Raw genomic sequence first — 61,248 nt, 5'->3', positions numbered from 1 at the left:
TGCTCATTTACTTTTGTTACTTTGTATGTATGATTTTAGTTACTTTATGTTCTTTGTTGTATGTGTCTGTTTTCCATGCCTGGTCTTTGTCCCTGTATTATATTCTTTTGATTACCGCTATAACCTTGGTTCCCTTAATTACTCTTTGCATAGACTATTGATGTCGAAAGTTAGCCAACAATGTTATACTACAAACTGTTGTGTAAAGATGCATTCGAATTGAAAGAAAACAATATAACTTTTGTGCAACAGAATTGACTTTACTATTTATTGGATTCCATTGTGTGTAGTCAGCCATGAATTCATTGTGTGTATCAACTAGACGACTACTTTTAACAACTTTTAAACCCAATTCAGCCGTCCATAAACAGTTCACAGGTACGTGTATTGATAATACTAATACCGAGAAACAATTCAAACCGACTCGTCGTGGTCGTAAAGCTGGCAAGAAAGTAATAAGATCCATCAAAACTGTGTCGAATACAAATATAAGTTCAGCCAATTACAATTGTCAAACTGGCATAAACTTTCAAAATCTGGTTAAATTGACAAATTGAAACTTCGATTGTCCTAGAAATGGTATATCTACTATTGTTCGAAACAGCAAATTGACCAGTCAACATTATCATACGAACGTAACATCGAACATGAACTTTAACAATTTAATAGATATTAAATGTGCAGTCGATGAACAGGAGAACTTGTCATCAGATCATATTGATCATGAACAACCAATCTCAGTTATCATTCGGAAACGTGAAATCAAGCCTACAAAACCGGTCAAATTAATATAATGAACATTAAACCGATTCCGAAGAGAATTAATTTTGGTACTCTGATGAATCTATTTACTTTGAACTGTAAATTGATCAAAAATAAAACCCACGCAATCGAGGATTTCATTTCATCCCATGGTATTGATATACTGGCTATTACCGAAACTTGGCTTGGTACATTGATCGATAAATCCGTTATTTCGGAAATGTTACCAGACGGCCACGATATACAACACGTATCAAGAGATACTATAAAAGGCGGAGGTGTTGCCGTAGTGTTCAAACACAGTTTGTAACTGAAGTCTCCATCTGATCTTGGTAATTTTTCGCATTTCGAATATATTGATAGAATAGTCCATACAAACAGCAATCACTTCAGACCAATCGTAGTATATAGACCGCCACCGTCACGTAAAAACGATTTTAAGAACACTGTCTTCTTTGAGGAATGGTCGAAATTTTTTAGTGCTATAGCATCTACTAGCGACGACTTGGTGATAACTGGAGATCTTAATTTTCACCTAGACGACATCAACAACAAAGACGCTCGTAACTTTCTTGAAATTCTGGAAGAACACTGATTAAAACAACATGCTAGGGGCAAAACGCATGCAAAAGGTAACACGCCTGATGTATTAATCACTAATGAAAATGGTGCGATATTGTTAGACACACCAAGTGTTTTCGATCCCTGTCTCTTCGATAACAAGGGTAATTTCTCAGGAGATCATTTTGCGATTCAGTTGCATCTTGCCTTGGCTAATCCTATGAAGCAAGAGAAAACTATAGCGTATCGTAAAATTCATGACATCAATAATGAAACATTTATTCGTGACTTGGATGCTTTAAATTCGATATCGTCCCCGGAAAGTGATGTTCATCATTTGGTTAAAGTATATACAGCAGAGCTAAGTTCTCTTTTAGATCAGCATGCACCTTTGCAAACAAAAACACTTACACCGAATACCGAATGGTACATCGATGATATACGGAAGGCAAAACAGGATTGCCGCAAAGCTGAGCGAGTAATGCTTCAAACAAATCTGACAGTTCATCAAGATGTATATCGCGAGAAACGTAACATCGTCCGTGGTATAATTCTGAAGTCTAAACGAGACTACTACTCGACCAAAATCGAGGAATCTGGTCACGATCAAAAACAATTGTTCAAGCTTACCAACAAGCTCATGGGAAACAAAAACTTTACTATACTACCATCACATCAAAGTCTTCACGAACAATCGAATCGATTTGGATAATTCTTTGTAAATAAAATCGAAACTATTCGTAGTAAATTATAATCAGCAAATCATACAAATACAGGAAACAGCAATCCTATGCGTGTTGATATACAATTTAGTGGAGATCAGCTTGTAAAATTTGATCCAGTTTCTATGGATGAGTGGATGAAGTGCGAAAAATTGTATTGAAAGCCGCTCCATATTTTGCGAATTAGATTATGTGCCTACAACATTGCTAAAACCATGTCTTGAATCGTTAATTCCGATTATCACTCAAATCATCAATGCATCGTTTTCGGAATCTGCTGTGCCAGCACTGTTTAAGAAGGCTCTCGTCCGTCCTTTGATTGAAAAGCGGGGTTTGGATCCTGACACGCTTAAAAAACTATAGACCTGTCTCTAACTTGCTTTTTGTGTCTAAGGTATTGGAAAAGGCAGTTTCAACTCGTTTACAACGCTACCTAGACTAAAATAATTTACATGACAGTGTTCAGTCGGCATATCGGTCAAGTCCCCCAGGGATCCATCCTTGGACCTCAGATCTATTGCATGTTTGCAAAACCAATCGGCGAGATCTGCAAACGACATCATATGAGTTATCATGGCTATGCAGATGATACCCAGGCGTATAAAGTTATCAGGCCGATTGACAATTGGAACGCTGCAGCATCACACTTCGAAGCGTGCCTATCGGACATTAGCGTATGGATGCAATCAAATCTACTGAAAACTAATCAGGAAAAAACAGAACTTATAATTTTTGTTCCAAAACAGCGTGCATCCGATTTTTCAAACAGTTCTCTCAGTTTTGACGGTTGTGTTGTGCATGATGCTTCCTTTGTCAAGAACCTCGGAATTTACTTTGATAAAACAATGTCATTGGAGAAGCAAGTATATGAAATTTCTAAAGCATGTTACTTCCAAATTCGGAATATTGGCGGGATTCCAAAGTTTATTACCACCGATCCGTGCAAGACTCTAGTGGCATCGTTAGTGACATCTCGCCTTGACTATGGCAACGTTCTTCTATACGGAATAAACGAAAGCTATCTTGCGAAACTCCAACGTGTTCAGAATATAGCCGCCCGTCTTATTACAAAGACACGACGATACGAACATATAACATTAGTTCTTGTATCGCTTCATTGATTACCTGTGAAATTTAGACCTATGTATAAAATATTGATGTATACTTTCAAGGCGTTGCATGGACGTGCTCCTCAATACATTAAAGACCTTGTGAAACGACATGAGCCACAAAGAACCTTACGTTGACAGTCACATACAAGTTTGACATTATCGAGAGTGCGAACAAAAACATATGGGGAGGGTCGTTTTGACAGGGCATCCGCAAAGATCTGGAATGGTTTACCGTCAACTCCACAGAACGAAGAGTCTTTCGAGGTTTTTAAGAAAAGTATAAAAACCCACCTATTTAGGCTGGCATATGAATGACTATATTGAATTCTTGTTTGACGAACACTGTGATATATTTTGCTTTTACTTAACATTATTATATTTTTATCTTGTATATATTTTTATACATATTTATTAGTATTAGATTCGCACATAATTTTTATTATTATTTTATTTCTTATGACGTTCATATTTTTATCGTTGGTTTCATTTTTGGTGTAATATATTTTATATTTTATTGAATGACGTATGTGTGTGCGTGCATGTATGTGACTGTACATGACTTGTGTGATTATGGCGTTCTTGTTTGTGTGTATAGTGGTGATTATGGTGTTGTGTATGTGATGGTATGCGACTGTGCGCGCAATTGTGAGTGTCGGTATGTATGTGGGTGTATTATGGTATACTCGTGTGTGGATATGTGCTTATGTGTATTTTTATATATTTATTTATGTATTGTAAAGCGTCTAGAGTATTTTTATTAGTGTTGGCGCTATATAGACTTTGTTTATAATAATAATAATAATAATAATAATAATAATAATAATAAAGTGTAAGCCAACATTTTCTCTTAACCTCTTCCCAACTGATTTCCACAATTCAATCAACCTCGAGTTAAAAAATGAGAAATTGTTCAAGATTTTTCCTCGATGACAAATGTCGCGAATAAGAATCTTGTTCAATTGTGTTCTTGTCCACGGTTTTTTTTTCATATTTCTATTTTATATTAACGTTTTATGTTATTGTTTTTGTAAAATTTTATGAACTTTGAAAAGGGAATAAAACGTTTCATTACAGCTAACACTGTCAACTGTGTATGACCAATCTTGACAAACGAAGTTTCAAACTTTGGTTTTTCACTTAGTTATTTTTGAATACTTAGTTTGGTGGTTAAATATTTAAGAAGCTGTCTTTGTAAGAATGATGCATAATCTGAAAAATGCCATACACCCCAAAAAAGGCTTTTTTGTAATTAAGTTGTTTTATGGGTCTATATTATGAAATGTGTAATTATTCATTCAAATCTGCCTGCTCTTAGGAGATAATCATCATTAAAAATCTAATAGATTCTATTGTATTTTAATGTCGTTTACATTACAGAGTTATCTCCCTTAATTTTGAAATTTACAGTGCATTCTATATAATTTTTATCTCCTAAGTACACGGGTTATATGAAAAACCGACAGTTACTGTCTGTTTCCTATGACAATTCAAACAAATTATCAAAAATAAAAATATGTAGGCTTTTTACCCATGAATCACATTTTGCATGATTCTTAGCTGGAGTGCTACTTAAAATATGTCCTACTTTGTGGTGAACGCAAGATGGTGTTTTCTTTTTATTGCTTTTTATTTGTCATTGTAATTCCATGATACATAAGCATTTTCAACAATGACGTAACTTCCAAAATATGGAATACCTGCACAAAAGAAGCAATTTTGAAGTATTTGAAGGTAAAAACAAATGAAAATCTAAAACCATTATTTATCCGTTTATTATGAAAGTATACTAATTTTAGATCTGCAACAATAGTTAATTACTGTACATTGGTTGTACAAATCTAAGAGATGCAAATTTTCATATCTTGTTTCAACCCATATCTACGTATTGGAGAAAAAGACAGATAAACACTCAATTTTAATTGTGAATATTGGATATATTTAAAATCTTCGAAGAGCACTTATATTGTATGTCAATGGCTTAACGTTTAATGTAATGTCCTTTTCGAAGACGTTTCCAGTCCGTAAGATAGTCTTAAAAGATCTATAAATCCTTGAAACAATTAAACAAAAGTTTCGCCTAGATAAGACGTCCCCCGGACAACGTCTCCGGCCAACGCCAAACTGTAGCGATATTAGATCAGCTTTTTCTGAAATAATGCTGTTATTTTCATCTAAGAAACGTTCTGGGAAGAACTCGCAAGCCCTCGCCCAAAGATGTCCGTCTGTAAAGACGGCTTCAACATTACACAAGAGAATTGAACCTTTTGGAATTAAGAAACCTTGGAATTTGACGTTTTTCAAGGCGGAATGTGGAAGAAGTAATGGAGCTATCGAACCACATCTCAAAGTTTCAAGATAAACTGCGTTTAGGTATGGTAGTTTTGCAATTTCCTTCGACGAAAGTCTTCTATCGCCAATATTTTTGTCTAATTCATCTTGTAGTTTTCCTTGAATACTTACATTGCTTGACAAAAAGAGAACTGCCCATAAAAGAGACGAAACTCCTGTATCGAAACCGGCGGCAATGATTTCCGATATACTACTGTATATTTGTTCCTTTGTTAAAAGTTTATTAGGTGACTGATCAGTCCCGTAATATTCTGCTGCTCCAATTAGACCTTCGGTTATGCATTGTTTATGCGTTTTGTTATACGATCTAAGAAATTCCTCTACCTTCTTCAACAAAAACTTTATGATACCTTGACGTATTTTAAAATGTTTGCGAGTATTTGATGGCATTAAAAATCGTATGCATGGTAAGAAGTTAATTATGTTACCTACCCTAAATCCTTCATCGAGAATTTTAAAATTTTGAATCATTTCAAGAAACTGTTTGTCCTTGCGTGAATCTGTATGCACTCCAAATAATAGTTGATACAATATACTCCCTATGGACATTTCTATGTCATGTTTTGGGTCAAATGGTGCATGCTCTCGCACAAGCCAATTCTGTATCATAATATCAATTTCTGCATGTACCAATTCATCAGTCGAGTCCGTTTTGTTAATAGCATATGTTTTTAGCATATTCACAAGTATTTTGCGGTGATCAAGAAAGCGTTGTGAGTATGAGCCGAATACAATACCTTTGGAATTAAATGTAAAAAGCTCAGGTCTGTCAGCAAATGCATCGTTTGATAGCGCTTCTCTGATATTCTTAGCATCATTTAGGACCAGAGTTGGCCATTTGCCAAGCCGAATGAAAAATATAGCCCCATATTTCTTAGATAGTTTTATGAATGTCTTTGATGGATTATTCCCCAGAAGATGTAAATGGCCGACAATAGGCAAACCCCAGGGTCCTCGAGGTAGTCTTCTCGATAATAAGTAGCGTTGTAATATGCTGCAAAATAAAACCGCGAATACTAAAATGATGATGACAAGTTTAAGATCAAACCACTGATAATCCATCATGGAATGGCGTTCTCTGTTCGTGTTTTCAAATCGTCCATATAAGATGCTAAAACTTATATAAATATATTTATATATAAGTCAGAGATTAACCACATGACAGTATCTGTTTTACAAGCCACGGATTGCTTGATTTTTTAAACCTGTCGTCAAAGTGTCTTGGCACAGTTTTCTTTTTTGTTACATGATGACGCATTTATTTTCTATTACAACATGAAGAGAATTATACTATTTACATACTGAACTGTCCCAAGTCATGTAAGACTATCTTAAGTATATTCAAATAGAATATTTGACTACTATTTCACATATGGTTTTGTTAGCTTTATAATGTTAAGTATTGTTCACTGCAGCACAAACGTTACTATTTATCATAGAACTTTTCCAATACTTTACCTTTCTTGAACAATGACAGAGGTTTGAAATGACTATTTTCAAGTTACTAGTTTTTATTTTATTAATAGATATGAAAGGAGTTCTGAACTTTGTTGTTACATTCAGATGAAAGTCATAATTAAAACAAAATATTTGAATTCTTATTTCAATTGGTCTAACTTTGTTGCTTTGTACGTCTTGTTTGGTTAATTTATGTTCTTTGTTGTGAATGTATTTTGTTTTTTCTGTCTTCTCTTTGTCCCAGTATTGTATTCTTTTTCTTTCCTCTTGAATCTTCGTTCCCTTGATTGTTCTTTGTAATATTATTGAATTCACTTTTTTTAAATATCATTGCAATTATTTGATTCATTGAGTTTTTTCCATTGATATCCATTGCCGTTATGTCATTTCAGTCGGTCACCATGCGTACCTCACTTCTGGTTTGATTACAGTTGATTGCTTTGAATGAAACAACTTCCTGTATTTTGTTTCCACCGCAGTCCGTATCGAGTTCGCTTTTACGAATCATGCCTAATACGGGGATATTGCTGGAGCCTATTGGGTATCGGGTATTGCAACATCGAGAAATTATTAGGCATATAAGTACATGTGTTAAAGTATTAAAGAAGTTCCATCGATGGCATTAACAAATAAAAATGTTTGGCAAATTTGCCATTTCTAACATCGTTGAAATATTGCAAAACGAGAGAAAGTAAATAATTCTACACGACGTTAACCAGTTGGCAAACAAAGTTTTAGGAGAATTATGTATATGAAGGCCTGTCTACAGCGTTTAGTATGTGAGGAAACTCTGGTTTTTATCAGATACTACATGTTTATCAGGACAATGACGGAGGATCGAGAATTAATTATCCATAACAAGCGGATAATGTTTACAGGGTCACGACTAAGATCATAACATATCTTTCAGGACAAGCATAATATTCGCATCTACAATATTTTCGTTTTAAATAGGTTTATCCTGCAATGAATTCATTAAAGGAAAAATAACGGGTGTCAAATTTTTGCTTTATTTGTATAGTAGCGAATAAACAGAATATCAGTGTATTACAGACAAATATAGAAAGGTACAGACGATACATGTACCATTGTAAACGTCCTGCACCTACATTGTAACTTGATGAAAGGACAATCGGTAATACGTGAGATGTTAATTATTGGATAACCAGAGTGTGCAGAACAGTATTTCACAATGTGTTTGTTGTTGCAGACGATATGTGCAATCAAAAGAAAGAAAAAACACTTTCAGTTCCCACCGAGACCTTTAAACCATTCGAACGGATCTGCATGAATTAATATCCTGCAAAAAAAAACCGAGATCAAAAGATGATATGAACTTGTCTTCACTAAATATGTTGTTGCTGTTTCTACAAAAACGTAACTGCCAGCCAAAACCACCTTAGATGCTTTTTTCAACAATTTTGTTGCTTCATTGAGGTTAAACAAATATATAGCTACCATTGTGCCAACTTTGAAACCAAAGCCCCTAATAATCTACACTCAGACAAGTCACGTAAGATCCACTACAGTCCGATGAACATAAGCACAACAGAACGTATCAAACGACATAAGTGAACATTATAGCTTACACAGGATTTTGGAAGCCCTTATTTTTGTATACGTTGATTTCTACAACTGTACCAAATTTTTGACCTATCAAATACAAAGGCAGCACAAACAGAAACTTATGGTCTGAAGAAAGAGTACTTTTCCTGAGAAAAGATGATAAAAGGAGCACAGGGGCCTACTGGAACTATCAAAAGAAAAGAGCATGTGCAGAAGATAATATTGAAATCCAACTGCATGGGTGATCTCGATGAAGCTACTTCGGAGCATGACATAATTAAAAATCACCTGTTTGTTCTAACGTAATTTGGTATTACTTTATGAGATGATGACATGGCTATCCTTACCTATATTGGATACTACAGGGTTATTATAAAGATAACAGTGTTTTATCCAATGTTTCCAGGGTAACAAATTTCGATAAAACACTATGAAATAAATAAATGAAATAAAAACTCTCTGAATTTCTCCCGCTTAAACGTCACATCCTGATATCAATCGTCCAATCAAAGAAATTAAAATTCATGTTGAAACTATCGATAAATAGAATAATCAATTGGATATTGTAAATGACCAAAAAAGATTACTCGTGCCAAGAATGCTTGTGGATTTTGAAACCATATTGGGATCCACAAAATACACATGGATGATTAAGGGTTCTTTTATTGATAAGGCAGATTGGAATATGTTACAAATAAATTAATTGACCCTGTAATACAATAAAATACTTTAAGTACAGAGAAAAGAAAGATTACTCTATTTTTTTAAATAAAGAAAATATTCTGTCAACCTGTACAATATTGTTAGAATAAAATATAGATTATGTTTTCATGTATTTGTCTGTCTCTAAGACTCAATATATCTTGCGTCTACATGTATGAATTATAATTATTCATGATTGACATAAATATCATACCAATATAATTTTGTAACTTCTGACATAATAGTATTCTGTACAGATCTCTTATACTCTATTAATTGTATGCAACATGTAAGATTTAAAATAACAGCAAAACATAAGTTTGCCAAACATTGCTACAAATGGTATATTAACACAACAAATTATAATAAAAACACAACTTACTGCTTAGCTCTCAAATAGATGAAAAGGTCAGGTTAACTGTCTGGTATAATACAGTATGACACATACAAAACCTGAAGCAAATATATGTTTCATAACTGATGTGTCCATGGAACAATAATAACATTCATTACAAACACGAAACACTTTGAGTACATCATTAAATAAAGATATTATTTAACATATTAAAATTTAACCATTTAATCAATTATTTATATCCTATTTATTTATAAGAAATCACATTCATTCAGGATTTGTCTCTTTTGAAACTTTTGGTTTAATAGCTCAATTATTAACTATTTTAAATATTTATAATTCTTTATATCATTTTGTCTCTTTAAATGGTTTAAATAGATTTTACTCATTCACTCAGTTCATTTTCATACTGCAAATTCATTCTCAAATTCAAACTAAACATTCAACCTCATACTAGCTGCTCAGTTAAGACAAAGTTATTATAGTGGGATAAAGTGCTAGAAATATAGAAACAAACCTCAAATACAAGTTCCAGAAACTCAGCAATACAACTAAACTTCCAAAGTAGATTTATGTTGAAATACTAGGCAGACATTATAGACTAAGTTATAAAAATCTCAAGGAAATCAATATGTCTGCCATCCAGCTCAGCAAACTCAAAGAGAATAATACTCACATTCCAAAGGAAACCCCAAAGAGAATTTTAAAGTACATGTGACCTGAATTGACCAATAAATAAAAGAGAAATAAAGAGTTCTATAAATAGCTCATCAGCTGATAGGTAAATCCATCAGTCAAAGTAAATGATTATCAATTACACTGATACAAGTAACAATATGTATACATTTTAATATAAATGTGAGTAAGTTTTAATAAACATATAAACCATTCGTTTATTAATCTAAAATCATATATCATATAATAAATAAAATACAATACATAAATATATAGAAAGAGTAACATTAAATGAATATTATATCCACAGTCAATTCCTGGTTAAATTCCACTCTGCCACAATTTGACTCGTGCATGGAACAAGATTCACAGACTCGTGATAATATATTGGTTATTCATTATTTCCAATTAATGAACCTATTATTCTTTTTAAAAATATGCATAATACTGCTCGGTCAAAGTGCACAATTAAATCTTACTCCTTTACTTAGAAGAAGTTGTCTGAATCAGATGTGGATTCACTAGAATTTAAAAGTCCCCATGGAGTGTCTCTATTTGGACAGCCTTACCTTTAGTGATCGTTCAGATAACTCTTGATTTATCTACCTTGTACACCACACTTCTACATGAAAAGCTTGATTCTGTTCTTTGTGCTCTTTTTGACAATTGTTTGCGTACAAAACCGAGGACCAGAAGATATCATTGTCTTGTATTAGGGAGTGACCAAACATATTTTTGTGAAAAACCACACTAATAAAAAAACCACTGGAATACAAATACATATAAGTACAAACGGTGAACCGGTCAAATCTTGGCTGATCTCTTTAAATATTCGTTTGAAGCTTAGTTTTTACAAGGGCTACCACTGGAAAAAATAAAGCGATTAGCCAGTTCCTCCAGTATCAGTTGTCTGTGTAAAAGTGATGTATTATCTCTAAAAAAATTAAAATTTCAAGGATTATTTTCATATGATCTACCAAAATAAAAAAGGAGGCGCCTGATTCATTTTCGCCTACTTTATATCTGGATCTTATCCAATACAAAATTATACAGGAAGTTTGAAATCAAATCTTTATGACAAATGTGATAGCTTTGTCTTTCAAAAATAAAATTATTCTTTCTTACTTGCAATATACTACGGCGAGGATACTGTTAAATAAGCTTTTTATACATGGATATTTTGAGTCTGTGTGGATATCATCATTACATAAATTTTATTGAGATTTTTAAAGTTTGATTGACGATATGGAATTTCTTTCGCAATGATGAGTCAAGATATTATCAGTTAGATTTCCTATTCTTTGAAATGTTGTTTCATTGTGTATGTAGATCGTCTCTTTTTCTGTTGTTGGCCATGCACTTGGATCTGATGTCTCTGGAATGTCATTTGTCTTTGATGCTGTGGTAAATGAGGTGGCTATATTTAAACATAACGTTTAATTCACAATCATAAAATTCTTTTTCAGTGACATTTTAGAAAACATATATAATTTATACCCGTTTAAGGAAATCTGTTATTGGAAAGCCAATGTGTACCTAATCTTGTATAACAAATTCAATATAAAATATAAATAAACAAGCTAAATATATGTGTTTATAGATTAAACTACATGAAATCTTTGATATCGTCCAATAATGATCGCTTCTCTCAAGGTACAAAAATAATTAAAACCGACAGACTACCAGACTGTCAATTAAAGAGGTAGACCTAGGATAAGGGACATAACTCTTGCAACCAGTGATATGTTTGTATCATGTTCAATTTCACCAAAGCCTCTCAAGCTTTCATTTGAAGCAGAATAAAATCAACCTAAGTTACTTGGATGCTTACATGAGATTGATGTGAAATGCTGAATACAAATGGTCCAATGCTTTTTAAGAGTTGTGTCCCTTACCCTAAGTCTACCTCCTTGAGGAGGAATTTGCGGATTAAATACACAACCGTCATGTACAGTAGACGAAGAGTAAACCACGAATTATATACAGGAATTCACAGAACAGACACCAGTTAAAGTTGGTGTAAACTCTTAGCAATGAACGTATCAACAGTTTTCACAAGCCCAGTAGTCCTGTTGGATTAAATTTAATGATATCATTTATTTTTTACCAAACGTTGCATTATTACAAATTAGAACCTTAAATCACTGTAGCTTAATTCCTTATACAGTTAATTGTTGAACATCTCTGTGCTGGATTTCCTCTTTTTATATTTCCTTGGTTATGAATACTGTTTGAAGACCGTTTATTTAAAGGTCTCGGTCTTCTGAAGAGAGATTTCTCCTTAGATACTTGTTCATCGTACTGAAGTTTGCAATATTCTTAGCGGATTGATATTTTCATATTTCCATTAAATGAATGAACTATTCTTGAATAAAGGTAGAAGTAAAAGCCAAATATCTATCCTGATACGAATAATGCCATAATTTTTTATGTAAATATCATCGACATTTCTCAAGACCGTTTGTATTGTATTAACAAGGTGATTGAGTTTTAAGCGACTAGTTTAATATTTGAAGAATGCAAATTGTAGAGAATGAGAAAGACCGGGTATTGACAAAACCCACATCTAAACAATTGTAATTACTTCTTCCATCTGTGAAATAAAATAAAGATCGAATAAAATTTACACCTTTTAAATAAATGTTTAATGTTTTCAATGTAATCAGACAACCACGTTTTGAAAGACATTCGTTTTTTGTTATGAGAAACAATGAAACCCGATAAACTGGTTACGAATAACGTTTTTGTATTTCTCGTGTGTAGTTAATCTCGTTAGATAAGCCCAAGGTGGAAAATTCCTTGAAAAATACAACATCCTTAGTTAATTCAAGGAACTTAATTATGATTGGATGGACCTGGCTATGGGTTTTTAATATGGTATCGTTATGTCAGTTTGTATATGGTAACGAATGGACTTTGGTTTTTAAAGCTGTTTCTGGAGGTAAGCGAATGGGAAACTAACGGGTATGGTGAACACAGCAAGAAGTTACATAAAGTGTTAACATGGATAAATCGAAATTCAAAAAGAAAGCTAAGGACAAAGACAAAGAAAAATGGAGTAAAAATAAGAAGCAACGCACCAAAAAGTAATAAAAACACTAGTGGGAGCAAACGAAATAGTAGTTTGTAGCTTCATAAAAACACTAATGGGAGCAAACGAAATGGTAATGTGTATCTTCAAAAAAACACCAAACAAAAAAAAATAGAAACCATTGATCAGGTGAAATTGTAGTGTGAGCGTCTTGTTTTTAGGACCATCTATTGAGTTGATAATGTCTATGAAACTGAGTTGAATAGAATAAACTGTCTACATATACATAAGGACTATTCACACTACCGGTCGAAATCATAATGGTGAATGCACAATTGAAGTGATGATTCTAATTTAATCTACTGAAAAGAGAAAATGAGGATCCTTTGTCGATATATTTTATTGACGTAGAAGATACAAAGACCTATGTGTTTTAGATTGACATTTTGAGAAGCTATAATAGCGATACAGAGATAAAAACCGAATCAAGATCAATATCATGAACACATAATACTCGAATGACGATAAATATTAATAGCAATGTTTACTGGTAAGAATGGCGTACTAAAATCGACCCCTTTTCTTTGGTCCAAAACTTAATTGAACCAACAATATTAAAATGTCAGAAATTTGACTTGGTTCAAATGTAAATGATCACATAAGTATGAAGCATTTCAAAACATATATGTTGTTTAATATAGTTTAGCAGGAAACTAAAAGAATATATCAAAGAATTCACTTAGAGTTGCATGACCCGAAGTCAGCAGAGATAAAATCGTATTTTCTTGAAATAAAATTAATGATAAGAATTTAGAAATTATATAAATTATTACTAATTTATTTGATTCACAATCTCCACAACTATAATAATAAAAAGCTTGATATGTATAAATTATCAAGAAAAAATGTTATGCTCTTTTATAGGCAATCATTTTCCACATTAGGTAAGAATACATCTTCAAAGTACGGTGGCATTTTGTCTATGTTGTTTTTATTGTAAAATATTGTAGCTAAATTATTTGGTACTAAATTTTGTTTAAAAAAAAGAAATACCAATTTTCATTTTCCCTGCCCGTGGTCTTTGGTTCTGCCTTATAAGGATACTTTATATTTTATTTCTTGAAACGATGGTGTATTTTGGAATCGCATATTTATCATTTTCATTTTTTTAGGAAATGGAAGTGTATATGACTTATATACTGGGAACGGAACTTTGAATATAAACAACCCATTGGCTCAGTCACCATCCAATCAAATTTTAGAGCATTTCAAATCTGATCTTATAAATCATTGGTCTGATTACAGTATTCTGCAGGTAAGGATAATTAATGAAACAGATAATCTTTAGCAGAAATGTGAATGATCGGTTTAAATAAAGTTTGAAGCTGGCATTTTAATACATTTTAGTGCTAATTGTGTCAAAAGAGAGGCAGATCTAGAGATTTTTAAAGGGGTTCCAGGTGATTATGTGCACATTGTTGTCCAAATGTTGCTACATTGTTTTTTTAAAATGGGTACCAAACCCCGAACCCCTTTTGTCAGCCACTGGTTTTGTAATGTTTCCTGTTCTACACTGAACTCAGATCTATTTTACACTGAGTTTCAGAGGATAATCGTACGACATTGTGAACTTTACTAAAGTATTTTGTTGTCTACTTTGTTAGTGGGTATGTTTTTGGTCAAATAAAAACTAATTCAAAACCGCTGTATCTATTGTTACAAGACTTGCACTTCTAGCATTTGTTGATCTTAAATTACTTTGAATTTTGTTTTTATTTAATATTGTGTACAGAATGACGCCCATTTCGCATAGATGTCGTTTCAAGGCCTACAATAGGGAAGACTGTTGGTGTGGGAAATTTCTCACCGTCCATGGAATGCCAATACAATGCCTTTCAATGTGTTTTAACGTTTAAGTAGAAATGTTGTTTTTTACTTTTTAGAGCGTCATCGTTGCCAGAATTTTGTTTAAGGGTATAAAAATAAACTCTGCCAAAAAGATTTATTCCCGGGATCCAGATATGATTAACAACTTTTCTGTTTCTGACAAACCGATCATAAATAATTATATCATTAATATATTTCGGCACTGTTTTGAGTACAGATTATACCTTCATTCTGCTTTAATTTTACGCTGCCAGTTTGTATTGCATTGTATCGGAATCAATTGACCATGTTAGAAACGGGAGGTTCAGCGCGCTATAAAACTCTGGGACAACCCATAGACAGATTATAGTGTACCCTGTATCACATTCATCCATGATATCATTAAAGGTACGAGTAGCAGTTTATAAAGACAGCTCAGAAGTTGCTTATTTCCTATTCGACGGCATTGGGAGTAACTATGTCGACTGGTTTAGTCAAAATCGACTCATATCATCTAGTTATGCTGATCTACCACCGTCCAATGCTAGTCTACCGATAAACTTCTTCTCAATCTTCGGGTAAGGTATACATCATATTGGTTAAATAGTGATAGTGTGCTCACCCAAGGCAATCATATCAAATAATTCCTCAACTCTGGGGAAATAAATCATGATCTTTAAAAAAACCATCATATGTTTGAAAGAAATCCAGCACATTTCTTCTTTTAAAATATGCCAACTGTTTCGTTTCGTTTTATTTTTTTTTATTTTTTATTTTTTTTATTTTAATCTTTCATTTAATTGTTTAGTTTTTGTATTTGTACTGATATTTAGAATTTCGACCATTTAATATCCAAAGTTCAGATGAACAAGTTTTGATAATACATTGAATATTCTGCCTAACGTCAATCCCCTTCGAAAAAGAGGTTATTGTACGAGCATTTTACATGGATTTAAAATGAAGGGAAATCGATAGACATGTCCCACTGCTGACGCGTTTTCTACAAGGGGTACAAACGCTGAATGCACTTTTTATACGTCCTATTTTTATCTTAAATAGGTGATTACATTATTTCTTCATAGATACCAACCGTGGTTTGTGAAAAGATCATTTTACGTGAATTCTGAATGGGGAGGATGTCCTATTGATTCAGGCTGGCTATCCATTCTGGATGTTGGAAGTGTATGGGGATGCCCTTCTTGGGAAGCTATATACCTGTCCTCAGCGCCTGTTGTTCTTTACAGTCCAATTTCTACCAGATGCAACTATTATTCAAGTAATTAGAAGTAGAATAAATAGGGATATTGAACTTTTGAATGGAAAAATCTATTATGATTTCTTTTATCTCTTTTATTTACTGACAATCACAGGCAGATATTAGAAGAAGGTGCCCAATCACTTTATAAAATTATTTTTTTTCAAATGGTATATGTTTAAATTTTTAACAATGAATGTTTACTCAGTTGCATTTAGATCATTTAATTATCAAGCAAATTTGTTATTTTTTATAAAGACCTAGGGTAAGGGACGCAACTCGTACAAATCATTGGAACGTTTGTATTCAACATTCATCAATCTCATGTAAGCATCAAAGAAACTTAGACTGATTTCATTCTGTTTCACAGGAAAGCTTGAAAGGCTTTGGTGAAATTGAATATGATATAAATATATCAATGATTTAAAGAGTTATGTCTCTTACCCTAGGTTTACCTCCTTGAATAAAAACGGAATAAATCTATGGACCTTCATTGGTAAGATTACAGACATAAACTACAAAGTATTGCAGGAAAGAATAAAAAAAAGAAACATAGAAGATACGTATAAATATAAAAACTGAAATTTTATACAACATAAACCAAATGCACTATTTGAATTAATTAACGATCTTATCATACGTAAAGACCACTGTGCCACAAACAAAAGCCGAACAACCGTATAATTTTACATGACTAAGGACAGCGAAAAGAAACGATGAATGCAACTGACATGTTCAAGATTAAGATTATGAATATTGCCCTCTGTTTCCATGGTTGTGACTGATTAATATTTAAAGATAATATTCATGATACGTAGCTACAAATAAGGCGTTTCTAGCGATATGCTTAACCATTTTAACAATTGTAATCTTTACGGATGTTTGCTGCTTTATTTAAGAATATCAACTATTTCAAAAGGTTGTGATATCAGTTGAGATCTTTCGCGGTACAACATTTATTTAGGTCAGTATGCTCGTTTTTGAGATATAGGCATGTAAAATTTTTGCAGGAAAGGGATGTCTCTAGATTTTGTCTTGGTAGGTTTCATCTATTTCATGAAAACTTCAAAAATAACATTTTAAGGTGCTATTAATGAAGTTATGAAATGAATATTGGGGTCACTATGAAAAAAAATATAAATGCTATAAAAATGAATAAAACCAGAGGAGTGCAACAAATTGACAAAAATGGATGAATATGACCGGCAAACATATTTAATATTAAAGGCAAAAGTTTCTTACACATTTTAAATTACAGCTTGTCTTATCCATGTAGCCACTTGAACCAGCCTGAAACAAATATTTCCAACTTAATTGTGATCAGGATGAAGCACACAAAATAACGTATTTGATTTTTTTAAGTAAAATATGCTTTCATGTTAATTGGAATATTAAAGACATGTGTATCTCACATAATTTGGGAAAAACTTACACTTTCATTTGTATGCAAATTATTCCTATATTTAAATACCGCTCCTAGCATGTGAGTCCACCTAATTGTCTTAACATAACATATAATTCATTGCAGTGTCTGATATACTAGCAGATAGTATGACGATATCAGTCAAATGTGAGTGCAAAATTTTTCCATACATTTTTCTTCCATTCCAAGCCGGTGATTTAAAATGCACGTGACTTTTAAACCACAAGGCGGTAATTAATGTCTGCGAGAGGTTTTCAACCACGTAACATTTTTCTGCAGATTTCACGGTAGAAACCTATTTTTCTTCAACCTATTCTTGATTTAAACTATTTCTCTACTCTCTGTGGACAATGTATTCCTTTATTAAACATTTTTTTTGTTAATGTTTAATTTTCTTTTCTGAGGATAAAGGATTAATCTTATCCTTGATTTATTTATTGTGTGTGTGTGTGTGTGTGTGTGTGTGTGCGTTTTTTATTTTTTTATTTTTATTTTTTTTAAGGAGACGCGAATTCTTCTGTTCTTATTTAGGTCAATTACTAATCAGTACTCAAACAAGTTCTTAAGTTTGAATGTTCATTATATTTTCAAGAATATGACCACATTTATTATATCGTATTATATTGTATGAAATAAAAAAAGTTTGATGTCGAAAGTGTAAACATTTACATTTTACAACTTCATGATATTCATACTTGTGTAGGTTGTTGTTTTTCAAGCTGCGAATGAGCATTTTCAAAGAAAACACATTACATTTTAGCCAAGCTTATCAAATAAATTTTCTTAAAATATATGAATAACACAATTTAACAATTTATTATTATTATTATTATTATTACTATTATTATTTGGATTTCCTTTTCAGATGATACCAGAAACATAACTTGTCGATCAGCATGTTCCCCTTTAAGTCAGTTGGGTTATAACAGATACTGCTTTAAAACGTGTCCTGTTGATATCAATTTAGAAGATAGTATACATCAAATAAAGAAAGAACTTACCGTGAATAAGAAAAATACCTCCTGTATGTACATATTTTATTACATTTTGTAACTCTACAAGTTGGTTAGATTCACACACAATAGTAGTAAATACGACATAATCTTCATATTTTACTATAGATCAATTGGTCGATATCAGAAGTTAACCATTAGATCGTTTCTACAAAGTGGTATATTTTACCTTAAATTAACTGGAAGATATAACAAATAACACTTTAGGCTGTTTAAATTCTGGGGCAATAGTCGTAATGGCGATAACCCTAGAGTTCGTTTAGATAAAGTCGTTTACCATAGGTTAACTGGATACTATCACAAGCTACGAACGGTCGGCAGTTCAATGGGAACAAATTGTCCTCCTCTACTTGCTGACTTATTCCTTCACTCAATCTCAATTTTCGCTATATAGTAACGTATTATCTTTTAACAATCCTAATTTTGGGAATTTGATACATCGCACCTACCCCCAAAGAACTTGAGATAAAGGATACTACAGGCACTGTGACGTCAGCCTCATATCCTGACCTAAACTTAGAAATCGATGGTAAAGGAAAACTATCGACCAAACTTTACGACAAACGTGATGACTTTTCATTCAATATTGTCCACTTTCCTTTCATCTGTGGCAACATCCCTTCAGTACCTGCGTATGGAGTGTTCATATCACAACTCATACTTTATGCCAGAGCTTGCCGAAACTACGCAGACTTTTTGTATCGCGCTAGAATTCTAACAAATAGGCTTCTGGAAAAGGGTTATGCTGCTACAAGATTGAAGTAATCACTACAAAAGTTTTATGGTCGTCATCATGAACTCGTGGATCGTTACAGTGTATCCATCTGCGCCATGAAAACTGATTTGTTCAACGTGTCATAGTTTTCCTTTCCTCTTTCGTCTACCTCGGACTTGACTTTTTATGAGCAACTCGGCGGGTGTTTCTAGAAAAGCAGAGGACGCTTACCCTACCGGTGCACCTGGTCCATGCTCCCAGTTTTTAGTGGAGTCCGAGTTGCTCATTTGCTTTTGTTACTTTGTATGTATGATTTTAGTTACTTTATGTTCTGTGTTGTGTATGTCTGTTTTCCATGTCTGGTCTTTGTTCCTGGATTACATTCTTTTGATTACCGCTATAACCTTGGTTCCCTTGATTACTCTTCCACCTTACAGTTTGCTTAGATTCACGCATCATGGTAGTAGTTGTGACATATTCTTTGTATTTTACTATGGGTTAAGTGGTCGATATCACAAGTAACCCTTTAGATCATTTTTCAAGAAAGTTGTGTATACATGTATTTCTATAGGTTAGCTGGGCTACCTTACAGATCTTTTTGACTCATGTACCATGGTAGAGGTTGTAACATTAGCTTACAATTGTTCCAGATGTTGATGTTACAATTTGAAAGTTTGATAATTGATATGGAGAAGAACATATAACAAAAATAACAAATATTTGAATTGAAATTTCCTCAGTTTTATTGCTTTAAACAGATTTCTAATTCGTTTGAACTGAAAACTGATGAAATAGTGAACATTTAAAACAATATTTAAAGAACTGAATCATCACTTTAACAGTACATATCACATTTCTTCATTCACTTTAAGCTTTTTTTTGAAAAATAAGGCGGCAAATACTGCTGTGTCGTACTTTGCTTTTTAGCAATTACTTATTACAAGACTATGTATATTTAATGAACTGACTCATGCAAGCTTATCTTTAATTCTTTGCATAAAAATAAAAACACTTATAACATTTTATTAGTTTTAACTCTTGATTTCTTGTTGATGCAAACTTGCAAATCGGGACTTTCCTTGAAAAAATCAGGATTTTTTTTTCAAATCAGCAGCAATTAGAAAAAAAAGACAGGAGGCACTTGACGGTTTCATATCCATGTATTTAAGATGAAATTTCATGCGTGTTTTTTTCATAAATATCCCTTTCTTGTGCACAAATTTACCAGCTAGCCCTGCATATGGTGTTTATATTTCTCAATTGTTAAGGTATGTCAGAGCTAGTAGCGACTATTCTGACTTCTTAAGACGCAACTATTACCTAAGAGACATGCTTATGGTAATAAGAAAGTATGTCTCATACGCTTCCTTAAAAAATATTTCTGACATCTATATCTGATTGAAAAACATTCTGTTTCTGACCAACATATTATAGAAGACAAATTTTCATAATGTCAAAAAATTTACTTTCTGTAGTTTTTACTGTATATCATTTTGATTTCATTTCATATTTAACTTGACGCACCGTCTACACAAAGTTCAAGACTTTACGAAACTCGTGACTAGAATTTTAATAATGTTTATTGTATTCGTTTCTTTTTATCTTCACTTACTCATTGCTTTCTGTATTCCTTTTTTCACTGGTTGTATCTATATTTAATGCTGCCCAAAATCTAGGTTTTACAGCGCGTTAAACCTTCCTCTTCCATTGCAGTGAGAATATACCAGTGGCGATTAAAAATTCGATTGTCCTCCCAACTATTTCATTTTTATTTTATTTTGGTGTGGTCTTACGACAGTTAGGATATACGCGCCGTTGTAGTATTTGTAACATATTCGTTAGATTCTAGATTTTCTCAGTCGGATACAATTAAAATTGTAATTACCTTTGAGCGAGTTCTTATCTGATTCGCCTTAATTTTGCTCTATGTACATGTGAACCGAATAAATAATTGTAGTGTACAAGATAATGACCTATCTCTTGCTTTCTAATTAAAATATAAATAATTAACTACAGAAGTCGATTAGTTTCACAAAGAAAACAAATCTGATTACGAGATAGTTATTATAACACGTTAAATATAACTCACCTCGTCATAACAAGATGATTATCGCATTACAATAGATCATAATTTTTATAAATTTTCTTTCTTCTTTGAAAAATTTACTTTCAATTAGAAAACATGTACGCGTGTTGTAAAAACAATTAATTTCCATCTATTGTTATAGTATCTTGTTATAAGCTTGAGTTTACTTTAGAAAGGCTCCAGGGAAAGTTGCAAATCTGTCATTTGCAAATGGTATCTTAACTTTATTTACTTAAGCAACTATTCAACAAATTAACTCACTTGATTTAGGTACTAGTTTTATTTAATGCTCAAGTACAGACCTCTCCAAAATGATAATGTAACTGAATTTAAGATGTGTCTGCAGCTCACAATATTGTTTGAAAATATTCCTACGCCACCTTCCCAATAGCTGACACTTATTTTTAAGCTTATATAACTGTATAAAGATTTCTATTAGAAATAGATTCATGTATTTGATAATACCTTTTGTGTTTATATAACTGTATAAAGATTTCTATTAGAAATAGATTGATGTATTTGATAATACCTTTTATTTCAGTGTACAGGAGGTCACTAACCAGTGTTTATGAGGAGAGACCAACAGCAAAGGCCCTAGGATTTACAGGGATTTTCATCATTGTCTCTGTTCTTTGTCTCCTCTTTGTACTGGATTGTGTGAAGTTTAAGGAACATCTTAGATACCAAAATGACGAAAATGATTAGAATATTTGAATTGTTCGATGCAACTGTCTGGTATATCATTTTTATAATGCATAATGGTGGTACGGAGACTAACAGATTTTTTTTCTATTTGCTTATCTGTCTGACAGTAGGTCGGTCTGTATTTTGTCATAACCTTGATATTGTTTGAATACATTTCTATCTCGTTCTATTTGACTGTTCTCCCGTCAGGCTGTTTCATAGACGACAAATGCTTCTTTTGTTGTTGTGTCTGAGTTTGTACAGTAACAGGCAGTATACTCGCTTGCAAACAATAATTGTAGTCATCAAGAATTTTATTTGTCATCTTAAGAGATATGTTGAAACCTTAAAAAAAGAGAAGTTGCACGCCTTTTCGTGTTTGGCATACCCCCACTGGTACAGGAAGTTGGCATTGGACAGAACCAAAACTCGCCTACAAGGTATGCCTCATCTGCATTAGGCAACACACTAAATTTGAAATCAATCTATCCATTCGGAGCTGAATTGATTCCAATATACCACCTACTCAATGATTGGGGGGTATAAGGTATTAAATATAATGTTTGCATTGCATTAAAACTTTGCTCAATTCAAGGATTTAATCATTGTCGCTCTTGAACACTTTCTTTTCCTGTTTGGTTTAAACATATTTTATTTGTTCAAAACAAAATGGATCGGACACAAGTAAATCATACTTTTGATGGATCGGACACAAGTAAATCATACTTATGATGGATCGGACACAAGTAAATCATACTTTTGATGGATCGGACACAAGTAAATCATACTTTTGATTGATCGGGCACAAGTAAATCATACTTATGAAGTCCTTTCGCAAAGTAAATCATACTTATGAAGTCCTTTCCGCAATACAATATTAACAATGAAACATTTGTACATATGAGCATGGGAGTAATTGTTTATATCATTAAACATATAACAAACGTCTTCTGAGAAGTAAGCTACAAAGGAGAAGAAATGATTTGTACAGATTTGACGGTGTTGATGAGCATAGCCCATTTAAGACATATTCGCTAGTAGTACATTAGACTACATGTATTATGAATCTTTAAGACTGCTTTATGAAAGCGAAAACGTGACTAAACACACTCTTGTTTTCAGCTAAAGATAACTCTTGATTCCCAGAAACTAATTATTTAATATCAAACGGGATATTGTTAGGTAGCCAAGCGAGATCATTGATAAGTAATTCCCTGTATTCCCTGTACAAAGGACATTAAAAAAATAGTGTTGGGCATTTTCAATTGAATATCCACAGCGACAAGCCTGATCTGAGATAATGTTAGCTTTACATAAATCATTGTTTAAAAATGAGGCAGAACATTTTAGTTGTGTAAGTATAATATCAAGTTTTCTTGGACCAAATGAGAAGTATTCTGGAATTTCAGTTTTGACAGTTCTTCTTTTTAATACCATTCTAAAGTGTCCAATTGAGTTTGAGCGGCGTATTGAGAGGTCAAGAGTATTCCATTATTTAATTGCTTCAGGTATGAATGAATCCATGGTTGAAGACACTCTACAAAAAGGTACAAAGATATCTTCCCCATTTCTTAGGGGGTACGTTGTACTTTGTATATTAGGATGTAAAAGATTACAAAGATAGCTAGGAGCGTTATTATTTTTCATATTAAAAAAACATTTGTAGTCTTCCTTTCTTTCTTCTTTCTGCTAATGTTTCCCACCCAACTTCTTTATAGATTAATTCTTTTCTTGTAAAAATTGGCAAACCAGTTACTATTCTTGCACATTCTAAATGTAATTGTTCCAATTTATTAGAATTACCAACACCACAGTTATCCCAAACTTCAGCTGCATATTCAAAAATAGGTCTAATAAAAACCAGATACAACTTTTCCAAGGTTTTCCTACTTAATTGATATTTTAATTTACGTAGCACATTTAAGTGTTTGGATATGCTTACTATTGTATTGTCAATGTGCTTCTGCCATTTTGCATCATTAGAAAAGGTAATACCCAAGTGCTTATGTGTGTTTGTGGGAATATTTTTTTCCATTTAATCCAAAATTGAGAGTAGGTAATGCATTATTGGAAAATATCATAATTTCTGTTTTATCAGGATTGAAGGACATTTGCCATTTCTTGGACCATTCATCCAGCTTTGCCAGATCTTGATCAATTACAGGTTTAATTTGTTCATGATTTTGACTGGAAAAGCTGAATGAAGTGTCATGGGCATATAATCTACACAGTGAAGTAAGTGTATCTGCTATATTGTTGATATACATTACAAAGAGCAAAGGGCCAATTACAGATCCTTGGGGAACACCTGCCTGAATATTACAGGTGGAAGACGAAGATTGGTTTATTAATACCTTTTGGTTTCTTTCAGAGAGGTAACTTTTGAACCAGTCGAATAATGAGCCGTTTATCCCATAGGCTTTCAGTTTAAGTAGTAATCCTTCATGCCATACTTTGTCAAACGCTTTTGAAAAATCACAGAAAACAAAACAATTTATTTCTCTATTTTCAAATGAATTCAATATGCAATCGTACATTTCTAATAACTGGTGAACTGTGGAATATTTTGGAAGGAAACCTGACTGTTATTTATAAATTAAGTTATTATTGTACAAATGATTATATACATGTTTGAAAATAATTCTTTCCATAACCTTTCCTACACATCTTATCAACGAAATCGGCCTATAGTTTAAGGGCAATGACTGGTCCCCCTTCTTCTTTTCCTGTTCCTACTCATGTGTTTCACGCTATACACTTTGATGATTAGTTTTTTTTTGTTTGATTTTTGTTTGTTTGTGAAAACAGAATATGAACATGGATAGCTGCACCAAATGAAAAATTGCGTTCAATTGATGAAAACAACTCTTCTCTATTAATAAATAAAAGTGTTACTTTGGCAAAACTGTGAATTAAGATATGCAAACTTATATTTGTATTTAATATCATTTTATTGTTTATAATAGCGGAAATTGATACACATTTGGTGTCAACAAAGCGTAACATTGTGACAACTACATTATGCTTAAATATGTCTAAATGAGACCACGAGCAATAGTCATTTATATAATGAAGTGTAAACCAGATTTTACACGTTTCATCTGTTGCTGGTATAACTGTTAATATAGGTAACATTTTGAACTTTATACGGCCCATTAAACTTTAAGTCATCAGGACACCTGGGAGTGTACGCATGCGCCAAGTCCTCAGGACACCTGGGAGTGTCCGCATGCGCCATCTGCTTTTGACAGGCAAAATTTGACAATGTATTTATAGGACTAGGCAATTTCGAAATTCAATATCCTGAACAAAATCAAAGGTGTATTTTCAAAATGGACTATTTCGTATCTTTCTTTGTACTTTTTCTTACTTTGGTTCTCGCGCAGCTTTCACTTCAGTGCACGTGTGATTGGAGATACAGAAAAATAGAGGCTGAGAACGTACCAAATACATTATGCTATCCCGACCAAAAATGTAAGTGACCATATCCGTGTTGTGAATTATTGAAATTTAACCAAATCATACTTTTTATTTTTTCTATCATTTTTATGACTATTACTACATTTTTTGTTCTAATTTTTTTTAATAACAGTTTATCGATGAGAGTGATGGCATAGACAAATAGATAATTAAACAAATAAAGCAATCAACAAATAAATGAAATGAGAAACTTTTAAATGATGATTCGCTGCTTTACCGTTTTATATGTGCATCTGTTGATGGCCATAGTGCTGTATATAGACTTATAACAAACGGAGAGATTTTGGGGTTTTTTTCGGTAGTGTTTCTCTCCGTGTAACTTTTTCGGTTTTCGTTGTTATCCGATGATTAATCAAAATCTAATAACAAAGAAATATGACGAATAACGTTATTTTTAGCTGTTGGCTTTTCTTCTTTTATTTGAAATGTTGAATTCAAAATTGAAAACACGATTCATTTTCAAAAATAGCTTCGATAAAAACATGTCACAATGTTGTTCACATTATTGAATGGAATTGTCAATATATATATATATATATATATATATATATATATATATATATATATAAAGGTCTGAAAAATTCCCAACGATGTTAGAACTCAAATTTGCGATGCAAATTTTTGGTCGTTCCCTCCGCGGGACTCGAACTCGTACTGCTGTCACATCTATGACAACACCGCCTGCACAAAGTCCAGCGCCCTAGATCACTCGACCAGCTAGGCTATATTATTTCAGATATGGTATTTACAATGAACACAAAGAGAGAGGTTCCCGGTCCAAATGGAATTAATGATGATATCGTTGGGAGAATTCAATTTGATGTCACGGTTTCAAAAGTTTTATCAGTAAGTACAGCTTAATCATTGTAGAATAATTAACTAAAAGGTAGATGTAAAAATCCACAAAAATTGATACACCATTTAAGATGATATTTCTTTTTTTAATAAACAACAATAGACAAACCTACTGAGCCGGGATTATATAAAGGTGTTTTCATAAAAGCTGGATGATATTAAATAGCATGCAAGTGTCAGACAAATTGCCCTCGGCTTGATTTATGCTGAACCCATTTTTCATTATCGATGTCACACTTATTTTCACAAAATACCAATAAGCTTATCACATTGCAAGGGATACATTAAACTCATTATTGTTTACAAACAGCGAGAAATTTAAGCAAATTTTGTTCTACTTATTTACAGAATTTTTGAAAATTAGCTTTTTTATTATGTCACATTGCGCATTACACATCGTACAAGTAATGATTTTCTTAGACAACAGGAGAACAAATTTTCAATGCCGGAAAACAAGTCATTCTTGAAGCTCCAAGGGCAAGCTCACTTTGTGGATACATCAATTTCCAGCCAGGAATTTCCTATTACATGTCATGTAGGTATTTTATTCGCCTTTCTAAACCGATTGGTTTAAATTCAGTTTTTGTCTTATCACCACCACAGATCTTCAGATCTGAAAATTACATATCATTAATATGTTTTATAATCTCTTTGACAAGATATGAAACAACACCAAATTAAAGCATTATTAAGATATTTGCAATAAACATTCAAGTATTTCGGGGTTTCTTTTCCTACATTGGTCGTTATCGTTTAAAGTCAAACTCCAAAGCAGCTCCAGTTCCGTACCGTTGACGTTCCTCCACAAACTCCAAGGCAGCTCCAGTTCCGTACCGTTGACGTTCCTCCACAAACTCCAAGGCAGCTCCAGTTCCGTACCATTGACGTTCCTCCACAAACTCCAAAGCAGCTCCAGTCCCGTACCGTTGACGTTCCTCCACTGTAAGCATGGAACAAACTCCAAGGCAGCTCCAGTTCCGTACCGTTGACGTTCCTCCACTGTAGGCATGGAAGAGACCAAACTCGAAAGCAGCTCCAGTTCCGTCCCGTTGACGTTCCTCCACTGTAGGCATGGAAGAGACCAAACTCCAAAGCAACTCCAGTTCCGTACCGTTGACGTTCCTCCACTGCAGGCATGGAAGAGACCAATGCTCCGGAGTTTGGTTTAAAGTATCATATGGTAAAAGAAAGCAAAATCGGATGAGTCTATCAATATTATAGTATATTCAAATGAATATATTTCTACATGGTTAGAGTAACACTGTAAGTTGTTTCTTTACACATTGTTTGAATATATATTGTTCATGTGTGTGTTTTGATTTCAGTCAGAGGAGACCTGAAAGGGATTGTTTACTACAACGCCTGTCACTACAGTACACGTGCCCCTGCCGTAACGGAAGTTCAGCTTGGACTTATGTTGGGAGAACTAACATGTCCTCCGAAATAGACAAACATTTGTACCTTATTGAACTTTTTTTATCTAAATTTTGTTTCGAAAATAAGTTCAGTTTGTTGGGAGAACTAATATTTCCCCCGAAATTGACAAACATTTGCATTCGACAACGGAACCATAATGAGACTTTTTTTGCTTCTAAATTTTGTTTTAAAAATAAATGTTCCATCACCGAAACCGGATCTTATAATCACAAATCTGAGTTAGCAAATTGGTACCAAAGAGATAGATGTTAATATTTTGAATATTATAGTTCTTTACTTCACACCAGACAGACGTCAACGTCAGGAAATGCAAATTATGTATTTTTACTTTTGATCAAGTTTTTCCATTTGGTCTTTACACAGATAGGACTGCCATGTAGCTCTTTTTCAGGTATAAATAAATATTAGGGACAGATTCATTAAATATTGTACGAAATCACGAGTTATTATAGAATGGAAAATAAAAAAGAGAGTTATTCATGAATTATTTATCAAAGTATTGATAGCTGCGTCAATTTTTATTGGCTGTCTGTTTTGTCTGCTGCTGTCATTGTGAACGGTTGTTGTGTATGAATTTATAAAATAGTGCCTTATTTAAATGATATAAGCAAATTAAAAGTTTTGAATGTTTGACTAATCGTGGCACTTAAAGGACGGCGACCGTCCATTGGTTTAAGGACCTGTCTACTCACGATCGAATTTTAGATGAAGTCCACTCACAAAGTCAGTGGACGCAGCTTCTATGAATTTCTCCAAAGCACCCTTTATTCCTATAGTGTTCATTGGTTCTACCTTGTTAGTCGATAGGTGTTTGTCTTTTTTTCATGTTTACATAGATTTTATTATAAGAACTGTACATTTTCTTTGGACAACAATCATAAATAAACTATATCTAACTTCAAGATTACTATAAAGGCTAAAAATAAAAATCAGAAAACTTCCCTTGTTTTTTTTTATTTTGACGAGTATTCGTTTTTCGCTTTTCACTTCTTCCCCATTATATAAGCCCCATCCTTGTTCAATGCTGTGGTAAAGTATTCATGATAATGATTTCCCTGTAAAAACAAAAAAGGGAGATTAACAAAATCCAAAACGACACACTGCATTCTAACAACATTAGTTTATTGACTACAAATACGTTTTTAAAAAAAAGAACTTCCAATTGACTTTTTATAGGCCATATGCATTTGGATGTATCAAAGTTCGCTTTCTAAAGAAAATGTGCTAAATGTAGGTAAAAGTGTATTCAGCCAATTGTATTTAAAGTACTGACAAAAGACAAATCAAATGTAACACAAAAACAAAAAACAAAAAAATCCACTACGAGTGCCATTTGCAGTGTAGTCTGACAAGCATAATACCCCCTTTAAAAGAGTTAATAGATGTCTGTAGACTAGTTGGTAGTATAAATTTGTGGCAGCTCAGTGTATGCGATATCATGTTTAATGAATCATTTAAAAGAGATAAGGACCAAGGCCCATGACCGAGGTCGATATTCCTTACGGGTTCTATAAAACATTATATTGCATGTCCTGAGTTATACATTTCTCTGCAGAATTTAAAAAAAATTCCCTCTCAATTAATTAGTGATCTGCTCTTCATTTTGATTTTTGAAACAAATATTTTGGTGACATTTAACATTGGTCGAGTCAAGTATAACCGGTGGTTTTTTTTATTTTATTATTTGTTTTATATATCTCTTTTCAAATGTCAAAAAAGGGAAGATACCTACATGTATTAGTAGATATTTTACCAATTAATTTTGACTCTAGTAATTTTCTCACTGTAAAAAATGTATATCACTTGTAAACAAAATGCCAAGTGTGCAACATCACATGATATGAATGTGCCAGACGTATACTATTTAATTGCTATAATTATAATAAAAGAAATTTTATTAAATAAGCTACTAGTATAATATTTTCTTCAAGAAATACTTACATGAGTGCCGGGGCAATGAAACTCGGAGCCGAGATGCCACTCCAATTGTTTTGATCCTGGAGCTTCCAGCTTAAATCACACAAATCAAGGAATATGAAACTTTTGTCTTTGATATATATTTTTTTTTAATCTTTACTTAATTAGAGTATCGCTACTAATCTGATAATACCGTGAAATGAATATATCTATCATGTCTGCCGGTTAAAAATCGGCAAATTGGAGAATTATATATTAAATGCAGCGACTGTTTAGTGGATATACATGCATTAGTTAGCAATTATCAAAGTATTTCCAAATTTTAGTATGCTTAATGGTCAATGGATGTGTTGATTAATATTTTCCATAAACATATTTAATTTGGAATGATTTGTTGATACTTCAATTCTGTAGTTTAACCGAACATCGAATATGACGGAGTTTAATACCATACGAAACCTATCTTTCAGTTTTGAGACATTTAAATTTTAAATCTTCTATTACGTTACTACGAAACACAAATACACCTTTCCAAAATGTATTTACCATGTTGTTCCACAATGAAAGGGCGGCTGCACCATGACCTTTGGCATTGAAATGGAAACAGTCAGGTGAGAAGTAGCTCAAATCAATCATGTTGGTGTCATCCTAAAATTAAACATGAAATGATGCTGTTCTTACAATATGATATCAACATCTCGTGTAGCTCCTCATTTTAAATACCAATCTAAAAATAATCAAACATTGCCAATGGTACAATGTATAGCGTAAAACGCCGAACAAACGATGCTTTTCGGGCTATAAATGCTATATTTTTACGTATTAATTTTCGCGCTATACTAATTTCCGCTATTTTGCAGTGGACTGAAAAGCGCGAAAAATAGTATTCGCATAGTTAATTTTTAATACTATGAAACACTTGTCATTTTTTAAACTGCAAAAAAATGATACCCGAGAATATGTTCGTTTGACAGAATTCTCGAAAATTAGCGAAAGTTAATACGTTTACAGTAACTATATTCCTCTCTTTAATCAGATCAGTGTTTTCGAGACAATACGTAAAATCAACCAAATCAAGCCAAGTCAAGAACGAAAATTTCCGTAAATTGTCGATTTTATACACAATTTGAACTATTTCCAACGCAAAGTTGTTTGCCAAAGTGGAATATTGCTCCTACAATTCGTATTAAATAAATGTACTAGGATGGTATTATTGTTTAGGTAACAAGAACGTGTAATCGCATATCAGATTCTGGTGAAGAAGAAAATGGAAAAACGGGAAAAAATGCTATCTTTCAAAATTTTAATGCCTCCCTTTTATCTTTTAGCTGATTTGAAATCGATCCGGTCCGAAATACCGGAAGTCTGTGCACTTAGTAAGGATATGCAGTGCAATTGGTATAATGTACATTGAAACCCGTCACAAATTCGGAAACCATCAAAACCAGACTGAAGTCCCTTCATATCAATAAAAATATATATTGAACCTTGGTAAGCCGAACATCTGTTTTAAACAGAACACCTACCTAAACCGAACGAATTAAAGACTAAAATGTGTTCGGTTAAAACAGTTTTCACTGTACCTTAAGTGGAGGTCTTGTGTTACTAAAGAATGGCTGTAAAACAACAGTAAAATCGGATCTTGTATCGTAACGTCCACTGTCAATCAGCTTCTTAGTCTCGTCCTGGTAGTCACGTGTCAATCTCTCCAATAAGGCGGCATTGTTCTTATCCTTGCCACAAGCACAAACCATACTGTAAGATGTATTGAAACATTTAAATTGATCGCCCTAGTTTTAAATTCGATGAAAATATGATACACATCAAGTTTATCAAAGATGTGACAAGTTCATGCCAAAAAATGTCTTTAAATCGGACTTCACACATATTTCGTCACTTGCCATACAAATTTTCTTCGCTCTTTTCTTAGAAATTGAAAACAAACCAAGAAAGACCACCGAAACGATATGCAATTCTGAAGGTCAACTCAGAAAACAATGTTGAAAAAAAAAACAGGACATAAACAACAAAAATTAGTAATTATAAAAAAGTACATATGAAAGGCAAAGCCAAATGAGTTAAGCTGAACAATCAAATCGAAGATGGCGTCACCCTACGTACGCGCGTTTTATGAAAGTTTTATTATGTCACCTGTGTACAAGACTGCACAGAAATCCACCATTCATTGCTGCAATAGGTGCAATGTCGAAAATCTGAACAACGTTGACGAAAGCTTTTGGTACCTGGGCATGGAGTATGTCTAATGCTTGTTTGATATTGTTGGCATAGTTAACACCACTGTATCTATTCTGTGGAAGAAAACGATATGTAAACATAACTACATCAATACCTGTGAACAAGACTGCAAAGGAAACCACCATTCATAGCAGCAATTGGAGCTATGTCGAATATCTGAACAACGTTGACAAAGACCTTCGGTACATTTGCATGTAAAATATCCAACGCAAGTCGGATGTTGTTAGCGTAGTTGATACCGCTGTATCTATTCTGTATGAAAAAAAATCATCTTTTTAAATCTAGTGAGAAGGGCAAAATTAGACGACCATCTTAATCTTTCTGGTTTATGACGACGTTAAAGGTAAATGATACGTAGCTCATTTTAAAGTTATGAATTTTATCGGAATTTTGACCTCATATTTTCAATATTTCCATTTTTGAAATAACGTCGAAAGAAGATTAATATATGTCAAAGATGATAATGATTTTAAAAAAATTAATTTTAAAAAAATAAAGCCATAGGCGTAGCCTGCGTTGAGGCAGCCGAGGCAGTTGACTCGTCAAATATAAGAAAAGAAAAAAAAGAAAAAAAAACGGGACTGATAAAGAAAGGTCAAAAGACAGTATTTCTCGTTTATTATGGTTTATTTTATACCCGGGATTTTATATGAATAATGTTATGAATTTGTTATTAAACTTCTTGTTCCTACATTGAAACCTTACAAAACTACTGAACTAATTTTATTATTTGAAACTAAAATTTGGGCTAAGAATTTACATTTTTGGGTGCAAAATTGTCGTCAGCGTCTGGGGGGCTGCGCTCACCCCCACCCCCCACGAACCCCTGCCTCGGTAAAAGGACGTAGCAAGCTACGGCCATGAAAGCTATAATTCGCCGTGATACCTTTAGTCTTCAATGACTTCTCCGAACTCTTGAAGGAAACAATGTCATTTTAACGTTGTCATATCGCGCATTCAGTCTAGGTACAAAAGCCCGAAGAAAAACTGGTTCAAATTGTGCATGCCAAGTTTCATCAAATATTTCAAACAGGTGATTTGAGCAAATCCATTCAACACAAAAATATTTATTTATCAAATGACTGAGAAAAAAAATAACAGAATTTGATATATTTTCTAGAAATTGTCTCAAATGCATACCAAATCATTACAAGCGTCGCATAAATCATTGCCACCGACAAACAATGTGATTAGTTTCCAATCATCGTTGAATCTGACGTTGGAGTCGCTCTTCAGGCTGTTAACCAACATGGCGGCTTGTTCTGGCATATTGCTGTAACAGAGATCATTGTTGTCTGATTAAGAATGACGCTTTCAGGTCAGATTTATGTTTCACATGTATTCTAATGACATTTTTATCCTAAATACCTTTTAGCACTTACTTTGAAACCAACCTATCAAATGTACTTTATATGACTCACTATGACGTATCTCCTGGGTCGGCTTTGTTTAATCTTGATCCGGCTGAACCTCTACTTCCGGTTCCAGTAGAATATCCGTACAAATATTGACCGAATTTCTTCAAAATATCTGCAATAAAATTTGATTTATAAGTTTGAATAAATGAGAGAAACCATCTGACTCCTGTTGAGAAAACTGGGATTAAATTTTGCGCTTTTTTTTTTCGGCCAAATTTCTTACCTGGCCTATTTTTCCGACGCAGTCGGTATAGTTTCGCTTTTTTCCCTTTGATCTTAAAGACGCTCTTCCAAAAAACGCAAGTCGCCCGATCAAAATTCTGTTTCCAGATTGGCCAAATACTGATAACTTAGTGGGGTTCGAAAAAGGAAATTGGAATTGCCATGCGTTATTTCCTGATGACAATTATAAGTAAAAAGAACAAATTTTACTGCGTCGGCCATCTTTTTTAAAGATAGTACTTGTTTTACTCTAGCCTACCCAATTGTTCGTCCTAGTTTTTTAACCAAATATCATCGTCCTGTCTTTCTATTTCAAATTTGATTCTGCACCCTATCCACATAAAAACCAAATGGTTGTTCCTAATGTATAATTTGTTTTTAACGCAATAATTAATAGGAGAATTGAATATAAGAACATGAGATCGCGCATTTTAAGGAAATTTACTAAAAATGTGTCTGGTGAGTTTCTACACTATAAAAGATCACCCACTCAAGCTCGAAAATCTATATTTTGGGACCATTAAAATAAGGATAGTACCGTTTAAGCACAAATTATAAAGAAACCGATGTATAATTTAAATATAAGCATCATATCAAAGACGAAATGTCATTACCAATGGTGAAACAGCTAAATTCAAGGGGTTTTTGTTTTTGTTTTGTTTTGATGATTTTTTTTTGTTTTGTTTTTTGTTTTTTTGTTTTTAGTTTTTTTGGTTTTTGTTTTTTTATAATTTACAATATAAAATTGGTTGCACATACTTGGCATTGTAAGGACACTGCTGTCCATACTGCCATCACCTCCAATACTGTAAAAGAAATTTTACACTCATGAATATTCATTAAATACGGTACGAATATACACAGATGCATAAAAAATCATAACAAAAGTACTACAAATGATCATTCTACTGGCGTTTAAGGTCTACGTTAAAACCCCAGTTGATATAGTTTTCAGTGAATTTCTTCATTAACGCGTTCTCCACCATTAAGGCGCGTGTTGTGTCCTCAAGTTGTCACTTGATCTCCTCCTTATTAATGTTTCGTTTGTTCGTTTGTTTAAGTTCTTCTGAGTACAAAATATTTCAATTTTGTTGGTTTTTCTTGATGACATAATAATGTATGCTCCGAAAAGGCAACTACTAACCACCAAGAGTGTCCTCTGTATTCAATGAGATCTCCGAGAATGTTTGAGGCCAGGATACCATTACCAGCCTAAAACCACCAAGAAATTATTTTCAACGAGGTCAAATTTAATGGTTAATGGGGGAATACTGTAGCCTATTTTTTTCTGTCCATGCCTACTGATACAATTTGGAAAATTAAAAAAATAAAATCCCAGCCCCGTTGATAAAATGGGTGTTGCCTAACAGGTTACGATGACAATTTTCGCTCAGCCAATAAATTAAAACATTGTTAATTTTTAGGAAAGGTCATCTCTTTATGATTTAACGTTTATATTACAAAAATTCGGAGACGAGTTTGAAGTCGGGTTTCACGCGGTCTTTAAAATTTTACTTAATCAGGGCACAATGCCAAGATGGCTTATTGATATCATTTGCTGATGAAATAATGGGTCTTTTAAAACTGGGGGTGGGGGTAGTAAGTATATTAACGTCGTATTTTTCATAGCGTGTGAAATTGTCCATTTCAGTAGAGCAATCATCTAAAACATACCGTGAGGGAATCTCCCAAAGCACCAATGACTCTGATATCCCCAGGGTGGAGCTCGTGTACTGTAAAAGCAAAGAGGCAGTTGGACACTATTGATCACGTTTGCATCTTGTTTTGGATTCGAAATTAGTTATTATACTTTAGAAGCACGCATGTTTCTTTAAATACATGCCAACGTAAGAACCAGGCAGGTTAGAACGTTAAAACCTTTACTTGCGGAACTCTATTGCTGAAATAAAATCGACAAATAATGTAAAGAGAGTTTTCTAGGTGTGATGAATGTAATTCAGTAACAAAAAAATCCGCAAAATTATTAAGGTATTTTAGTTCCTGTCCGATTCTTAAATGTACTTATAATTATTCACCGTATCCAGAATCTCAAGGAACAAATTAATTGTATCATGCATGAAGTTTCCTTGCATGTTTTGAAAAATTCGTAGAAACTGAATATATAACTGAGAGAACGACGAAGTTGATTATCCTATTTAGTGATATAGTCTTCAAATGTCACGTTGATTGTGCATGAAATAAATTTCTTATTTCAAACACTTGCACATGTATAGTACGTGATAGTATAATGATCATAACCCTATCAGCTGATTTTGAATGTCGTGACATTGATGAAACTCTGGTAACTCTGTTATGATATAAAAATTGTGAGACAATGAAACTTCCGCAACTCAGAAATTGGTAAGTTCTATAGTTTTATTTAAGTGGTTTAGTTTTGTAAGCTAGCGGTTCGTCAGTCGGTTAACAGCAGTAAAATCTTTTCTTTTTTTTTTATATGGCATTGGAACAAGTGGACATGAGGAAAATGACACTGGAGGCTGGAGCTATAGCAAAGTGGCGGAAGTCGAATTATCCATTCGTAGGTTGGCTACCAGTTGAAGCTGATGGCCAGCAAGTAGATGGCCATATATAGTAGTCCTGTGGGGATTTAAATATTTTTACCTATTGAAGCATGATGTTCATTGTGGGGCGACATTTTATTTAGATTCCTTGTGTCCATAGAGACAGTTTAAATTAGTTTCACTATTTCGGCGCTCGTTCTCCATTGCATGGACGGGTACAAAATAAGACTACCATTTGAAACTCGGTGGGATTTAAAATTAAACTCATCATTTAGACATTGATAGTCTGCATTATGGAGAAAAGTATTTTTAACCTGATGGATTTCATTGCAGTACCGGGTACATGTAGATAAGAATCATTTTATGTAGCTTAGCTTTCTATGCGGGAGTAGTCTGATCTACCATGCATAGAATTGTTGTTATTTTAACAAATACTCACCATTTGTAGCGTGGTGTCCATTATGAGGGTTATTGATGTGGCAGTTAAATGGTGGAACATCATAGTAAGCTCTGGTTTTATCCTGAAACAAAGATTTTTCTTATGTTTTTCGGTGTTGGGCTGTAAAACCGCATGATAAAAATACGCAAATTTTATTGTTAACAATTAGAGTCAATCTACCACATTCTTTCCATTCTACAAAAAGTAGTGGTATATGTCAGAAGAATAATTAAGTAGCATTCCAGCTAAGAATCGTGCAAAATGTAATACATGGTTGGAAAGACTGCATATTTTTAATTTTGATATTTGTTCAAAATGCCTTAGTAAATAGAAATTAACACTTGGTTTTTCATATAACCCGTGCTCAACGTAGATAAAAATTATATAGAATGCACTATAGATTTCAAAATTAATGGAGGTAACTCTGTAAATGTCACCCAAATACTATAGAATCTACAGGACTTTCAATGGTGATTATCCCTTAAGAGCAGACAGATCGGAATAAATAATTTACACATTTCATAACATGCACCCATAAAACAATTTTATTACAAAAATAAAAATATGTAGCCTTTTTTTTTAGGTATATCACATTTTTTTTCAGATTTGCATGATTCTTACAAAGACAGCTACTTAATTAGTCATAACCCTTCACGGTGTTGAACGGTCTGTTTATATACATTTTTGGCATGAATTAATTATTTACATTTGCATTTTAGGACAACTTTATTATTGCATAACCTAAGACCCTCTCTCTTTTTTGGTAAAGTAAAAGTAATAATTTATCATAAAAATATGTTTAATCGTATTTTTCAGTAACAAATCACAATTATAAAACATTCTAATGTACGTGCTCCATAGTCATGGTAAAAAATTATAAACACATGACCCACATTTCGTGCAACACGTACTCGCTATCGCTCGAGGGGGGGTGTGACATAAATGGCTAGCCCGTGGCAAAACAATTATAAAATGGAGTTTCCGTGATTTATTTCTTAATTGCCATGAAGCCAATTACTTACGGTTTAATCCTGCTTTGCCCACTTTGAATTACCCCAATTATCAATCAGTTGTATAAACAAAATAAATACAAAGGGTTCACTAACCATGAAGTTGTAAAGTCTGTATTAAAATACCCCACTATCTGTCATACATGTATAAAAATGTATGTATTTGTAAGCAAAAATTGCTTTCACTGTGTCTTCTTTTGATGCATAAAAATGTAGAAAAAGGAAAGAAATTTTACAGTATGCTACCAGACAGTCTATACTTAAGAAAAAAATCTTAATTCCACTTTTCATTTGTCTTCCTAATGTTCTGGTAGATATGGCCCCTTTTCATGTTCATGTAATATGTGAAAACTTAATGGCTTCTTTTTTTATATTTCAGAAAATATTTTAATTGTCAAATTTAATTATTTTTTTTAACTTGAAAATTAAACTTTCAATTTTTCAGACATCAATATGCAAACATAATAAAAAAATATTTAGTTACTGTATAATATACTACAAAATGAATGATGAAGTACAAATTCATAATTTACAATTGATATTTGTCATTAAGACTCCACTTATGTAAAAACTGATTTTATTTCCGGCGACTTATTGCGAGTGACTTTTTTACATGACTTCCCTTTACATTCGTAAGTTGAACTAAGTTATTTCGACTGAAAGCTGCTATATTTGATTCTTGCTGGGGGGGGACCTATGAATCTTGATGATTTTGATTTCGAACCTTGTGTTATACACTTCGTACGCGCTGCAGCCGAATAAAATTTAATGCTGAGAAACATTTGGTTACATCGACTGCTTGCATATAATGATGTCAGCAAGACATGGTGCTATATATTTTATTTTTTCTCTTACTGCCTAGTACTGTATAGTAAGATAGTGCATATATAATGCACATTTGTTATTAACATTTTTTTCTATTTTTTATTTATTCATTTATATTTGTTTGTTTTTTTTTTATCTTTATTGTTTAATCTTACACTCAGTTTGTACTTATAACCTCTATCTAAGGGATATAAAGAATTGATTATGAGGAGGAAAGAAAAAAATGCATATTGCTCTTAATTTAGTAGTTGATCATTAATTTGCAGGTAAAATTATATCTACATTAATTTTCAGAAACAAACTTTAATTGTTAAAACAACGCAATCTCCTATGTCTATTTAAACCTTCAATTAAAAGTGGGCAAACCGGAATGACACCATTACTTACTACTCCAGGCCAGTTTCTGACATGATCCCGCCACATCTCCATGAGGGTACTGTTATTGGGCAATGTCTCGTTGAAAAACTTGACATAATTCTTCCAAAATGTGCTACCGCCTGGAAAATTTAGAACAAATGATAATAATGGAAATTCTTAAATCTCTGCTCATGAGTTAGGTGTAAATACTGTGAATAACCCTGGGGCGGATCCAGTGATTGTGAAAAGGGGGCTCCAAAATTTTTCAAGAAAAAGGAGTCCAGGATATTATTTGTTAATTTTAATCCGAATTCGACCCGAATTTACATTTTTTTCAATAAAAGAGTGGTTCCAGGATTGGAAACTCTGGACCCCCACTGCACCTTCATCCGTTCATTACTCTTTTGTTAAAGAGTCAAATCATATTAATTTCTGTACCTCTGCATTCAAACTGACGAAAAGGAAAAGTGGCCTTTACTTATGAACGGCACATCTAGATAATGATATCATGTAGGAACCAATAAATACGGGGTAATAATCGATAGACTTTTTAACTATCAAAATTTTGGTCACCCACTTCGTTGATAGTTGTCTGGTCATTTAAGAAAGCCTTGATCGTAGACCACAGTATAGCCACGTACGCGGAGATCGCCGACCATTATCCATGAACTATAAAGGCATGAATTATTCCCTAAGCCATTTCTCCCGGTTTCAAGTAACGGTCAAACAACAATTAGAACAATCAATATAGCATACTGCAACATACGTCTTAACAGCCATTATACAACACTGGTAGATATTAAATATCTACACTCAAACTAAAGAGAGGGAGCAAAATCATTAGAGATGGTCTTTATATACAGGCTAATTTTACAAATGCACTCCAAACAGGTACTTTAACCAGACAGGTTAAATGTCACTTTCACATGTTTTACTACTAGTCATGATTAACGTGTTTGGAACTTTCACTGGACTCATCGCTTTAATCAAACGATCATTTGTGAGCGTGTACAGTTAATGGACTAAGAATATATAGAATTACATAAAAATATCTTTTACTGCTGTAACTTGCATAATCATATTATCCTTTGCATGGCATCTGTTTCATTTAAAATCTTAAATGTTTTCCGTATTTCTTTTTTCAGGAAAAGCATTCTTAAAGAATTCATGATTACAGACAAGACAGCTGATGTAGAGATATAAACATGCGAGTGTACATAGTGTACTTACATATAACTACAATGCGCCAACACACTCCACATGATTAGGAACAAAAAGATATAAGAAAGATTACAATATTTTTACTGTAAGGTAAAAACTCAATTTTTTCGTCATAAGCAAATTATGATGAGACGGCATAATTCAATTGTATTGAATCTTGAAATCAATAAGAACCGAACATTCATCTGACAAAAAAAAAAAAAAAAAATACGAAGAATGTTGTTAAACAAAAAAAAACTAAATATATAAAAAGGGGCGATTGAAACCTTGAACCAGAAACCAAATGCAATATTTTCTTAAAAGTTGATGCGTGGTTGGTTGCAATATAAACATTGTCGTTTCTTGTTGCTTGATTTGTATACATTGTTGTTTTGGTTTATTTGTCCTTGTTTTGATTTTTTTTCTGTTTATTTTTGCATTTGTATTATTTATTTTGTTTCGTTTTGTTTTTATTTATTATTATTTTTATTATTATTTTTTTTTTTGCTTTGTTTTACTAGTATATTATTTTTGTTTGTTTTGTTTTGTTTTTGTTGTTTTTGTTTGTTTTTGTGTTATTGTTTTTTAGCTTTTTTGTTTGACTGTTCCATGATTTTTTTCTAGTCTTTTTTTATTCATATATGTAATAGCATTTTTTGGTTTTACTTTCTGTGTTCCTTTTTTTTTATTGTTTTTTTTGCTGATGTTTTTGTTTTTTTTTGGTTTGGTTTTGTGTTTTTTTTCTTTATTTCTCCGTTTGTTGGTCTTGGTGCTGGAACTTGACCATTTAACCCTGACAAAGGTAAACATACCATGAACCAAGAAAACAATGTCAGTACGGCAGGTAATTAACATACACAAGTAAGAGACAATGGAGAACAGTTTAAAGAAAGGCGGGTTCTGATGGATTATTGGATATGTTCAAAATCATAAAATGTGATTAATGAAAACACCGACATGTACTTTTTATAGAGACAATTTATTATTAAACTTTGAAACCTTTATTGGACGGGTCCAAATCAAAAATCAACAACAAAAATAAATAAATAATAATAATATCCACGAAAACGAAATTATACAACATTTCTGTTATAATTGTCCCTGAAAAAATAAAGGTCTACAGTTTATACTTTCTCATGTACTCGGTTGCTACATCCCAAAGGTGTTCTGGATGACATACATTGATGTAATATTGTCTTTTAATATGTTACTTCTTAAACATGTGGAATAAAGAACCACATGCCTCACAGCATGGCACAATGCAGCAGTTGACACATTGTGTATAAATTCTTTGACAGAGTCCGCAGTTGATTTCCAATACCTTCATGCAAGGGGAGATAATCCAAATGTGGAAGAAGGCGATGTAAGCGAACTCGCATCCCCAATAAGCAGCCATAAAAATTCCATAGATTAGGGTCAGGATATTGTAGAAGAGTTTCTTCCAGCAATTGAAGCACATGTATGAGCATCGCCAGATGCAATCAATACTGTGAATGCCATCAGGTTCAGCGATCACATCGGTGAAGTGCAAAGTCTGAAAGAAAATAAAAAAGCAATTGTATAAATGTACAGAAATCAGAAAATTTGTGTTTTTAAAATACAATTATGTAGCGTCGTTTATAACTTTCTATTTTGATTGACTTTGTTTTCTCTGTTGATTGAATTTGATTTCTTTATTTTGATTTCAATCTTTTTTGAAAATATACATTAGCAATGTAGTAACAATATATGTATTTGGTAGTTATGGTGAGAACTGTACACGAAAAATGTCAGAAAACAAAATTGTTTGGAGTGAAGTAGAGAATCGACCTGAATATACCTTTTGTAAGAGAATAAAATAATCATGCCTCAAAACTAGACTAAAACACTATGTCATGTTTCATATTTTACAATCAAAATATTTTTCCTCTTTTTTCTTGACAACAGCATGTACCTCTACAATGTCCACTTTTTATCTAATTATTTTAACAGATTCACCATGGAAATCAAACAAAATGTTTTCATTATGATAAATGTTAGGATTTAACTAATGATTTCGTGTCGTTCTTGAAAGAGTTATTCTTATCTTTTGCTTAGCGCAGTAAATCGACAAAGAAAGGCTGATTCAAAATTATGCCCATAGTTGAAGAGGACAAATATGCTAAATGTGAATTATATCCCATGAAGCGTTCACTTTTTTTTCGGGATTTATAATCAACAAAGCCACTTTAAAAGCTTTGACAATTGACAAAAGGAAGTGGTCGCATAAATAAGAGATACATAATGTGATGCACATGTAGATTCAACCAATGATTTTACAGTAGACTGTAAAACAATCTGAGATTCAACAAAAAAAAAACCCAAAAAAAACAGTGAAATCAACTTACCCCGAGATGGGCATTGAGTCCCTGGGGATCTCTGTTGACCAAATCCAAATCTCCGTCAGACATGCTTGTTGGTGTTTACTGCTTCTCTGCGATGTGAAGACTGACCACTGCCCGCTTTTTGTTTAGCTGGTCGAGTAACTATAGCCCATAAAGGCTTGGCAACAGTAGCTTGGTTTTTAACCAAACAAATGTGAAAATCAATGTTAGTAACAGTCTAACACCGCGGGTCAGTAATAGGTATGAATGGTTCTTGATTTAATCCTTTAATACAAGTACTTGTATTGTAGCAATTATGCCATTTAACCTTACTGTTTGCATTTTGACCGTCTCCAAACATGTTCCGACGTTGTCCATTTAAAAATTAAATATATATTATTGCGGATTAAAATGACTTTATGTTTTCTAATCTTACAACTAATTATTTGATTAAATGCTGTAAAGAATACTGTGGATTTAAAATAAGAAATATCCAATTAAAATAGAAAGGAAGTCTGGATTTTGTCCTTTTTGTCCTTTTTTTGCAAATTGAATATTTTATCATTGCAAATGCAGTATACTTTAAGTGTTTCTACTTTTATATATTTTTCCTTTTTTTGTGGGGGGAGGGGGGTAATTGGTTTTTTTTTGTGTTTGATATTTTTCCTTTTTTTCTTCTGTTATTTTATTCATTTTAGATGTTTGTCAGTCTGACCAAAGCCAGCCCCTACTATCCACTACTGTCTACTGCCGGCTTTAGTCAGACTGTGTGTTCTTTATTTTAATTGAAAATCGTTCATTTTTTTTATTTCTGCTTGCCTAGCTCGGCAAAAAAATCCTAGATCCTCCACTGATGATATACATACTTGCATTGTTTTGCACCGATAACTTCTATTTAGCAAGATAAAAATACTTCTTAATGTTATAATTGTTTGACAATGTTGGTCATTTTTGTCTCTTCGTGTCGCTATTCGACTTTATTTTGAAGAAGTGTCATCGTTCTGTTACCATGGATTGTACTAATTTTGTTGTTGGGGGCGCTCAGAGTTTACTTGAAGGTGTGTTTACATTTATTGAAGACTCTTTGGTGATCTCTGCCAGTATTTACTATTTTTATAAAGGTTATACGATGTTGCAATTGTTGCGTTTTACCATATCTGTTACTTTTTCTATGAATGTCGTGATACTCAACCATTAATTACATGGTGTGCCAGGAGTTTCCGTTAGTTTTGTGAAAAAAAATGAGTACTGACTTGGGCGTTATACATATTGCAGCGATGATATCTATTCCTTGAAGAATAACTCTGATTCACTTTACCTATGTACTATTAAATCGTTCTAAAAGATTAAAAAATACGTATTGAAAGCCCTTAAATGATAACATTTCCAGTCAAGCAAAATATAATTTGATATTTCTATCAATTAGAATCTTAAAGATCAGTTTTCTACAAGTATGTAAACAAGTAAGTTTAAAAAATATCGAACAAATGCGAGGACGGTTTTACACTCACAATAATTCCTTCGGTGGTTATTTTCCCCAAAAATTTATAAGTATTCATTGGCATAATTAAAAACGTCTTATGTTACATTACCGTAAATGACACTATTGTAGTTCGTCCTTATTTGAATATAAACAATATCATGATTATGTGCTGCTGCAGTGAAATGTTTCTAGTTTTTTTAAAACAAAAATTTAAGGTTTAGTTTTTTATTGTGCTTGTTTAAAAATCGAGTTAAAAATGTTATTCCAAACTTGGTTGCTATTAATTTAATCCCAAAGTCACGATATCAGGCTAATACGCATAGTCGTGTCATCATTGTATGGTGGAATCTTCGACTATATCAACACGTAAAGGTGAAATGATATGCATTGAAATACACAAATCGTTTATTTTTCTGGTTTTCAGCTGCACCAAGATTATACAAGAAGTGTATAGTATTGTAATATACGTGGGTTATAGGAATGACCCACTTGTACCGGAAGTTGTGATGGATCTAATATTTCTCTATAGGTTCGTGAACGGTGAGCAATCAGGCGCGTAGCTGAGGCCAAATTGAAGTGTAGGCAAAATTACGGCAGGGGGGTCCAGGGGGACGAAGCCCCCTCCCGAAGCTCCGCAGAGATAGCGTTTTAGAGCATCATTTATGCCTCTCCTGGATGTATTTTATCTCAAAAAAAAAAAAAAAATTGGCAAAATTAAGTGCAGGCAAAAGCTACGCGCCTTGCAATAATAAACAAATCATAGACATAATCAGTGACAAAACATATATTCCGAAAACAGTGGCATTAGAGTCCGGTTCAGCGATTTCTAGTGATTTTCTACATTATAGACCAGAGCTTTGAGCATAAAATTATATACAATGGTCCAAAATAGATATTTTATTAGGTTCGTGTTAAAAAAAATGAATAAAATATTTGTCACGGTTATCTTAAATGAAACATGACTACCATGGCATTTTATTGGTCAGTTTTAGAACAAACACCTATTTTCGGCATATTAACACTGTTGCTCTCACAAATCAAATGTTTCTTCTTGTTGTCAGATTGAATTTTTTAAGCAAGACATTTAGCAAAATAGAAAGAGTAATCAAGGAAACCAAGGTTATAGCGGTAACCAAAAGAATGTAATCTAGGGACAAAGACCAGACATGGAAAACAGACATACACAACAAAGAACGTAAAGTAACTAAAATCATACATACAAAGTAACAAAAGTAAATGAGCAACTCGGACTCCACTAAAAACTGGGAGCATGGACCAGGTGCACCGGTAGGGTAAGCGTCCTCTGCTTTTCTAGAAACACCCGCCGAGTTGCTCATAAAAAGTCAAGTCCGGGGTAGACAAACGAGGAAAGGAAAACTATGACCCGTTGAATAAATCAGTTTTCATGGTGCAGATGGATACACCATAACGATCTACGAGTTCATGATGACGACCATAAAACTTCTGTAGTGATGACTTCAATCTTGTAGCAACATAACCCTGTTCCAGAAGCATATTTGTTAGAGTTCTAGTGCGATACTGTAGTTATGGAAAGTGTACCAAAATCAACTGAGATTAGACATTAATACATGTACATTTAACACATGTAAAAGTAAAGTCATACCATAAGTTCCGGCCACACAAGCTAGGAGAATAACAGTTACCAAACGTCCCATATTGTCAGCAGAAATTAGGGAAATGCTGTCTTATCTGTAGTTCGTGAATATGTACATTCGTGACTTTCAACTAGTCAAGGACTCCCTGTTTCTATTCCATATAATTCGGACAATGCGGTCATAACGATAATATCGACTACTTTAGGAATCAAAATTACAACATCACCGAAATAGCCGTGAACTTTCAAGATTAAATTATAAAAAGCTTATTTGCAGATCCCAGATCAGGAACTATGTATATTTCCAGGATATAAAAAAGCCATGATTTCTAAACAGTAAATCTGAAATATTAAAACTCCGATTTTTGTATTCACCTTGCCTTTTGTGGTATACGGTATTGGTTTAAAAAATTGTAAAAAAAATGGGTTGTGCTGCATCTTGATCATAAACCGGGACTAATAATATTCCTATGTTAAGCGTGATAACGGTCATAACCCGATCTGAACGATAGAAAGAAATCGAGTAATCGAGGGAACCAAGATTCTAGCAGAAATCTAAAGAATGTAATCAAGGTACAAAGACCAGACATGGAAACAGACAAACACAACAAAGAACATAAAATAACCAATGTACTACATACAAAGTAACAAAAATAAATGAGCAACTCGGATTCCATTGAAAAGTTAAAGCATGGACCAGGTGCACCAAGCAGTAACATAAATGACCATCAATTGGAACAAAAATAGTATTATCACCCAGACACCAAGTGTGAAAGACGGACGGACGGGCGAACGAAAAGTTATGAGCATCAATTTGTATTTCACGTATAAGCAAACAATCAAACATGTCGTTAAAGGGCTAGTTTTTCGTACTTATAAAAGTCAATCGTATACTCCGAAGTGTTGTAAATAAGTGCATATTGTGTTTGCCAAAAGTGCATGAACTTTTGTCTTTATATTGCTTAATATACTGAACTAATGAGACTATCACAACAAACACCAAAACAAAAAACAAAACAAAAAACAGTAAAATGATTCAAAAGTAAAAAAAAACAAAGAACAACCCATAAAACAACAAAAAATCCCCTTTTTATGGAAATTCCTTCCAAAATATTCTATGAGCATAACAAATGAAAGGTGCATATCGGTTCAACCTGTAGCCATGAATGTAGCACATCGACTATATATTTTCACAATGAAGCACGAGTTCGGAATGCTGAACATTTATGGATAAGTATTAGTGGTTAGACATATTTAATGTATCTGATTACACACATGTAAGTATGCAGGTGTTATGCTGGACACCTACAATTATCACAGCCGTAAAAAAACATTTTACGAGAGTCTTGTATCATGATGATTGGTTTGGTCATGGGAAAAGAAGGATCTTCGTTAAATGTAAATCAATGTATAACAGCTTATTTGCATCGTCAGTTGTTACAAGCACTGCATGAGCAACCAGTTGGTTCTGTAATATAAGTAGATATAGGTGCGATATCCGGAACTTGTTGTCTACCGTCAAAACACTCGTCTAACACTACATCTCTAGTAAGTCGTCCAGTTTCCCTACAACACTCACAAGTCTGAAAGAATAAAATGTATAATTAATCAATGGAAACTATATATTTACTTTAACTACATATATACTTCTCTCAAAAAGGCATCGCCAGTGTAAGGCGACCGCGCAGACATTCTGTTTTTATTTGCGCAGGTGTTTGAATATTTAAGGAATTACTGTTGCATTCTTCGGTCTATGAAAAAGAAATATCTCAATCACGTGGTCACACGCACAAAATTATTTTCAAGTGTGCACCACGGGCATTGGGGTTATTTCAAATTGACTGAAAAATATGTAACAGTAATTCGTTATATAATAACGAATAGAAAAACCATTACCAATTGATAGTTATATATACACTAAGAATTTATGAATTTAAAAAAAAACTACCAGATTATACCTTTACAATATTTCACTAGAAATATTTTGCAGCAGTGAATACATTGGATTCGTTTAATTTATTAACTACTCAGTAAGTAACTTAATATACCCTTTCTATACCAGCTACGTTGTTTCCACTAGGACTAGCTTGCGACGGACAGATTCCTTCACACTTTGGAATTCTCAATCTTGAGGAACATTGCAAATTTTTCATTTCATTGCCCACTGGAACTTCGACATGCCTTGTGATTGTCATTAAAGTTTCCTGTTTAGCACATGGATGTAGAACCTCTGGCATTACAATTGGAAGCACGTGTGCGATACAGAAAAGATAGAAAACGTGAATTTCTGGAGACATTATCTGAAATTAACAACTATATATTTTAGGAATAGTAAGAAAACTATTTTCAATATACCACCGGGTTATAACGTGATGGTCGAATTTATATAAAAGTGGCAGTGGGATAAGGAAGATTTTCTGGGTGAGTATTACAGGCTTGTCGTGGGAGCAGGAGAAGGAAGATTTCCGGAGTGAGTGCAATGTAAATGGCAGCGGGAGCCGAAGCGAGTGTTACAGGCTTGTCGTGGCAGCAGGAGAAGGAAGATTTCCGGAGTGAGTGTAATGTAGGTGGCAGCGGGAGCCTCAGTGAGTGTTACAGGCCTGCCGTGGCAGCAGGAGAAGGAAGATTTCCGGAGTGAGTGTAATGTAGGTGGCAGCGGGAGCCGGAGTGAGTGTTACAGTCTTATCGTGGCAGCAGGAGATGGACGATTTCCTGAGTAAGTGTTAAAATTTTTGTAGTGGAGCAAATCTAATTGTAAAAATACTTGTTTCGTTTTTACCAGTTTGTTGATTTTATTTTATTTGTAACAAGTTTAAAAAGAGGATCCGATCTAGCAATTTCACTTGGAGTTCCAGGCTATCAAATGTTCATTTCTGTCCAAATTTTGAAAATTGACAAAATGGTCAAGAGAAAAAAAGGGTTCTAATATACGGAACCAACGCCTACTAGATAACGTCTCCGTATAGGCCCATCACGGAAACTTTTGGATTGTCATGGCGATCAAAAACAAAAACATAAAAAAACAGCATACTAGTATATAAATGCATACTGTGACCACATGACAATGACATGTGAGAAAGTACAGTTGTTGGGCGGATAACTTAACTCCAGTGTTGTACCAGAACAAATTTGATTAGGGATTATGTCAACTTTTAGAAAACAATATGGAAACTACTATTTCAGGTGTCCATCAAATTTCGATACCTTCTATTTACACGTGCTATTTCATTATGTATCATATTTAGAGTAGACATGGTAAACAATTGCTCTCAATTGAAGATTCATTTTTTTCTCTTTCTAAAATACTTGAAAATTTTATGTCGGTGACCCTTTAGTTCATACGCTCTTAACTTGTAAAACGTCTCGGCTAATTCTCTAACTGACCGTGTAATTCTATATCCTATGGTTCTGAATGCGAGTTGACCTCGAGGTTTCTATTTGGTTACGACCAAACCGTATGTGTACAGATTGTGGAGCTACGAAACAGTTCTTCTAGTGTTTCCATTCTATAGTGTCGGGGTTTGTTTTTTTGCAGATAATTTTAGTAAAATCATGTTTAAGGTAGGCTTTATCTGACTTCCTGGCTCTAACGGTGTGAAAGATTTAAGTACGTCTATTCTACATGCAAGAATAATACGTTCACTTTTTAAAAGCGATAGACTGTCTGTCGAACGTATCCAGGATTTCATTTAGCAGGAGCTTTGATAGAATTAGATGATAAGTGGAGATAAAATTTGTTAAAATAAAAAACAATATTTCATGTAAAAAAAAAATATTATACTAATTTTAAGGGGCGTTCGCCCGGCATGCCTGTGCTTGGATCCGCGACTGTTATCAAGATACGTCATTAAAAGATACATTTTGTGACAACTACTTTATAATTCGAACTGAAATGGTGGTCTTACGCACTAACTATTTTATACGTGAGGGGGTCTGGGAATTCTTATTTTTTTATATAAATATTCCTAATTTCGTTTACAAATAAAAAGTTGAACTGTGGCTGATGATGACATTAGATGTAATTATTTCCGCACTTAAGTGTAAATTAATCCTCGCTTAACAAAAAGCTACCGTTCGTGCCTATGTTGATAATGTTTAGCGCATACTATGCAAAAAGACGAACGCAATAAGATTCCTAAGTTACGTCCTCTAAGTTAGTTTTCCTTTTAAAAAAATCTTATGAAATGATAAAAAAAATAGTTTATAATTGACCTGTTAAGTTACATTGTTGCTGAACTGACGAAGTACGGTACCTCTCTACATACATATCAGGCTCAACTGTTTTTTTTTATCTTATGTATACTTTCTGTAAAATCAACTGGTTTTTTTTTTTATCTTATGGATACTTTCTGTAAAATCAACTGGTTTTTTTTTTATCTTATGTATACTTTCTGTAAAATCAACTGTTTTTTTTTATCTTTTGTATACTTTCTGTAAAATACATGTATTAACCCAAAATCTCAAAAACAAATCTGCTGATAACGTATTGAAAGGACTCGTGATTTTTTTCGCTGGCCTAAATATTTAAAACATGAAATAGGACACTGTTCTGTCTCCGTAGGGCTCGCACTGGTAAGATAATATCCCAAGTGATAATTGATTCCGACACCCAAGAAGAACAATAGGTTTAAAGACCTTAAAGTTTGTTGAACAGAAAAACATGTTAAGTAGCACTCCAGCTAAGGATCATGCAAAATGTGATTCATGGGTAAAAAGCCTACATATTTTTTATTTTTGATATTTTGTTTGAAATGTCATAGTAAACAGAAATTAACATATGGTTTTTCATATAACCCGTGCTCTTAGGAGGTAAAAATTGTATAGAATGCACTGTAGATTTCAAAATTAAGGGAGATAACTCTGTAAAAGATGCTCAAACAAAATAGAATCCACTGGATTTTCAGTGTTGATTAACTCCTAAGAGCAGGCAGATTTGAATGAAAAATTACACATTTCATAGTATAGACCCATAAAACAACTTAATAACAAAAATAAAAATATGTAGCATTTTTAGGGTGTATCGCATTTTTCAGATTTTGCATGATTCTTACAAAGACAGCTACTTAATGCAAGCGACAGGAATTTCCAAATAAGTTGATATAAAATAAAAAGGCACTTACTAATCAAAGTATTTATTCCTTATTGAAAAATAAGAGTACCATTATTAAAAAATAACCCAGTTTGAATTCATATTTAAAAATTGATAGTGTAAGACTTAGTATTTAATTTCTAATTGATGATATAATTCTTTGACTTTTCAATCAATGAAGCAATTTAAAAAAAATGATTACGTACTTATTAAAACATTTAATCTATAAATTGCTAACAAATTTAATTTTCGTTTTTTTTAATTGATAATTAATTACTTACTTCTGCAGATGATCCGTCTCCACTGTGAGTTGAAGGAAGAAGTGATGAGCTATATATATCGTGACGTAACAAAAGGATCTGACAAAGATTATCGGATTTATTGAAGTATCGCATTCATTAGTAATGAAAGGTTTGTGTGAATGGATTTGAGGATTGTTCTTAAGCTTAGTTACTCGTACGTAAAAAAAAAGGGGAGGACTGGTACATACTAAAGTATATGAATATATCTCAGACAATAATCGTAGAGAAATTTTAACTAAGAAAAATATATGAGCGAAAGATTTCAACAACCAAAACATTTGTAAAAATGACATGTCAAAAAATAATCAAGGGAACCCAAGATCCTAGCAAAAATCAAAAGAAGTAATTCAGGGACAAACCAGACAGTGAAACTGACACACACAGTAAAATACATAAAGTAACGAAATAATACGTACAAAGCAAAAAAGCCTTCTAGAGTGCTAAGTGAATATTTGAGCAAAACAAATTTTTGCTCAGCCATGGACAGAAAATTAAGATTCAATACCCAGAGGCTTGCTTCGAGTTTATTATATTAGTAGGACTGCTAATTTGACAGCGAAAGCAAGCCCCTGTGACTTCATACTTCCCCCACTACTTAACAATGTAGATTTACAAATATCTTTTTAAACTTTGGCTTCTGCTGAAAAAAAAGATGAAATATCTCCCCCCCCCCACCCGCCCCCGCTCCTCGAGTAGAGGATGGTCTGTGCCAGGTCATTTTTTTGTGCTGTGCAACCAAGTATGATAAACTTAGAACTGTCCATAAACAGTCCCGTATTCCCCGAAGGACACCTATTGTGTTGGGTCGTGTTAAACTTACGAGAAAAGTTCATGTCATAGTTATTGATATTTTAAATATATGGATGAGCAACCGAGGAGGCGAATAAACTTCGTTCCTCATCTTGAATGGTACCATGCCTGGCGTCAATTATCAGTCATTCGTTTAGTGCCGTTTTGTCACTACAGTATTGTTTAAATGGTTCTCTTGAGAATCTCCTCCGCACTTTTATTTTAATTATACTATTTACTATGTGTAGTGAATATTTAATTAGATATGGATCTGATATCTGAGTTAAACATATTTGCGAGCTGCCCATTTTTCAGTGTGTATTCATTTAAGAACGATTGGTTCACCTTGTTGTCTTTTGTTTCCTTTTCTTTTTTGTTTAATTTTGTTTAGTTGTTGTTGTTTGTTGTTGTTTTATTTGTGTATGTTTTTGTTTTTCGTTTTTTGTTTCTATGGTATAGACTCCTCGCTTGCACGTTATGTCAGAACCTGCCGAAACTACGTAGACTTCTTGTGTAGCGCTACACTTCTTACAATTAGGCTTCTGGAAAAGGGTTATGTTGCTACAAGATTGAAGTCATTACTACAGAAGTTTATGGTCGTGATCATGAACGCGTGGATCGTTACGGTGTATCTATCTACACCATGAAAGCTGATTTGTTCAACGTGTCATAGTTTTTCTTTCCTCTTTCTCCTACCCCGGACTTAACTTTTTATAAGCAACTCGGCGGGTGTTTCTAGAAAAGCAGAGGACGCTTAGTCTTGAACTGATGGTCTCCAAAAGATCTTTCGAATTTTTCAGGATCCACATTGAATTAATACCACAACGGGAGTAACAAGTGTTGTGGTAGGACTGCAGATCCTTTTGACAGTTGTGAGTATAGAAGTTGAAAGTTTTGAAAGAGGTTTGGTGGTATATTTTGCAGATCCAGCTATGAAAAGTTGTTTGTATGGATTCTCGTGGAGATTGGAATCCAGTACATAGACGGTAAATCATCGTCCTTGGTAGAGAGACCAAAAGAGGATAGCACAGGTTTATGGTTTTCCACAATCTCTTCTTTGTAGAGTGTGGTAGCAGTATATGTCTTATCACTGCTATTATTGGAGCCCGAGTTGCTCATTTACTTTTGTTACTTTCTTTGTATTATTTTAGTTATTTTCATGTTTTTTGTTGTGTTTGTTTGTTTTCCATGTCTGGTCTTTGTCCCTGGATTTCATTTGTTTATATTTCCACTTTGTCTTGAATCTTGATTCCCATGATTACTCTTCCATCTGCGGATTGCTATTTCTTCATAATTGTCTGGAAAAGCCTTCACTTTGGCTGAGTAAATGTTTCCACTTTGACAAAAAACTTACAGATAGGCTCTTGTTCAAGAAAATCACTTATAAATATATCTGCATTCAAGTAACAAAAACCAAAACCTAACTAAACAAAACAACAAAAACATCAACAAAACAACAACAAACAACATTTTATTTTAAATATCGAAAAAACACTTTTTAGACAAAAATATATCTAGCAATGCGTAATAGGCTGCATTAACGAGAAGCACCGGAAATATGAGCGTCCTTTGTTCAGAAGTACCGGTAAGATGAGCGTTTTTTGTTCAGAAGTACCGGTAAGGTGAGCGTCCGTTGTTCAGAAGTACCAGTAAGATGAGCGTCATCTGTTCAGAAGTTCCGGTAAGATGAGCGTCATTTGTTCAGTAGTACCGGTAAGGTGAGCGTCCCTTGTTCAGAAGTACCGGTAAGATAAGCTTCCCTTGCTCAGAAGTTCAAGAAAGACGACGTCCCTTGTTCAGAAGTACAAGAAAGATGTCCCTTGTTCAGAAGTACAAGTAAGACTTCCCTTGTTCAGAAGTATAGGTAAAGGTAAAATGATCGTCCCTTGTTCAGAAGTACAAGTAAGACTTCCCTTGTTCAAAAGTACAGGTAAAATGAGCGTCCCTTGTTCAGAAGTACAAGAAAGACGTCCCTTGTTCAGATGTACCGGTAAGATGAGCGTCATGTCTTCAGAAGTACCGGTAAGATGAGCGTCCCTTGTTCAAAAGTACCAGTGATATGAGCGTCCCTTGTTCAGAAGTACCGGTAAGTTGAGTGTCCCTTGTTCAGAAGTACCGATTTGCTCGTGTTTGACGGTATATGGTAGATTCTGGAGAGACTGTTTTATACTAAGTTGAAGAACATTTATTGATCTATTATTTAACTTTCTGTTATAACATAGGTCTGATAGAAATTTTGGATCTCCTTCTCAAAGTGTCCATGCATTCCATCTGGTTATTTGTAATTTAATCAACAGATCAATGAAAGACTGAACTTAAAGTGCGATTTTTAAAAGTAGGGTTAAATCAATTCAGATACATTGCAGTCGAAAAAAGTAACTTCGCAAAGGAAATGTATAACAGAGATATAGGGATATTTTTTTCTATCGTATACACGAACACCATCGTTGTATTTGCTATAAACAGATTATTCTAGCAATTTATCATATTACTTAAAAGATCGGTGCGCCTTTAAAAAATGATTGAGTCACGAACTTAAGAGTCCTTTCACTTCAGATGACGCCAAATTGATGATTTATAAAAGGAATATTGGCGATACTGCTCGTCATACAGATACCCAATATCAAGAGTCTCCAGAGAGGTCGGTATAAGATAAATTTATGATGGGGGCATTTAGCAAATGTCCTTTATTTTATTTTAACAGACAAAAAATGTAATGAAGACTATCACCCAATCATGGATTGCTGAATAGCATTGCATCATCCGGGTTATCGGATGATTTAAAGGACTTCAAATACAGCACGCTTGATATTTTTAACTAGGTCTACTAAATGGTTACAATGCTGGGTCTTTGTAAAAAAATCATATTTATCCTCAAATTTAAAAAAAAATCCGAATACTTGTAGGGAAAGTTTGATAGCTGGAAAAGCATTATGAACATATAAGAGAACAAATTGTGGAATATGCCTTCTTAATCACCAACTGTAATTCTGCACCCGTGAACTTGAAAAATGATTGTAGAATTTGTCCGCCACCTAACGAAACAAATTAATGATATAGTGTCTTACATAAACCTTTAAAATGTTCATAAACTTGACAAACTTTATCAATAAGTATGGTCTAGATTGCTTTCTTTCCTCAAAAGACATCCACTTGCATTGAAATACTGACGAGTTGATATCCTCTAATCACAATACATGTCCACTTCCTAACGATACACAGCATTGTATAAGTAACTGTTATGGATTGGATGTTTTCACTAAAAAAATAAGAGGACAATTCAGCCTCTAATATTCCTATAAAAAGAAACATATCTTGCAGAAATAAAAAAAAATATTAAAATGATGTTTTATTTTTGGTGTTATTGTGGACGTTTTGCACTCATTTGTCCGTTACCAAGTGCGGAGTTACCTCAACTGATCATAACACCATTTTTTCCTTTATTCTTCTTTCATGCTTTAGACTGGCTGTTATTACCCTGTTGAACTTAGTATTAACAAAGAAACCCTTCTTTGGAAACGAGAAGTCATTGTTTGATGTTCAACACCACCAATCAATACCATTATGTACTGGACAAATCAACCAGAGCATTCCAGTAATTTCACTCTAAATCAAAATTAGACCTATCAATTGTTCCATTCAGTCACTGCATGTTGGATCTAACAACACCCCATTCCACTCTCTGTTCTGGTGAACTTTTTAAAATCCTCGTTTTTTCCCTTTGAACAATATTTCAAAATCATGAAAGATGAATTCTGATTGGCTGATCAGAAAAGTCTAATTTTAATTAAATTGCCAGTAATTTAATTATGAAACATGAACTTTTTAATTACTTTTGCCGGAGTGTTTGTTTTATGCACGTTTGTGTTTTTGTTTTGTAAAAGGAATAACAAATGCCTTCAAACTCACAAGTGATCCATTTCACTCTAATATAAACAACCTAAAAACCATCATGTAAAGAAACCGAAAGAAAATCGATGAATCGTCACTGGACAAGAATGTGGGTAAGTCCCATGTCAGTAGGGTCACATTTTACCATTGGAACACATGTTGTTGAAAAAGAGTAACATGCTGTCTATAAAAAATAAAGCATTTTGTTAACGTTTTTACGAGCGGGGCCTTAAGCGGATAAACCCTTATATTTTGTTGGTCAGTACATGGAACTATTATATCTAGAAGTAATAAAACTCTGTCTGATTAGAATCAAATTTTGGTTTGATTTTTATCTATTTTTTACATGCTTTGTCTGGAATCTATGTTAAGCTACGAGACAAGAAGACTGTGACTTAGAACTGGTTGGATTTTGTTTTAATTAAAAAGTACGTTTATTATAGCTGATACCTATAGGCTTGCCTTGTAGTCCACAGACAAGTCTTTGGAACTGAGATATGTTATTAACAAGCGCATTTGAATACACTAATTAACCACAAACTTTAAAAAAAACTTCCTTTATTGTTTTTCATTGTTGAAAATCTGTTAATTACAAACCCTGTAAGCATTTGGTCTATATTGTTTAAGAGTGAAAAGAGTAAAAGAAAAGATCTGCCTCAAGGAGCTACTTTCAGACGGTGTTGTTGACTGAACAAATAAAGAGAGACATTATCACAAGACGCAGCTTTTTTGATTACTTGTCTATATATATATAGTAGCGTCAGTATTGTTTTTAAAGGTATAAAGTAACACAACAAAACTATATATTTTACGTGGAATTTAAACGAATATAATATTAACTATAAAGATTATTGTCTATGTGTGAAGTATAACAGAATTTGCAATCACGTGTTTTACAATCCGAAATGAAAACTTGAAAAAAAATATTTCATGAGAAGAAATTTTGGAAATAATGGTAGGTATTTATAACGCCTGAATTGGTCTATTATGCTGGTCTTGTCGATAAACACTGCGCGAACAAACTACTTTTATATATTTTTTTAATACTTATTCAAATTCGCTTTTTGTTTCTCTGGATGAAAGATTGAAACGTGTAAATTCAAATTTGTATTTTCACAATGCATCGGAGATGCAAGTAAACGTACTTTTATTTAGGCCGAGAGAAATAATGATTCTGAATCTAACAACATATATAAATATGAAGAAATCGTTCCTTTGTTGAATTATTTTATTGACAAAATATTTGAATATATACAGATAGAAAGAATCCAGGGGGTCAACATTGTGCAAATCCACTTGCGTCAATCTTTTTGGGGCGGATCCAGGATTTCAGGTTAGGGGTCGTAAGTAGAATTGAATGCCGATCGAAGTGAGACAAGACATTTTTTTTTGCGGGGGGCGGGGCAGCAGAATTTTTGAAAAAATCAAGATCACATGCAAAAAAAATGTTTTTTTTTTGTTTTTTGGTTTTTTTTTTGTTTTTTTTTTTTAGTTTTTTTTTAATTTCTCATGTAGTAATATTATAAAACATCACCCATTTTGTAATATTACAAATTAATTTTGTTTTAATATTACAAATTCATTTTCTTAAAAAAATCATTTTCCAATATTGCAAAATCAGTTACATTTTTTAATATTACAAAATGATTTTCGAATATTAAAAAATCGGAATGGAATACAACAAATCCATTTTCTAATATTAGAAAATGAATTTCTAATATAAAAAAAAATCGTTTTTTTAATATTAGAAGTTTAGTTGAATTTTTTTTATATTAAAAATGATTTTAAACCATTAGAACTGATTGGTTGATTGCTAATCCGTAGGGAAACATGGCCGCAATTAGTAAAAATAGAACAGTGCGGTTAGACAGAAGTTTTTCTCATATATTTCAAAAATTGTAAGGTGTAGACAAATTCTTTCAATTTCCGAAATGATCCTTATGATAAGGCCTACAAAATTCTGCTGGGATCAAAGATGTTTGTCTACGCCTTGCTAGAGTTATTGACCTTGAAAAGCAAAAATGACGATTTTTTTCAGTTTTTAGTCAATATCTGGAAGGAAACTTTTAATTGCTGAAATGATCTTTATGATAAGGCCTAGAAATATCTGCATTGGACCAAAGTTGTTGCCCTTGAAAGGTAAAAAACGATGTTTTTAGCAGCTTTCAGCAAATAACTGAAGAGTATAATAGATAGAAACAAACTTTCAATTGATAAAATGATCCTTATGGTATGTCGTACCCAAGTCTTGAGTCAAAACTGTTGGACAATACCTTGAAAGGCAAAAATTGAACCAGGTGAGCGATTTAGGCTCCTGGGAGCTTCTTGTCTCTTTACTTTTCTACTTTCCATTTTATGCAATTTCTGTGTGTGATTCTTACTTCTTGTATGTTCTAGAATTTCTTGGGTTGTTTTTGTTTTTTTGTTTTAGTTCCTGGCAATTTTATAGAAGGATTTTTCCTACTTTATTCCTAATATATTGCTACTCTTTATGAACCAACATTCATTTGAATTTTCCATGCAGGATCCTGCCTTTCTATTTCATAATGATCCTACTCTTGAACATCCACTGCTAAAGAATTATTCAAAGGGGCAATTGCTATGCTGAAAACTTGTTATAAATAAATCATGAGAAACATATTTATTGATAACATGAAATATTGTACATAATATATAGTTGTATTATAAACAGTATCACAGAAATATATATTGGCATGGTAACTTATAAAACAAAAATAATTTGATCCGTATAATAATGATTAGATATTAGTATTGATCCCAAACAAATGAAACTGGCTTGAATGTTCACTGGTTGATTGGGCTGGGACAATCCATTTGAAAAGGGTTATAGGTTACTCCCTTGGAACAATCCATTAATATAGATACACAGATACTATCAATAATAGGTACTGTCACTGTTCACATCTCACTGCCTAAATTTTTTAAAAGGTTTCAAACAAAATTAAAATAAATCAAGACTTCAAATCAATTTCATAATAACTTCAAATTAAACTATTTAATGGTCACATTGGAGGAACATTTTTACTGAAACTTGATTCAGATTTGCTTTACATAAAAGACTATAACTGCACATTATTCAACTAACAAAAGATATTTGTGGAACTTTTGTTATTGTGCTATGGAAAGAGACCAATGGAAGGAAATTTCACAAAAGAGTATTAAGGAAAAGGCACATGTCAAAATCACAAAACGATCAAATATATACACACATCTTCAAAGAGGTACCTTTTTCCCAGTCTGGACAATTGGATTACTGCCAATACTTTCTGACAATGGCAAAACAGAACGTTTTAATTAAGACTTCACATCAACTTCACATCAACTTACAGAAACCATGTGAACAATATATAGCACAAAAATCACCATAATTTGTTCAAAACTTGATCCAGTTGAATTTTATGCATTAAACAATTTTACCAGCAAATAATTCAACCAACACACAAAACCTATTAGAATTCTTCATTCACAAATGACAATAATGAAAAGAGGTGGGATAGACAGTGGAAAGAGGTGGGATAGACAGTGGAAAGAGGTGAGATAGAAGTGGAATGAGGTGGGATAGACAGTGGAAAGAGGTGAGATAGAAGTGGAATGAGGTGGGATAGAAGTGTAATGAGATGGGATAGAAGTGGAAAGAGGTTGGATCGAAGAAAATGTTTTAAAGTATATCACAGATCTTTCACACCAAAAAATCAAAAATGAGCAACTACGTTTTTAAACTTAAACAAAAACTAGGGCTCACACACTATACAATCTCAGTGCATAAATAATTATTAAAAATACAAACTTCAACCTAGAGGTGGGCAGTATTTTTCACATCATTAATCATTACATCATGTATGTTTCTTATGACACTGAGTGCAGGTCTTTGTTCTTTGCTATAGTATTATGTAGCTTGCATTATATTTTGAGCACAATCAAGTCCTGGATTTCATTGCAAGAGACACACTATTGTTAGATTCCTATAAATGCATTACACTAGAGTACATTTAGAAATAATTCCATTGCAGTTTCATCTGTTATAGGGAAATAAGATTATAATTTCACGATATAATATAAAATTTACCCCAAAATGCAATGTCATGTTATTGCAATATCAATCCTGTCACACTGTTTCCAATAATGATTAAAATATTATAGTTATTTTGAATTTACAATGATAAGCATTTAAAAGTACATGGAGTCACACAAAATAATTATACAATTGTACAACTTATCAAATAGCTAGTTTTTAAAAAAAGAACTTGTATGATTTGAAATTTAAATAAGTGTTTCACTAACCAGCATAAGAAAAAAAATGGAGCAATTATAATTTGGACAGAACTTACAATGTAACGTCAGTAATGTATGAACATGCATAAAATACACAGGTCAACAAACTTGATTTTGAAATAATTGAGTCTTTAAGTAGGCAATTTTTACAACATTTAATATGGATTATGTAAGGAGTCTTCACTGATACCATACTATTGAAAAAACTGGTAAATAAAATATGTTTAAAATCTACACAAGGAACGCCTATCTTCTTCTTCTTCTTTCAAATTCATATTTAAAAAAAAAAACAACAAAAAACTGGGTGTCGCCATACTCTTGAAATACGAAAAAAATCTAAAATTTCAATTACATTTCTAAAAAACATATTCCCATTAATTGTCTCCCCTTGAAAGTCTACATGCAAATTTTTGTCATAAATTCTTTTAAAATAATTTGAACATCATTTCACATCATTCCAGATGCTATTAGTTGATTAAAAATGCATATGTATGTATGATTTTCCAAGAAGACAGAAAAGAATGCTCTATGTAATTGGTATGAGTGAGCAAAATAAGGATTAACACATGAAAACAGAATACCCAAATAATGAAGGCATACTTTAAAAAAATAAAATAATATACTCAAATATTGTGACTATAAAACACACCATGTAATTGAAGTTATCCAATTTAAAAGTAAGGGTACAAGATTATAATTCAATACTATGTTATACATAATAACCATGGGATTGGAGGTCTGAAAGTAGAAATATATCTATATAAATTTACATATTGGGTCCTTCAAGGTTAATTTCCTCAGTTCTCTGACCCTCCATAGCCACATAAATATCAATATACAAAATAATTATTTAAAATTTTTTCTCAATTAACAATGGTCCCTCTCATAGCTTTTTGTGGAAAAATAATGTTTCCCTCCCTCAATGGTTTTCATAAAAAATGGTGAGGGATCTGAGAACCAAACAAATTAATTATGATCTTGAGGCAATATCATTCAGACAGAAGTAGTTAGCAATACATGGTGATACCCTACAAAAATACTTGAACTTCTGTGTGTGTACATAGACTAGGTACCAGAAATGCAATGAAAATATTGAAAAAAAATTTCAATTCTTTATGTCTTTTTTCAATGTAAAAGACTGAAATTACAACATTTTATTTAGAAAATGACA

General features: G+C 33.0%; 5 protein-coding genes across 6 annotated transcripts; 2 read left to right on the top strand and 3 right to left on the bottom strand.

Annotated features, from left to right (window-relative positions):
• The first annotated feature begins 13,059 nt into the window (after positions 1-13,059).
• On the top strand, positions 13,060-16,443 carry LOC148603540 (uncharacterized). Its single transcript, XM_088551449.1, has 4 exons — positions 13,060-13,203; positions 14,466-14,608; positions 15,568-15,737; positions 16,242-16,443. The coding sequence occupies exons 1-4, from the start codon at positions 13,104-13,106 to the stop codon at positions 16,441-16,443; spliced, it is 615 nt and encodes a 204-aa protein (XP_088407575.1). The 5' UTR covers positions 13,060-13,103.
• A 1,502-nt stretch (positions 16,444-17,945) lies between these two features.
• On the top strand, positions 17,946-22,561 carry LOC148603539 (uncharacterized). Its single transcript, XM_088553184.1, has 3 exons — positions 17,946-17,984; positions 18,703-18,861; positions 22,193-22,561. The coding sequence occupies exons 1-3, from the start codon at positions 17,966-17,968 to the stop codon at positions 22,354-22,356; spliced, it is 342 nt and encodes a 113-aa protein (XP_088409310.1). The 5' UTR covers positions 17,946-17,965; the 3' UTR covers positions 22,357-22,561.
• Positions 22,562-29,045: 6,484 nt separating this feature from the next.
• Positions 29,046-45,881, bottom strand: LOC148603537 (phospholipase B1, membrane-associated-like). 2 transcript variants are annotated; one of them, XM_088552724.1, is made up of 13 exons: positions 45,723-45,881; positions 39,104-39,213; positions 36,882-36,963; positions 35,595-35,653; positions 35,065-35,132; positions 34,680-34,726; positions 33,702-33,810; positions 33,421-33,553; positions 32,375-32,532; positions 31,608-31,779; positions 30,571-30,672; positions 30,049-30,117; positions 29,046-29,162 (listed from the first exon to the last, which is right to left on the bottom strand). In XM_088552724.1, the coding sequence occupies exons 1-13, from the start codon at positions 45,772-45,774 to the stop codon at positions 29,091-29,093; spliced, it is 1,233 nt and encodes a 410-aa protein (XP_088408850.1). In that variant the 5' UTR covers positions 45,775-45,881; the 3' UTR covers positions 29,046-29,090. The 2 variants fall into 2 exon arrangements, with proteins under 2 accessions (XP_088408850.1, XP_088408849.1); XM_088552723.1 differs by lacking the exon at positions 32,375-32,532 and adding an exon at positions 32,176-32,333 and having other exon boundaries at positions 45,723-45,880.
• On the bottom strand, positions 39,229-43,447 carry LOC148603538 (caveolin-1-like). Its single transcript, XM_088552725.1, has 2 exons — positions 42,640-43,447; positions 39,229-41,807 (listed from the first exon to the last, which is right to left on the bottom strand). Exons 1-2 carry the CDS (start codon positions 42,700-42,702, stop codon positions 41,481-41,483), a joined length of 390 nt encoding a protein of 129 aa, XP_088408851.1. The 5' UTR covers positions 42,703-43,447; the 3' UTR covers positions 39,229-41,480.
• A 1,083-nt stretch (positions 45,882-46,964) lies between the features above and the next one.
• LOC148603536 (partner of bursicon-like) lies at positions 46,965-51,117 on the bottom strand. The gene is made up of 3 exons (XM_088553157.1): positions 51,084-51,117; positions 47,762-48,013; positions 46,965-47,296 (listed from the first exon to the last, which is right to left on the bottom strand). The coding sequence occupies exons 2-3, from the start codon at positions 48,008-48,010 to the stop codon at positions 47,144-47,146; spliced, it is 402 nt and encodes a 133-aa protein (XP_088409283.1). The 5' UTR covers positions 48,011-48,013; positions 51,084-51,117; the 3' UTR covers positions 46,965-47,143.
• Between the last annotated feature and the right edge of the window lie 10,131 nt (positions 51,118-61,248).

Source organism: Perna viridis, chromosome 11 (genome assembly GCF_037379345.1).
Source record: "Perna viridis isolate PV_CMFRI_1.1 ecotype Kerala chromosome 11, ASM3737934v1, whole genome shotgun sequence".
Lineage (NCBI taxonomy): Eukaryota > Metazoa > Mollusca > Bivalvia > Mytilida > Mytilidae > Perna > Perna viridis.
The sequence above is the reverse complement of the archived record's forward strand: the minus strand, read 5'-3'. Positions and strand labels throughout refer to the sequence as shown.

What these genes read in the sequence shown, in the direction of transcription:
- LOC148603540 (XM_088551449.1), top strand. Translation starts at nt 13,104, where the DNA reads ATGATTGGATGGACCTGGCTATGGGTTTTTAATATGGTATCGTTATGT. An exon ending in TTTTAAAGCTGTTTCTGGAG is followed by an intron (nt 13,204 to 14,465) that starts GTAAGCGAATGG and finishes TCATTTTTTTAG; the next exon opens with GAAATGGAAGTGTATATGAC. An exon ending in AACTTCTTCTCAATCTTCGG is followed by an intron (nt 15,738 to 16,241) that starts GTAAGGTATACA and finishes ATTTCTTCATAG; the next exon opens with ATACCAACCGTGGTTTGTGA.
- LOC148603537 (XM_088552724.1), bottom strand. Translation starts at nt 45,774, where the DNA reads ATGGGACGTTTGGTAACTGTTATTCTCCTAGCTTGTGTGGCCGGAACT. An exon ending in TACAGAGGACACTCTTGGTG is followed by an intron (nt 34,727 to 35,064) that starts GTTAGTAGTTGC and finishes TTTCTTTTACAG; the next exon opens with TATTGGAGGTGATGGCAGTA. An exon ending in GACCCAGGAGATACGTCATA is followed by an intron (nt 33,554 to 33,701) that starts GTGAGTCATATA and finishes TCTCTGTTACAG; the next exon opens with CAATATGCCAGAACAAGCCG.
- LOC148603538 (XM_088552725.1), bottom strand. Translation starts at nt 42,702, where the DNA reads ATGTCTGACGGAGATTTGGATTTGGTCAACAGAGATCCCCAGGGACTC. An exon ending in GACTCAATGCCCATCTCGGG is followed by an intron (nt 41,808 to 42,639) that starts GTAAGTTGATTT and finishes ATTTTCTTTCAG; the next exon opens with ACTTTGCACTTCACCGATGT.
- LOC148603539 (XM_088553184.1), top strand. An exon ending in GAATAAGAAAAATACCTCCT is followed by an intron (nt 18,862 to 22,192) that starts GTATGTACATAT and finishes CTTTTATTTCAG; the next exon opens with TGTACAGGAGGTCACTAACC.
- LOC148603536 (XM_088553157.1), bottom strand. Translation starts at nt 48,010, where the DNA reads ATGTCTCCAGAAATTCACGTTTTCTATCTTTTCTGTATCGCACACGTG. An exon ending in ACGTAGCTGGTATAGAAAGG is followed by an intron (nt 47,297 to 47,761) that starts GTATATTAAGTT and finishes TTATTCTTTCAG; the next exon opens with ACTTGTGAGTGTTGTAGGGA.